Below are 72,089 nucleotides of genomic sequence, written 5' to 3'. Positions count from 1 at the left end.
GGTCTCAAAATCCCTACAAGATACATCATCATAACAGTTGGCTCATATGTTCTTGAAATGAAAAAGAAAATGTTGAACAGCTTTGCATATTCTATCAAGAAGATTACTCAACAATGTTGACTGTTATAATTTTTAAGAAGTAATTTGGCCATTTTGTTATTGTAGAGTTGGGAGGTTCCCTGCAGCTTATGCTTACTTTCCAGCTCTTGGATGGATTGTTTCTCTTCTTTTTTTCCCATAGATTTAGAATCATGGTGTGATATTCAGATAGCGTTTTTAAGAATAATATTATAAACACAAAACTACTTTATAAATTCTGGGCAACAGTTCTCCTCAAAAATAACTTTGTTCCATATGACATATACCATAGCAATTTCCGAAAATAGTCTCTTTTTATATGTTATCTACTTGTAAGTTTCTCCATGTGATAGTGTTACCGGGGGTCCTTGCTCCCAGAGCTCCCAAGATAGTGGTGGGCCACTTCCAAGATGGTGGCAAGCCTCGTGTTCTCTGACCTGGGGTTCTTGGCCTCACAGATTCCAAGGAATGGAATCTTGGGCCATGCAGTGAGCGTTACAGCTCTATTAGAAGTCGTGGGTCACGGAAGAGAACCGTGGAACCCAGTGACTAGTGTTCAGCTCGATTAGGACAAACCCAGGCACTTAGCCGTACAGGAACAATGGCAAGCCTTTAGGCCGATCGGGAGTGGCAATGGGTGCATGGCTGCATCAGGAGCACAGCGGACACCCTGCCAGATCTGGAGGGATGGAAGTCAGTGGTAGGTCTGCAATGGTGGCAAACAGCAGTGGTGGATGGTGAGCGAAAGCTCAGCTCGAGCTGTAACAAACACGGACCAGAAGAGCGCAGCTGCAAGATGTAATACAGTGAAATAGAGTGAAAACAGAGCTCCCATACAAAGGGAGGGGACCCAAAGGGGGTTGCCATTGCCGGCTTGAATGCCTGGGTTTATATCCCGATCCTTGTCCCTCTCGCTGTCCTCTCAGGCAATAGATGATTGGCTATTTCTTTACCTACTGTTTTTGCCTAATTAGCATTTTAGTGAGCTCTCTGATTGGTCGGGTGTGAGCTAAGTTGCAAGCCCTGTGTTTAAAGGTGGATGCGGTCACCTTCCCAGCTTAGGCTTAGGGATTCTTAGTTGGCCTAGGAAATCCAGCTAGTCCTCTCTCTGTAGTGAATATGGGCAATATAACCTCTTCCATTGTTCATGTTGCATCTATGAACCAGTTTTCTTAAATATTAGAAAAATATTTCCCTAAGCCATCTATAAGAAAATTTAGCTAATGCTACTTAAATGTATAGTAAGAAACTCATGTCTAAGAATCTCTTTGGAATAGTAGTGTGCCCAGGAATCAACGCATAATAGTATGCTAAATATGGAATTCCTTTTTATGTTAATATGGCTGAAAAGATATGAATGGCTTAAAAAGGGGGTGGGTGGTTAGAGTGTTTCTCCAAAGGAAGCTGTTTGTGCTAGAAATGTTGAAACAGACTGCTATAAAGTTTCTATATCTAGAAATCTTTTTACCACCACCTCCAAAACACTCATTGAATTTATCTACTTCCCTTCATCTAGCTCTGCCTTTTCTGTAGTTTCAACTACTGTGATCACTTCCATGTAATACTGGCAAGTGGGCTGGGGGAGGTCACCTAATGCCAGTGGAACCTCAACACCAGCTTGCTTCCAGGCTTTTGACATCATCGTGGGAAGGAGTTTAAGATTCACTGAGAAAATAGTGAAAGTACAGAGATTTATCGCAAAGCAAAAAGTAGACACTAAAGAAATGGGAATGCAGTCATACTCAAGAGAGAGTCATGAGCAAGGGGGTTTGGGACTGCTACATTATGGGTTTCTTTAACCAAGGGGTGGAATATTCATGGACATTCCTGGAAAAAGGTGGACGTTCCTCAGAACTGAAGTGTCACCCATTTTTACACCAAATACGGGTATTCTGGGAAGTGTTATGACACTGGTGGGTGTGTTATTTAGTATGTAAATGAGCATCTAATTAGGTCCTAGGAGCTCTCTATAGATAACGGTTTAAACCATTATTTGTTATTATTAAAAATACCGCTTCATTTCCTTAAAATCTCCTAAAGTCACTTAGACTGCCACTTAACAATGCAAATGACATTTTTTTCTTCCTCTTCAGCAGTCCTCATGAACTCTCAGAACAAATACTCGTTATAATCTTTGATTGCATAATTTAAGGTCTAGGCAAAAAAAAGAAAATGTATTTTTTCCATCTTATATCATTCTCCTACTTTGTTACGTGACTATTTTTAGATTAGTGTGGCTGCTTATTTAAAATTCAATAGTGGTAGACAACCTTACACACACAACCACTGACTCTTGGAGGTTCAGTCACCTGAACTGCATTTGTATACTGATTTGCAGAGCAGGGTTTCTTTAGGCTTTGCGTTTAATGGGTTTATATAATGGCATTAATTTATATTTTCTAAAATCAGGTCTTTCTGTATGTAAATACAAGTTTTATAAATTTTAGAGTTAAAGAAATTATCTTTAAATAATTCGAATCATGTGATTATCTTGAGCTATGCATGTTTTTATATGTGTAAACCAAGAGTATCTGAGATAAGTTTCAATCAATTTAGAAAGCTTGTTTTGTCAGAGTTAAGGAGGTGCTTGTGACATAGCTTCAGGAGGTCCTGATGACATGTGCCCAAGGTGGTCAGGGTACAGCTTGCATGTATACATTTTAGGGAGACAGAATACATCAATCAAGCCATAGAAGATTTACATTGGTTCGATCTGGAAAGGTGGGACAACTAGAAGTTGGGGGTGCTTCCAGGTCATAGGTAGATTTAAACATATTCTGATTGGTAACTGGTTGAAAGAGCTATTACCAGTAGAAAGGAATGTCTGGTTTATGATAAGGGGTTATGGAGACCTAGGTTTTATCACGCAGATGAAGCCTTCAAGCAGCAGGCTTTAGCAGATGCAAATGTTTCTTATCAGACTTAAGCTTTGTGCTGATGTTAAGGCTGGAGGGGTGTAATGAGGCAAGTCCAAATCCTACTTTCTGTCAAGGCCTACACCACACTTTCAAGTTAAATTTTAGAGTGCCCTGGCTGAGAAGAAAGTCCATTCAGATGGTTGTGGCGGGGGCTTCAAATTTTATTTTTGTTTATATTTGCATCTAAAATAAATATGTGAATACATATGCAGGACCTATTTAAAGCACCACTGAAACTTACTTTCCTTTCCTTAAGTCTCACATTCTATTATATGATCTTTTTTTAAAAATCTGAATGTCTTACGTAAAGCTTTTGGAGATAATTTATGCTTTTTTTCTATATCTTTGGCAATTACCTCCTGGGTGATCTCATTATTCTTGCCTTGTTCATGCCCTGTGTCTCTGCTACTTAGAATTAACCTATATGTGAAGCATTTATTATTCTCTATAGTAGGATATAGTATCTTCCTCTGGACTACCTTAGCATTTTGTGCCACCTTTCTTTTAACCTACTTTTTTTAACCTTAAATTGTTCAGATGTGAGGGTAAGTGTATATGTGTGCAAATATTCAGACATTATCTTAAGACATTGGTATTTTTTCTGTTTATGTGTCTTGATAACTCTATTATATCATAAATAAATGCAAAATCCTTCTGTTAATTTACTTTTTATCTAGTAAATGCCAAATACTTGCCTTCAAAAAAATTGTTAGCACTCATCTGAATATACATAAAACCTATTTTCTGTAAAGTTTCTCAGTGCCTGAAAAAGTATTATATAAATCACCATTTCAGTATGACCACACTAGCTAAATCAGTTTCTTCCTAACTTTCTCCTCCTTTTCTGTCATATTACTTTACTTTAGATTCTTTGAAGCAGGTGTCTGTATCTACTTTTTGAAAGTTAATATAGTGTAAATACATGTAAATAAAGTAAATAATTAAACACTTTATATTTTTAAATGCAGTGTGTGTTGCATTTTTATAATTGAGAATGCCAAGAAGATCAGTCAATTGAAGGAGGATACAAGAAAGTCAGCATGGGACATGCCCACTGTTGGATTTAGGAGGCCACTGTGGGTCTAGAATATGATATCCAAAGGGTTGTAATCTAATAATAAAAAAACCCTGACATTAGGAGCCTAACTAATAATAGCAAGGTGTTCCAAGATCATTATAGAGATGGGGCATCCATAAAAATGCACTATTTAAAAATCCACAGACAGGGCAGTGATAGATATAAGAGAAGTTCCTCGGTTGGTAACGGGAGCCATCAGGACTGTTAGATCCCTAGAAGCATCATATTAATTGGGAAACCCAGATGTTAACTCATTTACCATGAGTTAAATAAGAAATCCTGTTACCACCCCAATGCAAAAGCTAAGAATTAAAGTTGGAGGAGCTAGTCAAACATTAATATATTAGACTGGATTAGAGTGAATTATTAGGTTAATAGCGGAAAAGCAGCAAGAGACTAGGTATAGACATCCACAAACAAGTCTGGAATAGCTAATGGATCACCTGCCTTTGAGAGGCAGAGAAGGGCAGATCACCTGAGGTTGCGAGTTTGAGACCAGCCTGACTAACATGGAGAAACCCCGTCTCTACCAAAACTACAAAATTAGCTGGCCATGGTGGCACATGCCTGTAATCCCAGCTACTCAGGAGGCTAAGGCAGGAGAATCGCTTAAACCTGGGAGGCAGAGGTTGTGGTGTGCTGAGATCGTGCCATTGCACTCCAGCCTGGGCAACGAGAGCAAAACTCTATCTCAAAAAAAAACAAAAAAAAAAGAATTGCTTCTTGGCCTACAAAATAAATTGGAAGGCTATTGATGAAGGGAGAAAAAGGCTGCAGATTTGGAAAACTGGCAGAAGCTGACATAATTATAAACATATTTACTAAAATACTTTATATATCATAATAATGATATTAAACATTGTTACCATCATGAAATAACACATTCATATTTTGTAATCTCTACTGAGCCAATTTTCATATTAGCTACATAATCTTAAAACACTTATCTCCTTATTAACTTTTCCTATATCTGAGCAGCACTTGGGCTATTACATATTACTTTACTTTAAATTGAATACCTATACAAATATAAATAGTTTTAATCTTTAAAAGATTATATTACTACACCAAGTGAAAAATATGTAAGAGACATGATCAATTAAAACTAGCTGTGGAAATAAACGTAATAAAGAACAATCGTGTTATTAAATTTTAGCTTGATTTACATCATTATCGATGTCCTCACCTCTCTGGCTTGTTTCTGTCCTGTTAAAGGAGGAGATTAGCATGGGCTTAAATGGATACTGAGTTTCCCCTTTATGTAATCAAAATGATTACAGGAGAATAATTTCAAAGTTCTGTGGCTTAAAGTTATTTAAGTTCAATGACTTTGTAGCCCCTAAGCTCCTACAGAGTTAACAGAATCTCACTTTTGACAAGATATTCATAGAGTGAAGATTCCCTGTTGTATGCAAATCTTAATCACCCTGGGTTCAAAGAAAAATCAGTAACAGACAAAGAAATCCTAACCACAAATTGTCTACTCAACATTTCTTCAACATTAGTCAGATTCTTTCTTATAATTAATATTTAGGGTTTATTGTCTTTACCTATAGCATAAAAATTGATATGGTGGCAAGAATATTTAAACGCTTGGGTTGGGTTTTTCAAGTTTAAATCACAATGTTATGTTTATACAAAAATTTCTTCCAAATTAATCTTTTTGTCTCTCTGTCTTAAGTGTACATTATTCCCTTTTCTTAATCACATATAGAAACCTCAATTACCTACATACATGCACATTTATAAACAAAATTTTAAAATTTTAAAAGACCTTGTGTTATGCCAAATACATTTTTAAGATACCTGATGTTTTCTAAATATAAATCCAATGCTTATACTTAATTACTTTGCAGACTTTTCCACAAAGTTAGAAGTTTGAAAGGTGAATAATAACATCTTATTTTGAGGACATATTGACTCAATGCCATAGAAATATGTGGGAAAATAGATATCCTCTTTTAAAATATAAGGTTTAGAAACACTTTTATTAGTACCTTATTTTCTAATAATTTTAACCCAGAGATGTTTTAATCTGTAGTCAGGAAACTCAGCTTTTGCCATTCATCCCATGAGACATAAATGAATTATTTCCAATTGGAATGAGGCTCATCTCTTCTAGGGTAGGCACCTGTCTATGGTAACAAGACTAAGCCTACCATTCATTATTCACATGCCACATGGCAGATGGAGGATGACAATGACCTGTAGTCATTTTGTCCAGTGAGAAATTAAAGTTAGCTCATAAATTGCCAATCTGCTAAGCCATCTGGTCTTTCACGGTGGATTTTTTAAAGTCATTCACATGGTTTAGAAAAATAATTTATTGACCACCTATGTTCTATATATTTAAGACTGTCTTACAGTGATAATCTGTAAACATTTCAGGATGTCCAACAGGAGAATATTCTCAAAATGCTCTATGTGGAATATGTGTAGTATATCTCATAGATATATATGTTTAGAATATTTAAATTATTTTTATATGAGATGTTTTGACATCTCATATTTTCTCTGCTATGGGAGTGAGGTAGGGGTATAGTATAAATATGCTAAATGAGAAACTACAGAGTGAACAGCTTTTACTTGGAATTATCCATAAATTTTCCTGAAATAATTTTGCCACATTGATAAATAAGTTATTTATACTTTTCTAGCACACGTATTTTGGCATTACTGCTGTAGATTTAAAGTAGAATTAGAATAATTTACATCAAATTTAAGAACCAACAACATTGTAATGTGGCAAAACATTTCAATAAGTCCACATTCTGATCTTGATTTCCAGCAGGTAATTTTTAATTTTTTTGCATTTGCAATATGAGAGGCTCTGAGAAGAGTGCCTCTCCTAGGTGTCGGTAGTGATTGTGAAAGCTTGGCATATTTTAAAGTTGTGAACACCCAAAATTGGTGTTCATTTTTGTAGAACTTAGCAATTATTTCAGTTAACCATTTTATAAAGAATGATAGAAAATGACCCTTTTTTCTGATAGTAAATATGCATTAAGACTTGTATAATATGACATCCTTAAAGATTATTTCTAATACTAATATAACAAACAATTGTTTTCAGAAAGCAAAAGTGTAAATAATGATCATACCAAGGGATAGCCAACCCTTTATTCAAACCAACTGCTGCCTTGGCAAGCAGTCAATATGACTTATTTGCCTCTTTTAAAAAAAAATATTGTTATCATTACCACTATTATTTTATAAAATGGAGATCATAGGCAGGTACAAGCTACATTCTTTTAATAAAATCTTTCGTTTCCTCTTTCTCCCCTTTTCTGTTTAAGTCTATGGCTTAAAAAAAAAAAAAGTTCTTTAAAAAGCCAACTCCGTGGCTGCTAAATTGGTAATGGTCTCTGACTTTCAGAAGATTGCCAGATGAAGGAAGTGTCAAACATGGTACTTGACTTCTCTATTTCCTGGCATTCCATCTGGGGACCACTATTCACTATGATTATTGCAGTGTGAGAAGAATCTCTCCATCTGTCCCCAGGCTGCAGTGTAGATGCTATATGTGCAATTGCCAAAGAGGGGAAACAATGGGAAACACTATATAAGCATACAAAATCAGATATAGAATATAGTGTCAAGTAAAACTATCAAATGATATTTGACAACATATGTGAAAGTTTGGACTCTTTTCTAAAAGTAATTTTCGTCCTTATTCTGTGTAAGGCAGTAGAGTATCTTAAATGTCAGTCAGGTGACTGCTTCATCTTAAATACATGCCTCACATATGCACATAAGTACCTTTAAGTATTATTTATTTACTATTTTACTTTAGGTTGACTTGTTTGAGACCTGAAAACTGTATGGTACATTTTATTCATAAGTGAAAGACTGGCACTTTGGGAGGCCGAGGCAGGCATCAGGAGTTCAAGACCAGCCTGGCCAACATGGTGAAACCTTGTCTCTACAAAAATACAAAAATTAGCCGGGCACGATGGTGGATGCCTGTAATCCCAGCTACTTGGGAGGCTGAGGCATGAGAAATACTTGGACTTGGAAGGCGGAGTTTGCAGTGAGCCAAGATGGCACCATTGCACTCCAGCCTGGGTGACAGAGTGAGACTCCATCTCAAAAAAAAAAAAAAAAAAAGGTGAACGATTAATATCAATACCTATTATGTAACTAAAAATAAATATAATGAGAAAAAAAGAATAAAAGTTTACATAGATATTGTTGCCTATGAAAGGCTCTGATCTGAGTCCTTCTTTGTTAACTGAAAAGTGGAATTGTCAAGTACCAGAGAGGTATTCCGTGTAGGGTATTCCCAAACTGCAGCTCACTCCTTGACTAATACAGAAAAGAAATAGAAGTAGAAAGCAAATCACTTTCAAATTCTCTGGATCAATGTCATTAGAGTCTGTGGGTATGAACCATCTAATGTCATTTCTCCATTTCACATTTTGGTAACCTGAAATAGATGTTAGACTTTAGAATCAGGGGCATCTGAATTTAAAACCCAGTTTTGCAATTTTCTAATTTGTGTTTTTGGATAACTCACGATTGCCTGAGTTTAACTTTCTTATCTGTAAAACATTGCTTATCTTGGAATATAGCAATGAGGACTGAACAAGGGTGCATGTAAAATGTTGTTCTGCAGCTATAATGTACAATTTCTGCAACAACTTGTAGCTATCATAATTGTTGAGGATAGAACATGAAATGAAAATATGAAAATATTAGGCAAAGCACACTAATCTAGTACATGGCCAAGAAAGTCTCTCTGTATTCTTTATTTTTGAAAATATGAGGTCCACTCTGACGTGTTTTTCATTCTTTGATATCACTTGTCTTTTTCTCACTTAAAATAATTTTAGATTTAAGTAAAATATTTCATAAATTGACAGTTTTAATAAACGCTTATTCAAAAACTGAATGATAATTTTCCAGTGAAGTTATATTTTCCAAAGACAATCTCAGTGATATCTACCAGCCTATGGGCTGCAAGGTAGGCTTTTGTGGCTATTTCCACCAACAATGTACAGTGGGAGTAATAGGAAGTGACTTCCGAGAGCAAGTTGAAAAAGCCATGCATCTGCCAGTTTGTTCACCAGAACACTTCTCCTGGAGCTCTGCACCTCCATGTAAGGAGTCTGACTGCCCTGTGCTGGCTTCAACACAAAGAATGTCCAAACTAGCGCCTACAGAGAGACCCATGCAGAAACTCTGAGAGGAGGTGCCAGGGAAAGCCCAGGCTGCTTCATCTCCCCCTCCACTGTCCCAGCTCCAACCCTCACCTGACATCTACGTGAAAGACCCTGAGCCAGAGAGTCCAGTCAAGCCCTTCTGACAGAAACCAGGAATGATACAAAAGGTTTTCATTGTTTTACACCTCTACATTTCAGAGTCATTTGTTCTATAGCAATAACTAACCAGATCAAGTTTCAACATGATGCAATTCTTGATATTTTTGTGTACGTAGCCATACATGTATTACTAATGTGTTTTCTCTTTCTCAAATAGCAGAAGGCTATTGTTCTGTCTGGAAAACATCATGTTCCCAAATGTTACCTTCTGGTAATCCTACCACCCATTTTATTCTCCTACATTGTTTTGCGCATTGTTATTATTTTTGTGTATTTTTCCAGTAATAAAATACTTTGGAAGTATCAGGTAAATTTAAGTAAAAGGCTATGAAGAAAATGCACTATTATCTTGAAGAAAACTTTTCCCAATCTCTAATTAAAGAATATTTGGATTATTACTGGTTTATTCTCAATTTCCCTTTTCTATTACAGAAGCCCAGAGGCGTGGGAAAAAAAGAAAGTCTACCAACAATAAATCACATATTTAAAAAATTATTTTAGAGAAAAATGATTAATTGAAAAAATAATTTTGATTATTTGTAATAATTGAGAATTTACCTCTATAATACAGAATGATCAATATTAAAAGAAATAAAAAGAATGGCAGGGAATTTTTTTCTGTCATCACGTTGAGAAAAAAGGGCTTAGATTATTTTAAGAAAAGTATCCAGAGCTATAATAAAAATTTGACATTTCTTGAGGTCTAGTTTGTCTCTAGTTAGCCCCTGTTTTTCTCTTAACCGCTACTCAGGGTTCTCTTGTTTTTCATAATAACTAGAAACATTACAATCTAGTCACCTGAGCCTCTTTCTCTGAAACTTTTCATCTAAAATACCAATTTAAGAAGCACTTTCTTTAAAATAAGTTTTATGCGCTTCTGTTTTTAAAGGCTGATAACAATAAACAACAGAGCATTTTGATTTTAGTTTGAAAGCAAATGTAAATTGTCTACAAAGACTCTGAAGATTCATTGTAAGAGATCAATAAAGCCTATAGTCCCAGCTACTCGGGAGGCTGAAGCAGGAGAATGGCGTGAACCCGGGAGGTGGAGCTTGCAGTGAGCCCAGATTGCATCACTGCACTCCAGCCTGGGCGACAGAGCGAGACTCCATCTCAAAAAAAAAAAAAACAAAAACAAAATTCAAATCAAATATGAATTTATTTTTGATACATTTTTGTCAAAAAACATTACACTTTACTTTCATTGTTTTTATTTGTTGTTTTTAGTTCTACAAATTATGTTTACACTAGGTTATCAATCATATTGAGTTTAGCATCCAGCCCTTTTACTGAACTTGAAATTTGTATTTTGCTTCACCATTCAGCTACAATATGCATCTCACTCCTTGCCCTGTAGAACTTTGGGAGCCTTGCCCTTTAATAAACACCTTTAGAATGGGTACCTTCCTTCTTATGTTAAAAACTGCCCTTTATATGCAAGTTATTAGCTTGTATGTTTTTATCAAACACACACACACACACACACACACCAGAGAGAGAGAGAGAGAGAGACGTTATTTTTCCTGTTTCTAATCAGTAATAAACATCTCCATTCATCAGGATTGAGACACAAATATTTTAAAATATTATTTTTTTAGATGATTGCAATAATATTCTATCTGAAGCAAAGATTAAAATGACAGATCTATGCACATAAAAAGTGATATGTAATAATATAATATGAAGGGTAATAAAAAATATTCTTTTTCTAATAGGGTGAGATATGTTAAACACAATGGCTTTTCTTCCCTATAGGACTGAGCACAACACACACAATCACTCCCTTAATGATGCTGATTTTTGTCATTCTTATCTTTCACTATGATTTGCTTATTTTTGATTCAGAAAAGAGAAACAATTTCCAGTTCTAAAAGAAAGGTGGTTAGAACATGTTATATATTTCCTTTTTTTGCTCCCCTTTGAAACACCATAGCATATATCAATTGGTGGTTCAGGAAAGTTTATCTAAGTATCTTTCATAAAAGTTATTAGAATAAAATTATTATATGGATGTCTGAACCACACTGTAAGTATCCACTTAAAAAAATTTCCTCACCAAGTTTACTATGAGGACCCTCATGGCTACTTCCACTATTTGTTTTATTTTCCCCCCTCTAGTTCCCCTCAAATTCTCAGAAAAGTCTATTTATAAGAGCCCAGTATTTTTATATTGTCATGAAGCTTTTAAATAATGAGTACGTATACATTTTCCCATATTAGTCCTTCTGAGTTAAAGGTTTTAAAAGTTCGGATATACTGTGCCTCATGGTGTGGAAATTTTGTCTAAAGTTCTAGAAGCTTCATTGTTTAAGTGTCAACAATGACATATAAAAATAACTTTTGTTGAAGACAGGTTTAGAATATTCATTATAGCTCTTAATAATGCCAACAAAAATAGAGAATTTATTTGCGGAGCATAGTACTCGATAAACGCTAATAAAATCCTCTGCTTAGAACACAGGGATTAGTTTCACTAGAAAAGATTTTAAAATAGTTTGCCTTTTACATTATTCCATGATAGGACAGGGTATTGCCTGCTCTCAGAATTCAAATAAAACACATAATTTCAAGTTAACTTAAATTTGAGTCATATAAACATTTAATTAAGAATGAATGAAATACTGTACTTGGACAAAATATATATAAAAAGCATCTGTTGGGCAATTTCTGAAAGACGAGCTGTATTACATTCTGTTACAAGCCTTTTAAAAGAAATGTATAACGTAATTTAAAGTGGCAGACATTTTTCCTTATAAACACTGCCAACCGGTTTTATAGATAGTGTTATTCTAGAATGCTACCTATATCTTGCCAAAGTACATACTAAATAATCTTTTTTTTCCTGTTTCTAATTTGCAGAATTTGACTTTTGTTAGAAAGTTGAAGTACATAAGACTTGATGTTACCTGCTCTGAGGAAACCAGCTCGAATCAATTCAACTTCATCCAGCAATCAGCTGTTTCTTGTATTTTCTAATTCGCTTTTGATCATTTACTCTAAAGTATTTTCACCTTTACGTACTACTTCAATAAAAGACAAAACTCAGCTATAGATAAATGAAAAACTTTTTTTAGTAAATTTATCACTGAAATTGATAAAGAATATATTTTTAAAAGTCCGTAAGAATTTAATTTTTTTAATCTTTTTTTTAACCGGCTAGTTTACACTGCAATCTTTCTTGTTCTTTTCTATGTGAAATTTGGAGACGACTTTTTAGAGATCAGTTTATTTGTTTTTATAATCACCTTCACTGAGGTAAAATTAACATAAAATAAAATTTACCATTTTTAAGTGTATGATTCAATTTTTAAAAATGTATTCAGTTATGTAACCACCATCACAATCATGATAGGGAGTATTCCATTATTCCACAAAAGTTCTGTGTACACTCCTGTAGTCAATCTACTCCCTTAACTCCTGCCCGTGACAGCCATTGACTTCGTTTCTAGCTGATAGTTTTGCCTTTTCCAGAATGTCATATACATGGCATCCTACAATACATAAATTTTTGTGTCTGGCTTCTTTTACTTAGCACAATGCTTTGAGATTCATCAAGATTGTTGCATGTATTCGCAGTTCACTGCTTTTAATTGTGGAGTAGCATCTGACTGTGTTGATATACCACAATTTGTTTATTCATTCACTAGTTGATTGCTTCCAGTGTTTTGAGAAATTAAATAATGTTGCTTTGAACACTGAAATACAAGTTTTATTGTGAACATATGTTTTCTTACTAAGTTGTATAAAAACTCAGGAGCAAGATTGCTGGGTTCTATTATAAGTGTATGTTTATATTTCTAAGAAATGGCCAAACTGCTTTCCAAAATGTCTGTACTCCATGTAGTACTCCAACCAGCAATGAATGACAGAGTGTTCAAATTGTTCACATACTTACTCATAAGTGGTATCATGAGTTTATGTAATTTAGATCATCCTATTGGGGTGTGTAGTGGTATCTCTTTGACAACTTTTAAAAACAGTTTTGTTCAGTTATAATTGACAAATAATATACTGCATATATTAAACTATACAGTTTGATAAGCTTTGACACATGTATACCTATGTTACACCCATGAACTTGTTACTAAAAGTATGGAAATATTCGTTACCCCAAGTAATTTTCCCATGCTCCTTGGTATTTCTTTCTCCATTTAATGCAGCTCTATCCTCTGAACTCATTTTTGTTGGCATAATTATTTTGAAATTTACTCATGTTTTTGCATGTATCAATAGTCCTATTACCAAGCAGCATTTCATTGTAAACTATGACACAATTTGTGTATTAATTAACCTGGTGATGGACATTTGGGTTATTTCCACTTGTAGACAATTGCCAATACATTTACTATAAATTTTCGTCTACAAACCTCTTTATAGGCACACACATTCTTTTCTCTTGAGTAAATACCTGGATGTTAAATAGCTGAATTATATGACATCTGCATATTTAACATTTTAAGAAACTATCAAACTGTTTCTTAAAGTGGTAGTGACATTAATAGTTCCATCATCAGCGTATGTGTGTGCCAGCTGGCCCATATCATTGTTCTGTTAAGTAATAGGTCTATTTTTACTGTTTTTTAAATAATATTTTCTGTTCATCATAGATTTTTAGTAGGTTGATTATGTTGTAACCATGTAATACTTTTTATTTTTTTTCTAATTAGAGTTACTTGAAATAGTTGGATCTATGGGATAATAATTTTCATTAAATTTAAAGAGGTTTTTGTCATTAATTTTTGAGTTAACTTGTCCTGCTTCTCTCTTTTCCTCTTCAGACATTTCAACTAAATGAGCGTTGGAATGCTTTATATTGTTCTCAGAATTTCTTTTTCATTTTTTCAGTCTTTCGTCTGTGTTTCTTTTTGGACATTTTAGTGTTCTCTCTTTTATATTCCTGATTTATGTTCTGTAGTTTCTAATATGGTATTAGTTTCATTCAGCGTATCTTTTATTTCAGAAATTATGTTTTCATTTGGAATTTCTAATTAGCTCTTTTTTATATTTTTTTCTTTTCTCATCATATTAAAATTTCCTCTACCTCCATGAACATATGTAGTGTATGCATAGTAACTGCTTTAACGCCTCTTTCTGCCAATTTCATCATCTATTCATCTATGTTAATTTTATTTTTCTATGGGCCATTTTTCCTGCTTCCCTCATGTCTGGTAATTTGTATTAAATACCAGACATGGTGAATCACATTGTTGATTGCTGAATTTTGTCACATCATTTTAAATGTTTTTGTTGTTCTAAGATACACTTAAATTACTTGAAATCATTTCATTTGTTTACTTTTTTTATTTTTTATTTTTTGTTTGTTTGTTTGTTTGAGAAAGAGTTTGGCTCTTGTTGCCCAGGCTGGAATCCAATGGCATGATCTTGGCTCACCTCAATCTCCGACTCCTGGGTTCAAGCGATTCTCCTGCCTCAGCCTGCCGAGTAGCTGAGATTACAGGCATGTGCCACCATGCCCGGCTAATTTTGTATTTTTAGTAGAGACCGGGGTTTCTCCACGTTGGTCAGGCTGGTCTCGAACTCCTGACCTCCGGTGAGCCGCCTGCCTCGGCCTCCCAAAGTTCTGGGACAGAGGAGTGAGCCACTGCACCCAGACATTTTATTTGTTTTAAGACTTACCTTAAAACTTATTTAGGGCAGGTTTAGACGAGTTATTATTCTAGAACTAATTTGGCTCCACTACTAAATAGTGCCTTTTATATGACTCTATCCCAGGCATGCATTAAGGTGCCATTCAACTCAGGTTTGGGGGAACACAAACAATTCTTATCCACAAGGGAGCTCCAGGAATTGTTTCACCTATTATTTTCTGATAGAAATTATAAACTTTATTATTTTATAAAAACTAATGATGTTTTGGAAACACTAAACAATGTTATTTTATTAATAATTACATTTTACTATAAATTAACTATAATCAACTTACATTGTGTAGACATAGGGACATTTGTAGAGTATAACTTTAAATTTACATTATAAAATGTTATTCACAGTAAATCATATAGTATAGTTATTTGTCTATAAATATGTCAGTGCACGTGTCTACATGTATGAGAGAGAGTTTGGCTCTATGTGTAGAGGATTAGAGAGGAACATGTTAAACAAAAGTAAAGAATGTGACCACCTCTTTCTCTTGGTAAAGAGGAAGAGAATTTAGAGGAAAGAAAGTTTCTTAATTTATATACTTGTGTTTTTTCATGATTTGATTCAAGAATGGCATCTTTCATTACTTGGAAAATTAAAAATTACACTTGATATGTGATTGCATACTATATGTATTTACCTTTACATCTCAAAGCAAAATAAAAATAAAATTCAATGAAAACTCAGTTACCTTTGCATGGCTCAATTACTCGAAATGCATATTGGATATCTGCCTGGCCCTAGGACCTAAACATAACTACTATAAAACAATAATAAAAACAGCAGCACAGGAAACCTTCCCCCTAAGGAAAGTTTCTTTGTCATTAATAATGTCAGTACACCTATTGAAAACATCTGTGCATGTCTAGGTCAACGATTTATACTTTATTTTCATTGTCTAATTAAACATTCCAATGAATTTTAAAATTGAATATGGAAAATTCCATGTTTTTCCACAATAGAGAAAAAACATGAAAAAGGAAGCATGGAATATTTATTTTTAGGATTAATTAAATTTGTTACAGGTGTCATTATGAGTGAGCATTGATGCTATTCTGTTTTGCATTTGTTAATGATTCTTGTAACCTGTTTTTTAAAAAATACTATAAATAAGACATTGTATAAGATTGTTTCATTGAAAATGACAAAGTAAATTTTTAAGATTTAAACTTATGTTTCCGTAAAAGGAACTGAAAATTTTCAGAAATGAAACGTGCCTCTCCTAAATATACTTACCAGCTATCCATGATTCTTTACCATTTTATTTCTAGTGTATCACTTATTTTTAGGGAGAAAATGCTGGTTCTGAATAAGGAAAATTTTAGGGAAGAAATAACTTTCAATCAAATTATGTGATTTATTTTATCGAAATGTCTATAGTTAAAATTCATCATATGTTGTGCACGGTCCAATCTCGTTAACCATATTTTCATTTATTAGAATTTCACTTTGCAGTAATTTGATTATTATCCCTTATAGAACCTATTCTATTGTTATCAAATCAGATGAATCTTTCTTCAATTGCAAGAAAGAACGCTAGACTTATTAGAAAATATTTGCTTAAACTGTTAATTACATAACTCTCATTAGAAACTGAGAGATGTGTAGCTGGGCATGGTGGCGGGCACCTGTAGTCCCAGCCACTCGGGAGGCTGAGGCAGGAGAATGGCGTGAACCCGGGAGGTGGAGCTTGTAGTGAGCCAAGATCGCGCCACTGCACTCCAGCCTGGGCGACAGAGCAAGACTCCATCTCAAAAAAAAAAAAAAAAAAAAAAGAGATGTGATACTTTGGGGAATTCATTTGAAGAATATGCACTTTTCTCCAATTCTATTTATTTTATATTCTACATTTATAAGCTAACCATCCTATAAGTGAATAGTACTCCGACATTACATTAACCCAGTGATTTTGAAATTTATCAGAACAAAACCTTCCTTTTCTTTTTAAATAAAATATGTTGTAATAAACATTCAACTGAAATTAATACAAAACATAATTTTATTCTAATATAAAACTTTAAATCTAAAAACAGATGTAACCTACAAAATACCCTAATGCTAATGTAAAGATATATAAGAAGAAAGTAATTCTTACTATAAACTAATAATTTTTAATATGGAAATGTGCAGGCATGAGACTAGCTTGGAAGGTATAAGGAAGAAAATCTATTCCCTGAACCAGGAACTAGGGTATATATTTACAACAGCTATAGAACCAGAGTTATGCAAATTTGAGAACGGCAATCCAAATACTTTTGTATTGGTGATGTGACTTTCCCAAAATGAAAAAAAACTGATAAATTTCCAAACCAAACAAAATAAGATCTTCTCTATTAGTAATTACCATTTTTGCATAGTAAAATGCAAGAAATGTTTTGGGTTTTTTTGAATGTAAACTAGTTTCTAAGCTCAAATAGTCATAAATGTCCTTTCTACCAAGATGAATGTCCAGCAGGTTATTTGCAACTCAGATAAGTCTTAAGTAACTGTATTGTGCAAGACCGTTGCATGCATTATCATATCTGCCATTCCTAGCCTCTTTTTGTTAGGCACCAGTAATGCCTCCCTCAATTACTTTCATGGGAAAAAATGACTTCATCACTCCATAACCTTCTAATAATCTTTTTCCTGGGCTAAGTGTTGATGTTATCAGTCTGTGTTTTATATTGAAGGTCTGTCTTCAAAACAAATTGTAGTGAAGTGCAATTCAGTTTTCCAGTTGCTGCACAATCGTGCTATTTATGCAGTGCTCTCCTATATGGAGCCCACATAATAAATGGTATTTTGAATTCACTTTTTCTTTGAAATACTAGTATGCTTTAACTATTCTGACAATATAATATGTCATTGATTTTGCACTGATTGCCAAGAAACTCAGAATTGAATGCAAAGCTCACTACAGCAATTATGCAAAGAATTTTCTCTATATTTTAAAACATAGCTGTGATTTTTTTTTCCAAACCAGTATGTTGCTTTTGGTATTTGCTTTTTTTCTAGTGTGTCATCATTTCATATTTGTGTGTTCTGTAAATTGTCTCAATTTCTCTATTAAACAAGGTTAGAAATATGAAGTAGTGAGATAGAAAATATGATATATACAACATATATCAAATTCTTAGTATCGCAGGTTTTCCCTAGGTTGAAATATTCTGCAGAGATTTTGGAATCTATAAAAAGTGTTGAGCAATAATACTTGGAATTTAAAATTTCCTAAGTGACCAAAATGTATGTAACTTTTAATAATTAAATGTAATGTTACAGAACTGATATAAAATGTTTCATGTTTGTTACATTTTTATCATATCTGTGTCATACTTCATTTCCTGTTTGTCTTAATAAGAAGGAAACATACAGCTATTCAAAGTCATGATTCCTTGGAATGGTAGAAGACTAAGGTGAAGAGAATGTATATGAAATAGAAACATACAGAGAGTGAATAACTTCCATTGGCTTACTCTGTCAATTTTTGGTAGAAGAATTTTATTAGGAGTGGAAAAAATTAGGTGGTTAGAATAATTTGACAATTCAGTATTTTACATAAGACTTTTCAAAACAATAACTTTTAAAAAACAGCACATTTTTACTTGTAATACATTATGATAAAATATTGATTTGATTTAATATGATATAAACATAATGTCCATAGAGATAAAATGTGCATTTCAATTATTATATTTTCCTATGCACTATATAAAATGAATTGTGCATTGTGAAAATTATAAATCCATGCACTGTGAAAATTATAAATCAATATATAATCAATATATTTTATCAGAGCCAGCTTGTTGTCTTAGAAACTCCAAGAGCATGAGTAAGATGTGTCAGCCCCGTATGATGTACATGATAAGAATTGGATACTAAAATATAAGAACGATTAGTTATAAGAATAAAATTTAGCTTCTCCTATAAATCTAGTGAATACATTTGTTTAAATCACAAGTTATATGATAAAAAATCAAATGTATATATAACAATAAATAAAACTGGAATTGAAAACTACATATGAAATTCTTATTGTATTAACCTAGCTATAACACATCTTGGAAAGTTTCCAAAAAACTTCTTTTAGATTGCAGTCTTTCTACTATTTTTCCTGGACTTCATCACCTTCTACTGCATTGTAGAATTCTGGCTTTTCTGTACATAAGCAAAACACAGGCACACATGCCCACACACACAGAGTCAGATTGCAATGTCCATAGTTGGACAAAAACAGGAGACTACTTAGCTTATTGCTATCATGTTAATTTAAATAAATTACCTTGTTCTTAATTTTATTGTCAATAAGTACAAAGTGAATTATATTTATTATTTGTATTTGATAGTAGCTCCCTAATGTATAAAAAGACAATATAAGTGGATAAGAGCATGGGCTCTGGGGCCAGATTGCATGTGTTCTACTCAAGTCCCTCAATTTGCCAGCTAGGTGAACTTGGCACCCCAAAAATAAATAAAGAAGCACCTACCTCATATGTTGATACAAAGATTTAAATGAAATTATGTATTTAGAAAAATATCTGGCAGAAAGTGTGACGTAAAATTACACAGTATTCGTTTATTGTGTATTTAGCTTACCTTTCGATATAATAAAAGGCAAAAGAGTGACATGTCTTTTAAAGAAACAATATCTCCCTGCGTATTCCTATAATAATTGGCATGCAAAGTAATTATTGTTATTTTTGATTACTAGTTAAACAAAAATTTAAATACCTCATTCATATACGGCATGAACAACATCGCTGATTATACATTGCCCCTCCCCTCTCTTCCCCTTCCCCTCCCCTCCCCTCCTTTCCCCTCCCCTCCCCTCCCCTCCTTTCCCCTCCCCTCCCCTCCCCTCCTTTCCCCTCCCCTCCCCTCCCTCCCTCTCTTTTTCCTTCCTTCCTTCCTTCCTTCTTTCCTTCCTTTATAAGTCTCTCAAAACATTTAGTCTATAGCACTCAAATCTATGATATTTTTCAAAAACAATTTTAATTTGTATTTAGACTACAAGGTTTATATGTAGATAATTTTTAACTGCTCATCATCCTAAAATCTACATTTGTCACTGGGTGAGGTGGCTCATGCCTGTAATCCCAGCACTTTGGGAGGCTGAGGCGGGCAGATAACAAGGTCAGGAGGTTGAGACAAACCTGGCCAACATAGTGAAACCTCATCTCTACCAAAAACACAAAAATTAGCCAGGTGTGCGCCTGTAGTCCCAGCTACTCAGCAGGCTGAGGCAGGAGAATACCTTGAACCCAGGAGGCAGAGGTTGCAATGAGCTGAGATTGCGCCACTGCACTCCAGCCTGGGGGACAGAGTGAGACTCCATCTAAAAAGAAAAAATAAAATCAAAATAAAATTTGTCAAAAGCTTTTATTAAATAAAACAAAAATTAGTAGCATCATTAGTATTTATAAAAATCCTTTTATTAATTGATTCATTCACATGTTTATTATTTTTTGATATGTATAAAACATTATATTAGGCCCTAAGAAGGTAATAGTGAAACCAGGCTTTTATATTATCATAGAATTACATGGAACATATCTAAAATAAGTTAATAATATGACATTTTATATGGTTTAAGTATTATAGATAAAATGTAAAAGGAAAGGTTAATGAGGATGTTCAGAGGATATATGGGTATAGATTTAAATTTTAAATAGGTGAACAGGAAAATCCTCATTAAAAGCTAATATTTGAGCAAGTACTTATAAGAATTAAAGGTAGAATGATTTAGCTATTTGAAGGACTATAGACTCCAGGCAAAGGAGAGAGCTTTAAAAATGTTGTGAGACAGAAGCCTGCATAATATGTTTGATGAATAGCAAGGCACGCAGTGTGGCTGTAGCAAAGGGAGAAATGCAGAGAATAGTAAGAGATGAGGTCAGAGTTAAGGGAAGGGGGTATACTGTGTAGTAACTTTAAGACATTGAAAAAACTTCTTTAATTCCGACAAGGGCTTTGGACTACAGGCACCCGCCACCACGCCTAGATAATTTTTTGTACTTTTAGTAGAAACGGGGTTTCACTGTGTTAGCCAGGATGGTCTCCATCTCCTGACCTCGTGATCTGCCCGACTCAGCCTCCCAAAGTGCTGGGATTACAGGTGTGAGCCACTGCTCCTGGCCTGTATTTTATTCTTAATGACATGTGAAGAGCAGTTACATGACCAGATAAACGTTTCTAGAGAATTATTCACATGTTGTATTGAGGAAATACTGAAGATGACAAGATTTCAAATAAGGAAACCACATGGGAGGGTATTACTACACCAATAAATAATGGTGACCTTGACCAAGAAAGTGGCAGAAAAGGTAATTTTACATCTGTTAAAACTGATAATGATAATAATAATGATTTAATATTTTGTTTCCTTCCTTTTGCTGGTAATTAATTTTTATTTTATTTTATGAAAGCTTTTGACAAATTTAAATTATAAAAAAACAAATCAAATAAAAAACAACTGCCACTTCTCTATATAATTTGAGATGAATTGCTTTTAAGTAAGGTGAGTACAGAATAGCTCATGCTTGTGTATGTTACTGAGCCTCTACTTTTTCTTGTGTAGTACATTTCCAATTTATTACACAAAGCTTTTGTTACCCTACTACAAAGACTAGAAAAACTTAGCACACATACAAAAATTTACAAATATATTTGATTAAAGTAGACGCAAAAATGTTAACAAAATATTAGCAAATAGAATTAAGCAATATATAAAACTCATGTACAATATAATCAATGGTGCTTATTTCAGGTATAAAAGCCTGGTTTAACAAATAAAAATTGATGAGTATAATCCATCATATCGATAGACCAATGAAGATAAGCATGTTTATTATTCTAATAATAAATTATTTTTATTATTTTAATAAATCAGTAATTTATATGCCTGCATACATATGCATATATTTGAATATATATATATACATGTGTGTGTGTGTGTGTGTGTGTGTGTGTGTAGTAATTGATCTATGCAATGATGGAAACTGTGAATCCCATGATCTGCTGTCTGTCTTAGAGAACCTGGACAGTTGGTGATACAATTCACTAAATCCAAAGGCCTGAAAATCAAGGCAGACAATGGTGTGAGTTCCAGTCTGAGTTTGAAGGCTCAAGAAACAAGAGAACTGACGTCTGAAGGCAGGAGAAGATGGATGCCCCAGCTCAAGTAGAGCAAAGGCACCCTTCCTCCTAATTTCGGTTCTATTCAGGCTCTCAAAACATTGGAGGATGTCCCATGGCATTGGTGAGGGAACAGTTCTGTACTCAGTTTGTTAATTCCTGTGCTAATCTCTTCCAGAAACACCCTCACACACACCCAGAGATAGTGTTTTATCAGCTATCTTGGCACTACTTAGCCCAGTCAAGTTGACACATATAATTAAATTATCAACAAGATGGAAGTTCTAGCCAATGCAATTAGAAAGAAAGAGAGATAAAAGACATTTCAGTTGGAAAGGAAGAAATAAAACTGTCCCTATTTGCAGATGATATGATTGTTTAAATAAAGAATTCCATTGTATCTTCAAAGAAAACCTTCTAGAACTAATAAGTAAGTTGAGGAAGGTCACAAGACAGAAGAGAAGATTACAAACAAATTTCATTTCTCTGTATTAGCAACGAATACATGGATGTGAAAGTTAAAAACAGAAAAATACCATTTACATTCACTCCAAAAAAAAAAAAAAACAGAAAAAAAACCTAGGTACAAATCTAATGAAATGTTTATACGCTCCATATGCCGAAAACTACATATTGAAGAAAGAAATAAAAAAAATCAGAATAAATGCAGGGAATTGCCATGTATTGGGTTGGAAGATTCAACATTATAAAGATGCCATTTGTCTTCAAACTGACATACAGATGCAGCATAATTCCTATCAAACTCCCAATAATATTTTTTGTAGATATATGCAAGAATATTCTAAAATTTATATGGGAGGGGAAAGGAACCAGAATTGCTAAAACAGTTTTGAAAAAGAAAATAACAGGAGGAACCAGTGTAACCAATTTCAAGACGTTATATAGCTACAATAATCCATACTTGGTGGTATTGACAGTGGCATCAATGGAACAGAACAGAGAACCCAGAGATAGAGCCACACCAATATGACTACCTGATTTTTGACAAATCTGTAAAAGTAATTCAATGGAGGAAAGATTGCCTGTTAAAGAAATAACATCAAGCAATTAGAAATCCTCAGGCAAAATGCTAAGACAAAAACAAACAGACTTCTGACTCACACCTTATACAAACATTAACTCAAAATATATCACAGATGCAAATGTAAATCATAAAACTATAACTTTTTCAGGAAAAAACACTCATAACAAAATATTTGGGACCTTAGGCTAGGAGAAGATTTCCTAAAATTTACACCAAAAGCACAATTCATAAAAGGAAAAATTGATACGTTATGCTTCATCAAAATTAATTTTTAAAACTATAAAAGACTCATTAAAAGTATGAAGAATGAGCTTTAGACTGAAAGAAAATATTTACAAATCACATATCTTAAAAAAACTATTTAGAATATATGAAGAAATCTCAAAACTCAAACACATTAAGACAAACAATCCAATTAGAAAATGGCACAAAAACATGGAGACGAGTTTCACTGAAGAGAACAGACAGATGAAAAATGAGCACATGAAAAGATTTTCAACATCATTAGCTATTAGATAATTGAAAATTAAAACCACAATGAGATATCACTATGCAGCTAAAAGAATGGTTAAATTTAAAAGTAGTGACAACTCTAAATTCTGCTGGGGAAAGAGAAAATATATTACTCATACATTGCTGGTGTGAATGTAGAATATTACAATCACTCTAGAAAATCACTTGGCTGTTTATTAAAAAAAATGCAAACATCATATGACCAATTTCTACATTCCTACACATTTATCCCAAAGAAATAAGAATTACACAAAAATCTGCACATGAATGTTCATAGCAGCTTTACTCATAATTGTCCAAACTGTAAACAACCAAGCTGTTTTCAAAAGATGAATGAAAATATCTGTTTAAATAAGAAATAAAATTGAATTTTAATGAAATCTAGAAAAAAGTTAATGGGTAAAACTATCCAAGATAATTTTTTAAGAGAAGAGTATTGAGCGGAAATTGCATCCCCAGATATTAAAATATATAACTATAAAAGCAAATGATGTGTTATCATCACAAATATTTAAGGGTATTACAATAAAAAAGAAAAAATGTTTGGAAAATAAATGCTGTTTTGTGTAATATTTGTGTGTATTGTATTACATATTATATGATATGCACAGTGATAATATAAGGGCTTAATAATAACCACAAAAAGAAATTAAAAGAGCCAAGATTATCCAACCTCATTCATATTCATAGTAATGAAAGTCATAATATCAATGATTATTTATCTTATAATTTGGTGGACATTTATAATACAGTTAGACTTGGTGATTGATATGGTTTGGCTCTGTGTCCCCACCCAAATCTCACTTTACACTGTAATCCTCATAATCCCCATATGTCAAGGGGAGAACCAGGTAGAGGTAATTAAATCAAGGGGGTAGTTTCCTCTATGCTGTTCTCGTGATAATGAGTGAGTCACATGAGTTCTGATGGTTTTATGTGTCTGGTGTTTTCCCTGCTTGCACTCATTTTCTCTCCTGCCACCTCGTGAAGTGGTGCCTTCTGCCATGATTGTAAGTTTCCTGAGGCCTCCCCACCCATGTGGAACTGTGAATTAAACCTTTTTCCTTTATAAATTACCCAGTCTCAGGTATGTCTTTATTAGCAGCATGAAAACGAACCAATACAGTGATAATGAAGATGTAAATTAATAATAGCCCGTATTGATAGTGGAAACTTAATTTTATTTAAAAATTGACACCCAGTGCCAATTGTTTCAAAATTACATTTCTAGGAATCTAAAGCAATCATTGTTAAAGTACTTACATCATTTTTGTTATGCAATAGTTTATCTGATAAAATACTACTTACAATATTGAAAAACTAGAAAAGAAATAAATGGTTAAATAAAATACTGCATATGTGGATTTTGTAGGAATTACAGTTATATTTTTAAGTATTACAATGTTAGTATAGTAAATAGTATATAATATTAAGCCATTTCATATACAAAAGTTACCAATATTTGTTCAATATATATCTTGTACCTTGATATTTAAATCTACCTACAGAAAACAGTGCATATTATACATATGTGTATATATAAAATATATAAGTATATAGATAACTCGAAGACATTTCACAAACATATTAATAGGGTTTATCTCTGTATTGCAGCATAGTGATATTTTCCATATTTCGGGCTAAAAATGTTAAAGTAAAATTAAAGGAAACCAGAAATGAAGATGCATTCTGATCATCACTGTGTGTAGGAGCTGAATTAGGTAAAGGAATTTATTGATCAAAAACAATGGACCTCTTGAGATGCTGCTGACCTGGACAATTCCTTCAATAATCTGGTCTAGCAGGCTCTATTTCTCCACATTTCCTCTAGTCCATCCCAATTAGTTCATTCTAAAGAGGTTAAATAACAGACATCCTGACCAAGATGCCAAAAAGCATTTGATGATGAGTTAAATCTGCCAAGCAATCATTGCTCTTCATTGGTAAAATTAGATGTCCATATGAGTGTGCATAGAGGAAATTTCAGCATGTATTGTAACTGTGTGTGGCAATCTGTTGCCATGTAACACTCACTTCCCTGATATTTACTGTCAGACTTCATTCACAGATATTTCACAGACAGATGGTTCCTTTCACTGGCTCAGGAGCCACTTCAAAGTGTTCCGATTCCTGACCAAATCAAATATCATACTTCCTTTAGGAAGACTTTATTCCCAGCCGCAAACTTTAAAACAAAATCAAGAATAATCAGAAGGCTACACAACCCTTTCAGCTTAACTGTCTTCACAAGGGCAGACAGCAAAGGCTTCTTCACCATGGCAACATATTAGAAATTAAATCATATTTAATACTTCTTCAAAGACAAAATTAACATCATGGGAGAGACTCTTATTAAGACAACTGGCAGGAAATGTAACAAGAAATTCCACAGAGATTTGTGCTTGTCATTCATGTTACTTCCAAACTAAAACTGAGGGCATTGAATATACTATTTTCCTCTTAATTTGCATTCATATAGACTATTCAGCCCTAAATTCTTTCAGCATTAGAACTTATTTTTCTGCTTGATCAGAATATACATTAACTTTTTAACAGTATGAGTTTAAGATTTGGAAGAATTTTCTAGACAAAATTTTTACTGTTATATTAAGTAGTTGCAAATTGCAGGAACATTAACATTTTAAAACAACCAAACTGAAATATAAGATGTTAATGGAAATTGTAATAACAATAAACACAATGCAATAATTTTGAGTTTTCAATTCTTATAGCATCTCTATCTTTCCTCTTTTAGAGTTCTTTTATCATTCAGACTTGATTGTAACTATTACACAGTTTAGGATCTGACTCTTACATCTGGACCTGGGAAGGCTGACTTACAAAGTATCCATTTTTCGCATGCAGTAGGCAATTCTCATGAGTTTTAGATCTCAGAGGCCTCAGAAAGGCAATTTTCATTTTTGGTTAATACAATAGAAATGCAAAAAACGCTAATTTCAATAATTATAGGAGCAAAGTCAATAAGAGTAAAAATAGTCATTCAAATTGTGGCTTCTTGGAAAAATATTGAAATAGACCATTCTATTTGTATTTAATCTTCCAAAAATAAATAAAATATTAGCCTAAACTCTTTCTTCACTAAAGACATAAACAATTTAAGAATATTTTAAATTTATGCTTTTCCAAGTGGGCAATGAAATAAGACCAATGGAAGGAGCAACTTTTTTTAAAGCTTCATTTTATTTTTAATTTACAAATAGTTGTGTATATTTATGGGTTATAATGTGATGTTTCAATACGGGTCTAGTTTCAGAATAACCAAATCAGACTAATCAACATATTTATTATATCAAATACTTATCTTTTTTGCAGAGAGAAGATTTAAAATTCATTCCTTTTGCTATTTTGAAATAGATAATACATTATTATTTACCATAGTCACCATGCTATTTAATAGATTACCAGAACTTTTTCCCCTTGTCTAACTGAAAGATTATATGCTTTGATCAACATATTGTTTTCCCGTCTATCCCTCGGCTCCCAGCTTCTGGTAAACAACATTCTACTCTCTGTTTCTATACTGTCCACCCTTTTAGGTTTCATATATAAGTGAGATCATGTGGTACTTTCTCTGTGCCTGGCATACTTCATTCAACATAATGTTCTCTAGGTCCATCCATGTTGTGGCAAATGACAGAATTTCCTGTTTTTTAGAGGATGAATAGTATTGTATTTTGTATACATACCACATTTTTTAACGCCTTCATCAACTGATGTTCACTTAGGTTGTTTCCTCATCTTGGCTATTGTGATTAGTGCTGCAATAAACATGGTAGTGCACACATGTCCTCAACTTACTGATTTCTATTGCTTTAGCTATATACCCAGAAGTGGAAATGGTGGAAATGATGGATCATACGGTAATTCTATTTTTAGTTTTTTGAGGAATCTTTATACTATTTTCCAAAATGGCTCTATTAATTTACATTCCCACCAACAGTGTACAAGTGTTCCCTTTTCTCCACATCCTTGCCAATAATTGTTATCCCTCATCTCTTTGATAATAGCCAGTCTAATAGGTGCAATGTAGTATCTCACTGTGGCTTTTATTTTCATTTCTCTGGCGATTAGAGACATTGAACATTTTTTCATAGATCTGTTGGTCATTTGTGCATCTTCGAGAATTGTACATTTTATAATAGGTTCTTTGTTTTCTTGTTATTGAGTAGTTTGAGTTCCTTGTATATATTGGATATTAGCCCTTTATCCATATTAGCCTTTGTTTATTCTATTTTGTCTGCTTGGCATATATCATTTCTTTACTCACCATCAATATTTGAGTGAAGTAACTTTTTACCCATTGTTTAATGGCTACGGATGCCTTCAATCATGTTAATGACTTTAATTTAGTCAACTCTGAAAATTAAATGGTTTCATTATTTAAGCACATTCTCTTCTCCTTTTACTAACCCATTCTTATATTCCGAGTATCTACAATTAAGTATCTTGAGACTCAAATATTTAGCATTCTCACTATCTCTCAGCTCAAACTTTACCTTTTTTGCTATCTAGCCCATATTTGATAGGGTCTTATATCAGAGTTTCTAAGCTCCACAGAGGAAAATCATACAAGCACAGGAAAGATTTTGTTCCTCACTCCTGTATAATAGTAGACCTGACTCTTCAGGCATTTCTCATTCCAATATAGTGCCATGCCATATTTTTTCTTTTATATTCTCCTCCCACCCTTAACAATTCTTCTAAATTTTTAGTAAATAGAAATAACTATCATTTCTCTCAAAATCATAGACCATCAAGTAAGACACTCCCTCAAACTCCTCTCCTATCCTTGTTCCCCACTAGGTGCTTCCTAGTGGGGAACCTCTCTTTTCAGTAATAAGTATCTAAGGGACATTCCCGAAGTGACACCTTGGATCCCCTGCTTTCTCCCCCATTATTTGCCATTTTTGGTACAATCATAATTGCTTGAAATGAAAACAAAAATTTACAGGGTATCAAATCCCATAAATATCACAATGTCTGTAAAAATAATAAAATAATTTTATTAACTGCCCTATGGAACTTGGTGATACTTTAAAAAAAATGAGCTTCAGTCTCTTTGGTTGCTTCTTCATAGGACGGTAATCTGATAATACAAGTTTCTCTAATAAGAATAGTAAAAGGAGTTAAGAATTTCTTTCAAATTATTATTGCTGATATTTTGAAAAGTTCCCTACTTCACAATTTGAAATTGGTAGTGACATACAAAGTTTTGTGATTCATATGAAATTTGGAAAAGCATTTAAGTTTCTTTTAAATTTAACTTGATAGATTTCAGGACATATGTGATACAACCTCTGGTCCTGTCTTTCTTGTCGAGACGATGGGTGAGTTGGCACAGTGAAGGTGAGGAACATTCTTTGCAGTCATTGCTGTTGCATGCTGGCTTGCAAGAATATAACTGTACACTGAAATGACTGTGAACTACAAAAATACATCCCACTAAATCAAAACTAAATGTATTTCCAACTCAACTTCCTTTTACCAGATCCCCAAAAATGTCTGTGGCCACTGCAATGCTACCTTAGATGAAAGGATGTGTGTCTGAGGGAGGTCTAAGTGGAAAATGACAGTGATCTTTACAAGTGTGGTTAAAATACCGTACTTCTGCACATTCTGAATGAAACATATGACCATGCAAAGGCATTCCTGGAGTCTCTCTCAGGACCTTAAAATCCAGGCTCAAGCAAGTGAGAGTTCTGTGGCTTAATGGGAAATATCCTTATGACTATCTATATTATATTTTTATATATATTTTCACACTTTCTTTGGTTATTTTCATTGTCTTCCTTTGCTCTGATACGTGATCTTCTTGTCTGTTTCTCCACTACTCTCTGGACAAGGAAGATGCATAATTATTTATGTATCTTCAGTGCCTATCAAAGTATCTAGCACAGAGACTCTCATTGAAACATAAAGAAAAATGGTTTATAATTTTGACAATTATAAAAAGAGTTATGAAAATATAAAATTAGATAAAATATGTTCATAAATAATCAAACAAATTGAAAGTATTATTGTGGACCTTTTGGGGAAGATCAGGTGAGAAATTATGGTAGTTTGGACAAGGTCAATGGTAGTGAAGAAGGGTACAGAGGGTAATTCAAATTGTATCTTTTGTAAGTAGAATCAGCAGAACTTTCTGACAAATTGGAGTTAGTAGAGGGAGAGTGAGGTATAGGAAAGCATTGAGTGTTTAATTTGTGATTCCAGGTTTTTAACTTGACCAACTGTATAGACTGGAACTAAAATGAGAGAGAATGAATAAACACCATGTTCTGGGTAGAAAACTGAGACTTTACTTTTTGGCATATGTTCATGTGCTTAAGATATATTGAAGATTAGAGGTAGAGTAGGCAATTCAAAGTGGCTGACAGCAGAAAACACCAAGGAGCCTCAGAACATCACAGAGTAGAAACAATGGCTTTGCTAAGAAGCCTTTCAATAATCCGATGTGGTCATGAGTGCCAGAGGTAAGTAGAAACAAGTGGTCAGTAGTGAAGAATGAAAAGTGGGTGAAACAGTGATGGAATGGAGAGAGGAGGCTACTTAGCTACTTTAGTACAGGGAGCTACTTAGCTTAGTACTATTCATTAGTAATAGTAGTCTGAGTTAGTGGGGAAGCATGAATGTGCTTTGGACAAAATCACAGGCAAAAGCCTATAGTCTAAAAAAAATCAGTTTAATGACTATGCAATGTAAAAAGCTACTCCAGGCAAACCATGGAATGACACTCAACAAGAGGAAGGGGAAAAGTATTTTTGTAAGGTTTGGGTTTTCTCATTTTCCAACCGAGGGGTTTTGAGGAAAGAACTAAGAGAAGCATAGATTAGCTGTTTCTGTGATGAGATTAGGAGAAGAGGAATTAAGTAGGTTTTGGTTGCTGCCATGAGGTGAGAGTAGTTTAGCAACTGAGTATCCCCAGTAAGAGATGGGTGTGGCAAAGTGGATTTGGAACATCATTGGTAAGAAAACAGTAGTTACTAAAACAGGTAGTCATGTCGTTTTATAGCTGCTGCATGACTTTGGGAGAAAGTATGTCTCCTGTTAACTTTGAAGCTTGGCTTTATATGTCTGTTCTTATAGCCTGGTTAAGAGTGAGGTTACTTTTTTTTTCCAGTATGAGCCGATTTTCACTTTTAGTCCCAGATAAGTTTTACCTCTTTAAAAACAGGTGAAATGGCCAAGCTAGTAAACATGACTGGTTTGGGGATAAAACAGGTAAAGCTGGCCCACTGGCAAACAGGGGGATTAGTGACAAGGCCTACTTGCAGGAAAATACTTGACAGGTATCTTCATCTCTTTAACAACAGGGAGATTTGTAATGATGATGCTACTTACCATTCTGTCCTGTATATTCTTTGAACCCCAAATTTTCCTTTTAGACTTCTATCCCAGGAAGTTACTCACAGATGTACACAAGGCTTTATACAAAGATGTTCATCACCACATTGTATATGTTACCCAGATTATCAGTTATGTTTGCTCTGTATTTTGAGGTTACAAAAATGATTACCTCCATTTCTCCTTTGTTTGGGCCCATGTATTTCAATATCAGTGTTTTGCATGGATAAATTTTTTTATTCTTCAAGATTTTTGACTATTTACCCGTTGGATTTGAGTTTCTTCTTCCAATAGTGTTTAAGTTGCAAGTGCATAAGTCTTTTCTCTTTACTCCATAACAAACCAGATCTAATTTTCCTTTATTTATTTATTTTTTTTTGAGACAGAGTCTCACTCCGTCGCCCAGGCTGGAGTGCAGTGGTGCGATCTCGGCTCACTGCAAGCTCTGCCTCCTGGGTTCACGCCATTCTCCTGCCTCAACCTCCCACGTAGCTGGGACTACAGGCGCCCGCCACCACGGCTGGCTAATATTTTGTATTTTTTTTAGTAGAGACAGGGTTCCACCGTGTTAGCCAGGATGGTCTCGATCTAGAACCTGACCTTGTGATCCGCCCGCCTCAGCCTCCCAAAGTGCTGGGATTACAGGCGTGAGCCACCGCGCGTGGCCATTTTCCTTGATTTTTATTTCTTCTAAAATACATTTATGAGGCAGGGCGCAGTGGCTCACCCCTGTAATCCCAGCATGCTGGGAAGAGATGGGTGGATCACCTGAGGTTAGGAGTTTGAGAGCAGCTGGCCAACATGTCAAAACCTCGTCTCTGCTAAAAATACAAAAATTAGCCAGGCATGGTGGCAGGCGCCTGTAGGCCCTGCTACTCGGGAGGCTGAGGCCGGAAAATCACTTGAACCCGAGAGGCGGAGGTTGCAGTGAGTCAAGATTGCACCATTGCACTCCAGCCTGCACGACAAGAGTGAAAACTTGGTCACAAAAGTAAAATAAAATAAAATAAAATAAAATAAAATAAAATAAAATAAAATAAAATAAAATAAAATAAAATAAAATAAAATAAAATAAAATAAAATAAAATAAAAAATAAAATAAAATAAAACAAAATGAAATAAAATACATTTATGTGTGAATAGTAATCTTCCTTGGGGTTTTGAGAAACTCAGTTCATTTACCTTGTTCAATTATTTGAAACAGACTTTCTTTTTCTTAAAAACTTTTTGCCTCTTAATATTAATCCCTCTTAGGTCTCTTATTCTGTAAATTCCTTGATTCTTTTATTTGTCTCCAGATTAGAGTTCTAGGTCATAATCTAGGTCATAAGCATCCTCAAAGAGTTTGCAGATAAAAATTCTAGAATCCTGTTGAACTTTTACAGAAAAACATTTTATCTATATATTCACTAACCTCAAAACTATTAGTAGTACTTATGACTCTGTCACCAATAGATATTTCTTTGATCTTTCTTATTATCTTAAAAATGCTGTAGAAATCTTGAAATGCTATCTACCTTGTCACTCCTTTGAAATCATGGTTTTAGTTAGAGCCACCACTGTATTTGTTTATTTAAAGTATAAACTTGAAAGCCGATCTATTTCAACATAATTGGGTTTCCTTATAATTCTGTGCATTTTATTTTATTCATTTCAAAGGAATATTGTGAAAAGAGGTCCATGTGTGAGAGCCATGTGATTCTTCTTTTAAGGGACTGAGCAGACCATATCCTTCTAAGTAGACTATATCCCTACAAATTTGGGATTTCCTCAGAAGAGAGTTAACCTTCCCAATGTCAATCATTATGGGAATAAATTTATCATGGGACAGAAAATATGAATTTTAGAGATAGAATAATGTCTTCCTCTCAGTGCTTGCTGTGAAAAACTGTATAGATTATGAGAAATGTGGATACCAGAACATTTCTGGTAATGAGAAGTGATCTGATCCTTCCTTGTGGAAATAAGCAGTGACCCAGGTCAAGACGCAGCCATATAAGAGACCTTAATCAGACCTCAGTAGGCAGGCTCTGGGAGGTGCCCTGTCCATCAGATGACATGAGCCACATGCTGTGCTGTGTTTCTCTTAAGCAATATGCATTTCCTGAGTGAGAGACTACATGAAGCCCCCAAGTCTCCTCTCTCAAAGTTAGATAATTCAGAGAAGATGAAAATATTTTGTGTTTTTTCTGATATACCACGTGGTACAAATAGCAATCAAAATCTAAAATTAAGCAAATAATCTAGGATTATTAGATATTAATTATTAAATTACAGTGTGACCTCTGAAATACTGTCAAACATAAATAAACACATAATTAATTCTGGCAGGAGTAGAGCATTTCTCTCCAGAGAGACTAGACAAGTTATCTACCCCAATCTCAAAAGATGTATTCACATTTGTAAAATCCTTTCAGACATACTTACTTACCAAGTGTTACTCTTTGGGAAATTATTTAACCTCTCCAGTCCTCAGTTTACCTACATGTAAAATTTGGATAATAAGAGTACTTAATGTATAAAGTTCTTGTGATTAAAGATGAGTTAATAGAAAATAACCCAGAAATGTGATTGTAATATATATGGTAAACACTCAACATTTTAGTTGCTTTTTTAATTGTTGTCATTGTTACTGAGCCTTTTAAGAGCCTGCAGTGCATACTTAAGATTCCCATATTTTGGCTTCCTTTTCCCAGTACACTGTACATCTTAGAAGACACAAAGAGCATTGGCTTCCTGGCTTCTACTCTGAAATGTAATTATGCATTCCATACTAGATTTAGCTACATAATGAAATCCAAATTAAGACCAAAAATGCCCCATGTTTCTTGTTAAACACTATGGAAATCCTGATGCAGAATGGAATACATAGGATAGAAGTAGTTATGAAACATTTCAGTTCATTCCCAGTCTATTGCTTGCAGCCACGAGTTCTTAAATACATACTCAAGTTCTAATTTTCCTTACTAGTGCCTTTACCTAACCTGAATGACTTGTTCTGGATTAGATCTAGATAGTGATCTGAATCAAAAGTATGTAAGGCTGATAATTAGAATTGATAATTAAAACTTTCTAAGGAAGTGTCTCACTCTTTTCACTAATTAAAATTTAAAAACCCCTATTAAGGGCTCTGCTGGCTTTCCACATTGTGATTTTGTTTACACACTGTGGACTTGAAAAGCAAAATAAAATTTAAATGTTCAGCTTACCAGGACTTTAAACTCTTTCTTATGCGACTCAGAAGAGAGCTGGCATTTTACATGTTTCCTACTTCTATATGAGATCAAATTCTGTAATGTCCTTTTTTATTATCAATAACATAGATTCCATTTATTAATCTAATATGCACCAGGTATAGAATGAAGTGTTTTACATAAATTTAATTTAAATAATACAAAAACTAAAAAAATAAAGAGTCTAAAATTGATGCCACTTTGACCAAATCATACAGCTGACAGGTATCAGCACTGGATTCAGAATAACTATTTTCTGACTATAAAACTATATAGTCGACCCATCTGATTATTACAATTCTGTATATAAGCACGCCAAAAAATACTTATGGAGCAGCAAGCACTCATTTATGTGATAAGGGTACAGAAAATATTAAGAAATCATCTTTCTCATGTGAAAGCTAAAATCAATAGTTTGATCTAGAAAATTATATAGATTCAAGTATAGCCTCACAGGCCATTACACCAGAAAATGTGGTATCTCTTGGGTGCAATGAGGAAGGCACTTAGCTATTTGCAGGGAGGCTAATCAAATGATCACAAATATCTAATTTGTTGAATTGAAATGTATCTATTAAAAACATAAAATACATACATGTTTAAAGACTATCTGGGGACTTATAATACTTGTTTTTAGTATTGCACTTGCTTATTTCGTAATGTAATTTCTGATTGACATCATTTTTTATGCCACTACTTTTTTCCATAAAAGTTCATCTTTTTTCTTTCTCCATTTTTTTTCTATTTCCTCTAAAGAATTGGAACTTCTTTGTTCTTTGCATATACTGCCATGTCCTGAAATTATAATTCTTAGTTCTTTCAACCTGCCCCTTCCAATAATGGCATGAGAGAAAAGAAACTACTAAGCATGCCAGTTGGCTCTATTTTGTATCATAAGGAAAAACTACATCTGCTTTTTGGATTAAACTGTGCTTATAAAACCATGCCTATTTAGTTGACAGGAGAAAAAAGTATAATTTACATGTTTTAGTAGACTTCAGAGCTTTAATTCACCCTAAGTTTACCCTTGGAGAAAAAAAACTGAAAATTTTAATCTGATGGTTGTTAGCCAGCTGTTTTCTTTTAGACTGGCAGCATGATGTTTGCCAGACTTATGACCACTTATGCCAATCCCTATTAGAGACTAAATGCTGTTCGCCCCACATACTTGTTCATCTGACATAAAATTAGTTTCAATAAACACTCATCAAAACCATAAGTTAATTCAGAAAGTATTTTTAAGTCACTTGTTTTGTGCATTATTCAGTGCTGGTGCTGTAACACATGTGAAGAAATTGACTACGTGGCCTATGGTTCTGAGGACTTCCAGTTGCTTAGTGGAAGGGAAGGGGGATGGCAAAACCTGTAAAAACTTCATAGATTCATTATTGCATAAGATCAGGGGATCTCTGATTCAAAAAACATGCAGATTATTAACATGAAATGAGTTAAGTGGTGGGAGAAAATGTGTATGGCTGAAGTGTTCAGATAAGTCTTCATTGAGGAGGTACAAAATGGGAATAAAGTATGAGGTGCAAAGGAAACTGCTCCCCCTTTTAAAATGATATGAAGAAAATGGTTTCTTTTTGTATATTAGAAAAGAATACACTGGTGTGAAGCTCTGGACTATAGGAGAGTAAGAAAAGCATTTTATCAGTTCTAATATTTTGAATTAATAAAGGCTTATTTAATTATTTAGCAAGTATTTAAAATTTTACAAAATCTGCTTCGCGAGTAGAAAACAATGGATGAGTTGCTACCTCAGTATAGAACTGGAATACTAGCTTGTGTTTGCATGGTTAATATTTAAAGTCATGTCTCATAAAAATTTTATTCAGAGTGCTACTGTCTCAGCGTTCTGAAGGTATAAATCCTAATGATCTCTATATCTTAATTTTCTTTATAAATGTTGAGTTTCAGAAACAAGTTAGGGATAAAGGAACAGAAGTGTGTACTGAAAGAGACTTATCTCTAAGTCAGTAAGTCTCTTACACAGATCAAAGAAGGTATTTCAAGGGTCCAGTAAATTTTCAGTGCCTACAATCAGCACTTAGGAAACCTATTTGGACATGTCTTCCAAAGACTTTTTTATGCCAGTTTCACTTGACTTTTCATTATATCAAAAAAGACAGCAAATTCAGGAGAATAAAATGGGAAAAAAGCATTAGCAGTCTAAAAATAATGTGGAAACTCAATTGTTTAATTTTGAGATGGTATTCCTAAAGTCATTAAAGAATTTGAAATCTTATAAATAAAACTCGAGTATCTGGAGGCTAAATGCCTTTGAAACTTAGAGACTAATGTTGCATATTTATGAAAATGCAAACTTTGGTTAAATCGGCTTAGTTTGTGTTGTTGTTATTTTGTTTATTCTAAGATAAAGTTATATATTGAGTTTTTTAAAAACTCAATTAAAATTTTTTGAGTTTATCAAATTGATTGAATTAGGTAGTTACTTTGGCGTTATGTACTCAGTCTCAGTGTGGAAAAAAATAACATGATAATTTCCATACTAAAAATAAATAATTTTAGGTGGAAATCTGTCGTCAAAACATTTTCCAGCACTAATATTACTGAAAATAAAGTTTCCTTTTTTTAAAATTAACATTTGAAAGCATCTTACATGGGCAGAATTTTATGAAATTATTTCGCTAAAAATAGATAAAAATTGAAAGAATTTATCATGAAAAAGTGCCAACAAATAGCAAATTAGGGATTTTCATCAACAGATGGCTCTTAAAAATCCAACTTTTCTCCCATCTGTAAATGCCATGATGCAACTGAAAAAAAAAAACACCTAGGATCTCTAGCTTATTAATACAATTATTATTTATTTATGTACATTTACAGATGGGAAGTTTTCTGCTTTAATAATTTGTTATTTTGCTCTGGAAATTGAGACATATATATATATCTTAAAAGCTATTTTGTCATAGTAACTTAAAATTTGATCTGGAAAAAGTGTTCTTTATAATTTCTATTTCATGTAGCACTATAAATGAGATATTAAAATATGAATTTTTGAATATGCTTATATTATTTATAGTAATATGCATAGCACTATAGCATATTAATAATATTTGAAATAATTTTGTGTCTCACATTAAAAGAACAAAATGTTCTTTTTTATGTATTATAGAAGTATAATGTAGCTACCTTTTACCTTATGGTTAATTATTTTTAATAAATTGTTGAAGAGAGTTTTATGACTGGGAATTTTATTACAAAGCATACGGATGTAGAAGCAAAATGGCTAGGTCTTGAACTTTTAAAATTTGAATTATCATCCAGTAATTTGCCAATCTGTTCTATCATTAAACACCAGACATATCAAGACAAACATGATTGTCCTTGTACTCAAAGACCCAAGGTCTTATAAGAGACACAGTCAAACAGGTAGACAATTAATTTAAAATGCTGTCAGTAGAGAGAGGAATGTACAGTTTCCAAAAAATAATTCAGAGGCAAATACATGAGGATGGGGTAATTAATTTTACTGAAAAAGCTAGGAAGAGAAAGTCATTGAAATACTAGAAAATCTAATGGAAACAAGACACTGAAATCCTAAATAAAGTTAACAGTAAGGTTCCCAATAAAAATGTAAAAATGTTTAATACTTGCTATGTTGGTCTGACTGCATGGGCACCATTTTAGTCAATTTAAAGCACCACATTTATAGGAGACACTGATAAACTGAACTACATAGGGATGATTGAGATCAACACTAAAGACACTAGGAACTGCTCAACATGAGAAAGTTTCGAGAAAATGAAGTAAACAAACTTGAGATATGACACTCTTTAGATTTTCTGAAAAAGGGTTAATGTAAGGCGGATGTGTTTCTATAAACAGGAGAATTAAAACCAATACTAGTTATTGGGAGGACAGATTTTCGTCAAATAATAACAAAGAAAAATGCAAAAAAAAACCTTAAACCATCTAACAACATAGATTTTGTATAGGCACATGTCATGTTATTGTATTTCAATTTATCATGCTTTGCAGATATTATATTTCTTATACATTGGAGGTTTATGGTAAACCTGCATTGAGCAAATTTATTAGTGCCATTTTTCCAACAATATGTGCTCACTTCGCATCTTTGTGTCACATTTCAGTGATTCTACCAATATTTTAAACTTTATTATTAGTATATTTGTTAAGATGCTCTATTATCAGTGATGTTTGATGTTACTATTGTTTTGGTACCCAATAAAACACCCCCATATAAGATGGCCAAATCAGTTGATAAATATGTGTATTCTGACTGCTCCACAAAAACCTTCTGGAAAGGATTCACCATTCTACATGTCATTAAGAACACTAATGATTCATGGGAGGTCAAAATATCAACATTAATAGGAGTTTTGAAGAAGTTCACTCCAACCCTCATGGATGATTTTGAGGGATTTAAGACTTCAGTGGAGGAAATAATTGCAGATATGGTGAAAATAGCTAGAGAACCAGAACTAAAACTGGAGATGGGATTGATTTGCTGCAACCTCATGATAAAATTGTAACAGATAAGGAGTTGCTTCTTATGGTTAAACAAAGAAAGTAGTTTCTTGAGGTGGATTTGAATTCTGATGGACATTGCTGAAATGACAACAAAGGATTTAGAACATCAAATAAATGTTGATAAAGCAGTGGCAGGGTTTAAAAGGATTGACTCCAATTTTTGACAGAAGTTCTACTATGGATACAGTGTAATCAAACAACATTGCATGCTTGTATTAGTCCATTTTCATGCTGCTAATAAAGACATACCTGAGACTGGGTAATTTATAAAGAAAAAGAGGTTTAATAGAGTCACAGTTTCATGTGGCTGGGGAGGCCTCACAATCATGGCAGAAGGCAAAAGGCACATCTTACATGGCAGCAGGCAACACAGAAATGAGAACCAAGGAAAAAGGGAATCCCCTTATGAAACAATCAGATCTTTTTAGACTTGTACCCTCCCATGAGAACAGTATGGGGCAACTGCCCCCATGATTCAATTATCTCCCACTGGGTCCCTCCCAGGACATGTGGTAATTATGGGAGCTACAATTCATGATGCAATTTGGGTGGGGACACAGCCAAACCATATCAATGCTGCAGAAAATTTTTCACAGAAGGGCAAGTCGATCAAAGTGGCAAACTTCGTTGTCATCTTAGTTTAAGAAATCGCTGCAGCAATTCCAACATTCAGCAACCACCACAGTCACCAGCCACTAAGATTGAGGCAAACCTTCCACTAACAAAAAGAGGACCCCTTGCGAAAGGCTCAGATAATTGTTAACATTTTTTAGCAATGAAGTATTTTTTAATTAAGGTATGTACATAATTTTTGTCTACATTATGCTATTGCACATTTAGTAGACTACAGTGTGATGTAAACTGGAAAACCAAAAAATATATATGACTTCCTTTATATCAGGGGTCTGGAACCGAAGCCACAATATCTCCAAGCTATGCCTTTAGGTATATAGAATACTGCAGGTAAATATTCTATTAAAATATACAAATTTCAATTTATTTCATGTTGTTTTGTTTTAATCTTCACATAAATTACAGCAGAAAACAATATGCAATATGTAGCATGAGAAATTTTGTTGATTAGGTTCTTGAGGTTTCAATATGGCTATCTTTTTGTAATCTCTAATTCTCATGTGAACATTGACATATCTAATTTAGAAGCTGTACAACGGTTTAAAGAACTACAACTAGCAAGGATGAAAATAAAGGGGCTATCGGTTCTTGTGCTTTAGGGCATTAACTGCTTTCCAGATGGCTTACAGAAATACATACCCTGCAGTGTAGTTTATTAGGTGCATTAGCAAGATTTTATGACATTTTCAAAAACACTTGACAATGGCAACTTTTAAAACAAAATACTGAAATAAATACCTTACAATTTCTAGCTCCGTGTCAATTTTAGACAATTTTTAATTTGTAAAATAATAGAATTAAATATGACCTTTTTACAAATTTTACAAAGCATACAAAGTGAATTCTTACTTATGAAGTATTGAACAGTATTTTCTTTTTCAATGTCATTTTAACAGATGATTATAATGATTATTTATAAAGTTTACATGTGAAAAATCAAGTTCACCTCCCTTATTTTTATGCACTGTAACATTTTTGAAGGACATTAAAAGAAGGTATGAATTTGATGTATTCTGTTTAAGTATGGTAGTGCAGAAATGCAAAAATGTAAAGTTGTGACTTGTGGTATTGATTGGAATTTCATGACTGCATTTTATTCAGTTAAGTTAAAGTTAAAAAATATATAAACATATGATTCTTTCTTCTCAACTCCATAGTTTTGAAGATTTTAAGAGACACAGAGAATATATTTACACAAGAGGTATTTGAGAAGGCTTGAGGTTGTATACTGTATTCTAGGCTTATGGTAATAGAGTTTGGGAAAGAATGACCCATTCCACCCTCACACACACTCACTCACACATGCATACCTGATAGAGTTGCAATTTATGCATCTTAATCTCTGACCAGTGGAGTCATTTTTATTAACCTGCTTTGGGTGGAAAAAAAATGGAGGTAATATTTAGAAAGAAAATTATTTTTATAGGGAATTTTTCTGATAATTAGTGAAGTGTTCTCAAGATGACAGTGAAAGAGTTAGTGAGGTCAAACAGGGGTGCTTGACTGTGAAAGAGTAGAAGATGGGAGATAGCCTGTTGAGTCTTAGCTTCTAATTGTAGCATAAGTGAAAAGGGATGCAGGTTATAACAAGATTAATTCTGCTTTAATCTTGTTTGGAGATGGTTTATCAGTTCTCATTGTAAATATATTTTTAGAGATTTGTTTTCTAAACGGATGATACTAGTGAAACAGGAAAAGTTGAGGGAAAAGAAGGAGGCCTTGCCAGACCTTCTGGACTATCTACAAGAGCCTCCTTTTGTGTTCTGGCAGATGAATCTGTAGAGGCCAGGAGAGTGAGATTTTATTGAAACAATGGCTATGCATATTATTCTTGTCATCCAATCAATATAGCATTCGATATAATTTGTTTTAGATTTAGAGTTTTTTTAATGAATAAATAGAATGGAAATTATCAATTTACTTATAAATTTAGTCTTTTAGCAATAATTTCTGAATTTATACAGAAGATTCTTCCAGGAATTAGATTTATTTTTAATATTTTAATTTGGAAATTATTGTAGATTTACATGCACTTGTAAGAAATAATAGCGATATCCTGTATATTCTTCACCCAGTTAATCACGATAGCATCATTCATGACTATACTATAATATCACATAAATAGAACGAATTGTTTCCAATAAATAAGTAAATGTTTCACAATTCTGGCAGTCATTGTTGCACTCACTTAGAAAAAAATTAACAAGATAAAGAGGTAGTAATATAAAAAAATTCTAGATGAAAGTATTAAATGTTGAGGCAGGCAGATCATTTGAGGTCAGGGGTTCGAGACAAGCCTTGCCAACATGGTGAAATCCAGCCTCTACTAATGATACAAAAATTAGCCGGGCATGGTGGCGCATGCCTGTAATCCCAGCTACACGAAAGGCTAAAGCAGGAGAATCGCTTCAGCCCGGGAGGCAGAGGTTGCAATGAGCCAAGATCATGCCACTGCACTCTAGCCTGGGTGACAGAGTGAAACTGTGTCTTAAAAAAAAAAAAACAAAAATGGCAAATGTGAGCAATGTATGATAAATCTATAATGATTTTAAAATAGTATTGTTTCAAGAATATGATAATCAATTAAACAGATATTTTTAAAGAGCAATGTATAATAAACAAATTTTACAAATCACCAAGGAATAGAGACCATTAATGATAGTGGTACAATTGTTCACTTTCAGAAGAAATACTCTTTTAAAAACCTCAAAAAGGAATATAACAAAACGTGAAGCAACCTGAATATATAAAACTTATCATGATCTTGGTTAATCTTGTATTTCTTACTTTTAATATAATTTTAACCATAAGAAAAATTTTCTATTTCCTGTGTGAGCAAAGCAGCAGAAACACTATACAAATAATTGACAACCTACACTTAGACACATGACACTCATTTAATAAAATTATTTAGACTCTTCTATTCAACAGGCTTTATTCTAGGTCCTGGAGAACCTGACAGCCAAAATTTGAGTGATCTAAACAAAGAAGAAACGTCCATTAGTGATAATTGCCATGAATACAGAAGAGAGAAACAGGATGGAGATGAAGCTGAGTAGGAAAATGGTGAGGGAGGCTCTCAGGCAGTTCCATATGAAGCCTAACCTTTATGACTCAGAGAAGAAGGGGTCTGAATTATGAAAAAGGAAAAAATGGGCACCCTGTTTAAGATGCAGCTGTCCATCAAACTTAATAGGTTGTCACTGTGTGTTAATGAGATACCCATGCTATCAGATTCTCTTAATTATAATATAAGTTAGAAAATGGATTCTTACAGAAAAACTGTGGATTTTTAAACGTTGGTTACTAAATTAAGTTTAGAATTGATGCTGCCCACTCAATCAATTCAGGGCAAACTTATTACATTATTATACCAAATCCCTCAAGCCACTGGTGTCCAACCACTAACATAGATCATCCTTATATGTATATTTTGGCCACATAAAGAGTTCATTTTCTTCATTAAAGAAACAAGAATTTTCAAAATCCCATGAGTGCAGTGAATATGTACTCCCATAATCCACCAGTTTGTCATTTGTATTCTAGATCATTAAATATTTTCTCCTACCATTCTTATAGAGTCCATATTGCTTCACTGTAGAAGTGGGAATTCTGAAATTCCAGAGTTTCAGTGAGTATTTACTGCCTGGTGATTTATATCATTTCACTCTATAGATTTTATAGGTTCACTTGCTGTGATACATGATAAATATGCTTTGTCTCAGCTGCAGTTCTGGGATAACCATCAGATTGGGAGCCCCCCAAACAATTAAATCACCTCTCATATTTTTTAATGACTATAGGGAGCTAATTATGTCTAATTTTACTGAAGGAGTATAAATAGACATGAACTTCAAATATTATTTTCATCTTCTCTAATCATATTTTGTAGTTTAAAAAATGTGCATACTTAGTTATTACAGTTTTAAAGGTTATTTTTATAACATTTCTATACTCCAAAGTCTGAATTTTTTAACTTGTTCTACCAATTTGGCAGTGGCAATAAAGGCAGAGAAGTGAACAGCAGTTAATATAAGCACTAAAGCTTTTTCAAATTAAAGCTTACCTGCATAGATAGTTTTAGTACTTTGAAAATCTAAAGGAAAATACAAGTTATGTATTCTCATTAAATAACGCAGTTAATAATTAATTTTATATCATGAATATTTCAAAATATTTTACACACCTTAATCAGTGTTCATGAATCCCATTTGCATTTGATATTACTGCATGCATACGTGTATATTATGATGAATTTAGTGTAGAAGACAACTTTACTATTTACTCACCAAATTTATTTTGTCATATTGAGCATATATTTTCTAAGGGAATAATTCTGCCATTATAATTCAAAATAGTATAGATTTTCCGCAGGTAAGGAGGGTTTTTTGTTTTGTTTTGTTTTGTCTTGTTTAATAACAGATGTACCGAGGGAAGCTCTGGCCTTTGTTAAAGAGCATATATGTCCTAACAGATAAATCGTTCAATTAATATTTATCTGGTATTCACCCTTTCACATTTTTCTTCTCTCCCCAATTCAACAATCTCCCTCAATATAAAAATCCATAAATAATAAGTAAATAATAAATTATACCACAGTGGAAGAAAATGTAATATACTTAATATTTTTCTGGGTCAAACCCATGCCTAAGGTAAATTTTAGAAAAAAAGTGTTTGCCTTATGTGAAAATGAAAGACATTGGAAAACTCTTTAAAAATGTAAAGTAATTATTAAGAGAAAGATCTCATTGAATTTCCAAATACTTTCATAAATTTGATAACCTATTAATATTAGTGATGTTTAGTACCTTTGTATATATTTAAAAAATTTCTTTGCATTCAGCCTTTTTACTATTTATGGAAAGCAAATAAGGATTGTTGCATGAAATTTAATAATTTTATAAAGCAACTTAGTAAAGAAAATATTGGTTTTGGCTGTAGTTGAAAAATAATTTTTTAATATTAATTATATCTCAAACAGAAAGTTATATGTGAATGTGAGTTCAGACAAAATATAAATTTATATTTGATTACTGGCATTATATTACTAAAAAATGTCTATTAGTTGAAAAGATATGCTATCATAATTAAAACTTCATTGATTCTAGTTATGACAGTAAATAGATTTTAAATTACTTATAAAATAGATATTCATTTTCTCTGTCTATAATGGTATTGAGATATGCATATATAAATTAAATTAACTTTGTAAGAGTGGTAATCTGATTCATTTTTTTGTTGAGGTTGGCAGGGCATAAATAATTAGTGATTGCTTTAAATTTAGTCAGAAAATATCATCTATATTGTAATTCAGTTGACCTTTGTCAATGAATCATAATTTAGGATAACTGTAGAGATTCATTACAAAAATAAAAAATAAGCAAAGCTATATTTACAGTATAAAAAATCAGCTAGGGTTTAACATAGTATATTAGCATGATCATAAACGTAATTGACTGCATATCACAAATCCATGATACAAAATATTAGACACATGAAAGTATTATAGTTCAGAGTTCATTCTAATTTATCAAAGATTTAGAAGTAAATGATTCAAATGTGACATTTGAAGCAATGTAACAGATAAAGATTGATTTTTTTAACCCCAGAATTTCACCCTTAAAAAATTAGAAAATGGGAAGATTAATGGCTTAATTTCCAATTCAGTCTTAGTCTCATTTTAAGTCTTTCCATCATTCTATGTGCACCTTTTTCAGCAGAATTGGGAGTCATTATACTCAATTATTTTTATAAAGGAACAACTGTTCCTTTATAAAGGAAGAATATTATTAAACGAATACCTAATAAATGAGAATTTTACTCAAACTAGTACAAATAGCTTATAGGGATTATTTCTCAAATTATTCCTAGAACTATGGGGATATTATTAATCATGTATATTTGCCAATAGTCACAATAAACACACACAAATTATTAATAAACAAAACTATCTTTACATTAAGGACAACATAGAGAGATTATAATATTTTCCCCAAAGCAGTCAGCTACCAGATTAGAGACAACAATGAAGGACTGGATAATAACAAGACATGAATTAGAATTAGAGTCATGAAATATTTTCCCAGATTGTCCTATTTATAATAAAAAGATCATGAAAATATAAAAGGAAAACAAGTTTAAACGATATGATTTTTATACATAAGTGCTAGAGCAGTATTTAAATCATTCAATACATTTTAACAGTTTTTGTGCATGTGGGTTTGACTATGTGTTGTGTGTGTGTTTTTGTTTGTGGATGTTTAACATAGGAAGACCAAAACTTTCAAAACATTCATTAATTTTATTATAAACTATAGTCTATTGTAAGCATAAACTTTTGTAATTTGAGTTAATACCTTTTTCTATTGACAAAGGAACTCCACAATAGCTGAGTGTTCCCCCTTACATAACAACCCAGAAAGAGCCATTGTTCAATGGGTTTATGCCCTTTGAGCACAGATAATTGATCATAAATCTTTAGTCGGCCCAGCTGGTGTTGCATATGACTGCAGAAAAGCACCATATGGCCTCACACACTCACAAGGATCCTCAGCACTCACAGGTTAGGGATTAAAAATCTGTCACACTATTAAGAATCGAGCTGCTCTCAAACTGGTGGAAAATAAATGATATCCCATTTAAAGTGAAGAGAAACAGCTTTTTCAATAGGCTGATGGCTATTTCTGCAGTTCCTATACTGTTCTGATAATTTCCATATAATTTAGGGACCCGAAAAACTCAATGAGATCACATTTTAAAGTCCTTATGCCTGGGAGAAAAGCACTAAATTGTGGCTTTGCTCAGTCCTAACATGTGTGAGTCCTACTCTCTTCTGCATATTGGCATATTTTCTTAGATTTTGTCCATATGGTTGGAAATAATGGCTTCCAGATAGCTTGCCTCTTCACATTTCTCTACTACAATGGGACCTAATCTATTTACCTAGCTTTAGCTCAAGTAATCCTATGGCAGGATAAGTTATGTGTCCATCCTTACACATGTGGTAAAAAGAGCAGTCCCCACTATAAAGTGATGGTTAAAAGGCAGAATAAAGAGTCCCCCAAAATACTTAAGTTGATGTTTCTAGAAGAAGAATTAGTTACTAAAATATTATTATAATGAGCATGAACCATGTGTCCAAACGCTTACCCATACTAGCTAGGAAATTTGGGCCATGCCAGCAAATAGGATAAGAAAACACAATTATGCCTAATACGTAGTTTAAACTTTACCATCTTTAGATCAAGGAAAATGGTGCCATGCCCTGGGAGGAGACAGTAGGGCCAAGAAGACATGACCAGCCAAAACTCACAGGTTCCTCTTTTGGATCATGTTCCAGGTATCCAAGACCCTAGAAGGTCTTGCCCAAACGGCCCAAGACCATGTTACCAGTTCCTGTGTGGGCCTTTTTGAGTCTGCCTTCCTTAAGGCAGAACACACTGTTGTGTATATACTTCTGGGAACATTCCAAGGAATGATCAAGGGGATGCTCTTTACAAAGGCTGTCTAGATGGACCCTAAAATTAAAAGTTGGAATGTTTACACATGCAAGCCTTAAGTCCCTTCAGGTACAAGGCCGGAGATGGGAATATAATGGGGCAAGCTCTGAACCAAAGACATAGGGCTGGGTCTGAGCTCTTCCTCAATCAGCATTTGCAAACACAGACATCCAAGGGACTGAGAACTTTAAATTCAAACCTAGCTTTCCAGGTTGCTGTGAAGGCATACTTTTTATGGCAAAGTACAGAACTAATTTTATTTGATAGTTTGTTAGTTTGGTTTAAAATCTTTAATTAATTTATAAACATCCAATTTTACTTCTAATTTAGGGTATAAAAGGAAACTATCCTTAACATGGATGAACTATTAATTTATATTCTTTTAGATTGAAGTGATCACTTATCTGAGAAATGGATTAATACACCTTTAAATACCCTATGTTTCTAGCATCTCCAGTTATAACTCCTAAGAATAAAAGAGTTTCAAAGTGAAAATTCATAATTTGCATAGTTAGCTTGCATCATTCAAAAATGCTAACCTTTGAGAGAATGAAGGTTTTAAACTTTAATAAAACTTTTAGCAATTATAGGATCAAAGAATAAGTTTAATTAATATCTAACCTTATGGCATATGCAAACATTTGTAAAATGAGGAGCTATGTATCTATGTATTTATCTATCTACATATCCATCAAAGGTATGGTTTAGGGATTTATTAAGCACTGGGCATATTATCATCTGTGGATATTATTCCTTGTTTTTGAACATCTAAATATTCTGTAAATGATGGTATCAACTTATTGAATAAATATTTTTATATACTTGGGAATAATAAGATAACTAATTGCATATTTCAAATTGTTAACTGTCTAGTAAGGCAAGATTCTAACATACGACAGTAATATCACATTATTATATAGGTTAAAATTTAAGAAATTTATATGAGGTAGAAACGTAGGGTTCTATTAATCAAAAGGATTTGACATTCACTAAAAGGCAACACCATTTTGATATTTCTAAAGTCAGCCTCTATATAAACCAGTTTGACTTAGTTCATTATAAAATAAGTGTGAAATGAAGAAACTATGTTTCTGATCTATGTTATACTATTCTAACTTAATTGAATATTTAATTTTTATATTATTTTAAAAGTTCATGGCCGAGTGCGGTGGCCCATGCCTGTAATCCCAGCACTTTGGGAGGCCGAGACGGGCAGATCACCTGAGGTCAGAAGTTTGAGACAAGCCTGGCCAACATGGCGAAACCCCGCCTCTACTAAAAATACAAATATTAGCCAGGCATGGTGGTGTACGCCTGTAATCACACCTACTTGGTTGGCTGAGGCAGGAGCATCGCTGGAACCCAGGAGGCAGAGGATGCAGTGAGCCGAGATTGCGTCATTGCACTCCAGCCTGGGTGACAGAGCAAGACTAAAAAAAAAGTTCATAAGCATCATTGTAGATTTTTTTAAGTTCATAAGAAAGAAACAGACATAGATAATAAATCTTTACTGTTAGAGAGCAATCTATTTTTTTCTGATGTTTCAACTTGTTAGTATTTTTATAAAAACTAACTTCAAGCAGACTAATTTGACATTAACTAAATTATATAATGCTGCACAAATGGATTGGTTTGTCTTTTCTACATTATTATACTTCTAATTCCAAAAAGATTTTTTAACTTTTTGAAACAGTGTAACTTAAGATCAAAAGAAACAGAAATTACTAATATAAAAGCTTATATAAAAAGTCAACATATATCATAGTTTTCTGTCTTATAGATTTAGTAATACAATGTATCTGAACCAGGCCACTGCTTACTTATTTTCTGTACTAGAAAAATTGAAATGTTGACTGCTAGACAAACATCAAGTTGTAAAACTACTAAGATAAGAAATGCATGTTTGACAGTAGAAACCAAATAAAATCAGTTATATGCCTTTGAAATTCAGGCAAGTCCTAAATTGTGCCCAGAATGAGGTTATGTATGATTCATCACCCTATATATGATCATACCTAAAATTTTCCATCTTCCGTGAAATGCTTAGGCAAAAGATCTTAGCCTTTGTAAGATTAAGACTATATTTCACCTTTGAGTATGATCCAATGATATCTACTGACTGATGAGCTTGTATTCCTGCTTGAAACTAGGTGAAGTAGACAATTTAAACTAATATGTCCAGGGAATTGTCTTTTTGTATGTCTTTTTTACTTGTTGTAGATTGTAAACCCCACAGAAATGTCCCACCCAACATAGAATTCTGAGTTTTCTCCATAACCAACACATAGAACTTGAATAAAACAGCCAATGCACGAGCTTTTTCTCATCTAGCAGAATAATTGGGCCAAAATATTAAACACGGTGTTCAGAATATTTGGCAGCGCCTTTTTTTTCCCACTAGAGATAAGGCCTAAAGCACAGTTTTATACTTGGTTTCTAATGGATATATTATTAACCTCTGTCAAAAGCAAGTAACCATTTGCAGTAAAAGAATTAGATAATTAACCAGGAGGCAAAGTAGCAGTGTGATTAACTAGGTTTTAGAGTAATTCTGTTGTACACTTATCACTTCTGACTCTTACTGTCTGTATGATTTTCACAAACCTATTTAAAGATATATTTTGGGAGGCATAAAACTAAAAGGTCCAGTGGGAAGAGCCGTATGATTTAACTTTGAGCATAAATAGGACAAGACAAAATACATCTTAATTGTCTTCACTTAAAAAATACAGCAGATTTTAAAATGTCCGAAACCGAACACAGTTTAACTTCTCAATTGAGAAAGTGAAGTGGATATCAGCATGAGTCCGCAATTTAGTAATTCTCTGCAGTTTCATTAGTGACATTAAGAAAGTATGAACACCAACAAAATCAATCATTACGTAGTCAATAGGCAGTAATAAACATAAAAGAAAGGTTGTTTATAGATATATCCACAAATTCCCTCACACCCCTACACGAAACATCTATAGGCCTTTATCTCCGACTCTGCTCTGCCATTGAACATCGTTAGTTATAGCAATCTTATAGTTACAGATCTCCCTAACTCCAGTTATTCTGGACATTTACAATATTTAGCTCTGGGCTCATTTTAATGTCAAACTATGCTTCTACTTATCAGGATGGATCATTCTACCCATAAATCTATCTCAATAATATTAAGTTTAATAATGACACACAGAAATGCACCCTTATATAATGTGTATGAAGAACAATAATAGAATATCCTTGAACACAAAGCTCAGGGATTGCTTCCAAAATAATCCATGAAAGCCTCACTTTGCTCAACTGATTACATCTACTTCTTTGTATTTTTTTAAAATAAAGTGAATGATGATATGAAGAACAAGAACTGTGTTTGATACATCGGAAGGATTATAGATGTTGACACTCACTTTTTGACATTTTTAAAGATTTCTATACATTTATGGTGTAAAAGTATAATTTTATTACATGGGTTGAATGTGTAGTGGTGAAGTCAGGGCTTTTAAGATGTCTATCACCAGAATAATCTACATTGTTTCCATTAAGTAATTTCTCATCATCCACTCAACTCCCACCTGCTCAATCTTCCTGGTCTTTATTGTCTATCATTACACACTCTATGTCCATATGTCTACATTATTTGGCTCCCACTTATAAGTGAAAACATGCGTTAGTTGGCTTTCTATGTCTGAGTTGTTTCGCTTAAGATAGTGGCCTCCGGTTTCATCCATGTTGCTACAAAAGATATTTCATTCACTTTATGGCTGAATAGTATTTCATTGTTTATATGACACATTATTTAGCCTTCCACTGGTGGGCACAGATTAATAGTGCTGTGATAAACAGTGCTGCAATTTTTTAAACATACCAATGCAGGTGTCTTTTAGATATAATGATTTATTTTCATTGGTATATAGCCAGTAGTGGATATATACTTTCAGTGTGATCCAATGGTATCTACTAATTTAAGGATTACTTCCATATTTAGTTTTCTGAAAAAAATCTTTATACTGTTTTCCATAGAGGTTGTACTAATTTACATTCCCAACAACAGCGTTTAAGGGTTCCGATGTGGTTTAGTTGTATCCCTACCCAAATCTCATCTTGAATTATAGCTCCCATAACTCCCATTTGTTGTGGGAGGGACCCAGTGGGAGACAATTGAATCATGGGGGCAGTTTCCCCCATACTGTTCTCATGGTAGTGGATCAGTCTCACAAGATCTGATGATGTTAACAAGGGGTCTCCCGTTTCACTTGGCTCTCATTCTCTCTTATCTGTTGCCATGTAAGATGTGCCTTTCATCTTCCACCATGGTTGTGAGGCCTCCCAAGCTGTGTAGAACAGTGAGTCCATTAAACTTCTTTTCCTCTACAAATTACCCAGTCTTGGGTATGTCTTTACAGCATGAAAAGAGACTCTGCAGCATAAAAACAGAGTAATACAGACTAAAATAGACTAATTTTTCTCTGAATCTTCATCAACATCTGTTACTGTTTGTCTTTTTAGTAGTACCTAGTCTGACTGGTGTAAGAAGATATTGTGATTTTAATTTGCATTTCTCTGATGATTAGTAATGTTGAGCATTTTTTCATATGCTTGTTGACCATTCGTATGTTTTCTTTTTGAAAATGCGTACTCATCCTTTGCCCACTTTTTAACGGAATTATTTGTTTTTGTTGTTGCTGAGTTGTTTGAGTTCCTCATAAATTCTGGATATTAGTCTCCTCTCAGATGCATAGTTTGCAAATATTTACTTTCATTTTGCAGGTTGTCTGTTGACTCTGTTGATTATTTCTTCAGCTGTGCAGATGCTTTTTAGTTTAATCAAGCCACATTTGTCTATTTTTTGTTGGTGTTGCCTGTGTTTTTGAGGTCTTAGTCATGAATTTTTGCCAAGACCAATGTCTAAAAGAGTTTTCCCTAGGTTTTCTTGTTTGTTTGTTTTTGACACAGGGTCTTACTCTGTCACCCAGGCTGGAGTGCAGTTGTGTGATCTCAGCTCACTTCAACCCCTGCCTCTCAAGCTCAAGTGATAGTCCCACCTCAGCTTCCCGAGTAGCTGGGACTATAGGCTTGCACCACCACACCTGACTAATTTTTGTATTTTTTGTAGAGATGCAGTTTTGCCATGTTGCCCAGTCTGGTCTCTAACTCCTAGGCTCAAGTGATCCACCCACTTTAGCCTCCCAAAGTGCTGGGATTACAGGTATGAGCCACCATGCTTGGCAATCCTAGCTCTTCTTTAAATATAATTTTTATTGTCTTAGGGCTTACATTTAAGTCTTTAATCCATTGTGACTTGATTTTTGTATACAATGAGAAATAGGGGTCCAGTTTCATTCTTCTGCTCATAGCAATCCAATTTGTCCAGCTCTATTTATTTATAAGGATGTTCTTTCTCCATTGTGTGTTCTTGCCAACTATGGTAAAGATCAGTTGACAATAAATATGTGGATTTATTTCTGGGTTCTCCATTCTGTGCAGTTAATCTTTATGTCTATTTTTATATCAATACCATACTGTTTTGGTTACTATGGCCTTGTGGTATAATTTGAAGTCTGACAATGTGATGCTTTCAGCTTTGTTGTTGTCGTTGTTTTTCCTTAGGATTGCTTTGGCTATTTGGGCTTTTTTGTTTCCATGTAAATTTTAGGATTCCTTTCCCTAATGCTGTGAAAAATATCATTGGTACTGATGGAAGAAATTGTAGATGAAACAAAGAAATGGAAAAACATCCTATGCTCATGAATCAAAATAACTGGTAACTTAAAAATGATCATACTGCCCAAAGCAATCTACGGATCCAGTGTAATTCCTATCAAACTCACTCTTTAAAGTTCTACAAAACTAAAAAAAATTCTACAAAACATTTTCTCAGTGAAAACATTATAAAAAAATAAATCTTGCTGACATTTTGATGTAGTTTTAAGTGCTTAAGAGTGTATGGACAATAATTATATGAAATATTTTCCTTTAATAATTTAAGCAATTTGTAAACCAAAGACCCTCCTTTTTGGAGGGAAAAGGAAGGGTAAACAACGGAAGAGTAACAGAGCTTTTTAAAAATGGAATTACTTCTTGTGAAATTACTTCTTACATTATATGAAATTACAGTTAAATAACAATTGACAATGTAAATTAGCTAAACTACCCTTTTCCTTATTTAATGCCAATACTATCTTTAAAAGATATCACAGTTGGGGGGACTACATAGCTTTGAGTTATTAAAAAACATAGGTCTACTTTCTTGAGGGTGTTTTGTCCTGTTCATGTTGGCAGTTTTAAAATGCTTCATGCCCCTTAGCTCACAATGTAACATCAAAGTACTTATTTTGACTGCATGCAAACAAACAGCCATAGGGACTAATATTGCAGTATTGTTTAAAAGAAGAACATATAAACAAGTTAAATGTCTGAAGAGTTTAATTAAATGAAGGATAGAAATTTTATATGACAGAATTTTGTCTTTAAAGGAGACTTTCTCTAAATAAAAATATTCACAATGCAATGTTAAAGAGAAGTAGGTTATTCTGAGTGTGTGTGTGCTTGCAGGAAGAGAGAAAGAGCAGTAAAAGAGACAAAAAGACAAGAAGGGATAGAGAGAAGGAGAAGAAGTGTCTCTGTCACTGAAGTGGCCTTATCCTCTTACTGCTTGCTTATTTGTATTTTTTAAATGCTTATAATTATTATTATTCATTATATTTTCCCTAAATTATTTTAAAATGTATTATATGAAGGCATTAAAAATAGAGCAGAGGGATTGAGTTTCAAGATGTCATCTCTAGTTCCTTTGCCTTTATAAAGCTTATTATGTTTACACATGTATATACTATATAGGAAATATTAATTTTTTTGTTTACGGTAATATCATAGATAATATCCTACATACTCTTAAAAATTATTTCTATATGGTTGTATTAGCCAGGACCCCAGCAGAAAATAGATAAAACTTACTCAAATTGTGTAATTCAACGGCAGATTAATCTGAAGATATTTACAGAACTAGATAGAAGATGGGACAAGGATCTTCAAGGGAGAGATATTATTTATTTGATTGTGTACAGCTAGAGATAAATTATGTATTACACAACACAATCACCTATTCATAAGTTATTAACTCCTCAAAATGATTCTATTTTTAAAAATTGTTTGGGGTTCATGCCATTATAACTAAGTACTTTTAATGATAAAACTGCAGTTACTTTGGCATTACTTTTAATGGCAAAAACCTGAATTACTTTTGCACCAACCTAATACTTTGGAGGCTGGGGTGGGAGGATTGCTTGAGCTTAGCAATAGTTCAAGGATACAGTGAGCTATAATCTTGCCACTGTAGTCCATATTTTGATTTCCTTCTGATATTGTCAAAGTAGCAAATATGGTGAAAGTGTCCTGGGGATCATATATTAGCTATAAACAACTAAATCTCTTTCCAGTTTTATGGGCCTCATTTTGATGACCATTCTTTCAACTTCATCAAATATCCATGAATATTAACAGTTTTTTAGACCAATTTTTACTTTTTGGAGTATTACTATCTCATGCATCATATGAACAAACTTCAGTCATAATACTTTTTCAAATAAAAAGTTGTAGAATAATATAGAAATTATTTTAAAATTGATATGGTGTTAAAGTAACTTGTTCCTTTTTGGATATCTCTGATTTAAATTCTTCAATAGTCTATTGTTAAAAGGCCATAAAAGTTAAGAGAAATTTATAAATGTACATAATACCTGAAAATATTATTAAGAATTCAAATGGTTCCTCATCTATTTTTTAAAATATTGATTTTTAAATTATAATATACATGATAGCTTGATGGGAATAGCATTGAATCTATAAATTACTTTGGGCAGTATGGCCATTTTGACAATATTGATTCTTCCTATCCATGAGCATGGAATGTTTTTCCATTTGTTTGTGTCCTCTCTTATTTCCTTGAGCAGTGGTTTGTAGTTCTCCTTGAAAAGGTCTTCACATCCCTTGTAAGTTGTATTCCTAGAAATTTTATTCTCTTTGTAGGAATTGTGAATGGGAGTTCACTCATGATTTGGATCTCTGCTTGTCTATTGTTTATGTATAGTGATGCTTGTGATATTTGCACATGGATTTTGTATCCTGAGACTTTGCTGAAGTTGCTTATCACCTTAAGGGTTTTTGGGCTGAGACAATGGGGTTTTCTAAATATACAATCATGTCATCTGCAAACAGAGATAACGTGACTTCCTCTCTTCCTATTTGAATACGCTTTATTTCTTTCTCTTGCCTGATTGCCCTAGCCAGAACTTCCAATATTATGTTGAATAGGAGTGGTGAGAGAAGGCATCCTTGTCTTGTGCTGATTTTCAAAGGGAATGCTTCCAGCTTTTGCCCATTCAGTATCATAAAGTGACTCTGCATCCCTTCAACTCAGCAGGCTGAGCTTAGACCTGTGTTACAAAACAGCAGACTCACTGAAAACAACTCATCTTTGGATCAAACCATGAGTTTTTTAGTCATAGTTTTGTTGCCTTCCAGTTAACCCAGGCTTACATAATGACCTTTGAAAAAGTCCTGCATAACAACCTGTGAAATGGAAACATTTCCAGTCAGTTCTGGGAATTTTGGTCTCGTTTTTCTAGTTCCTCTAGGTATGATACTGGATTATTAAGTTGAGAACTTTCTAACTTTTTGATGTGGGCATTTAGTGCTATAATCTTTCCTCTTAACACTGCTTTAGCTATGTCCCACAAATTTTGATATGTTGTACTTTTGTTCTTATTAGTTTCAAAAATTTTTTTGTTTTTTGTCTTAATTTTGTTTACCCAAAAGCTCATTCAGGAGCAGATTTTTAAATTTTCATGAGATTTTATTATTTTGAAAGATCTTCTTGCTATTGATTTCCATTTTTATTGCACTCTAGGCTAACGGAATTCCTTACCTCCCAACCTCTCTTACAGGTGTTCCTCAAGGGAGTTATAAACATATAACCAAAAAAGTCTATTACCAGCCACCACAAAAACATCCTTATGTTGGGAGACCATTGACACTAAAGTAACTACACAATCAAGTCTGTATAACAACCATCTAACAACATAATGACAGGATCAAATCTGCACATATCAATATTAACCTTGAATGTAAATGGGCTAAATGACCCACTTGAAAGGCCTAGGTTGACATGTTGTATAAAGGAGCAGGACCCCACACTATGCTGTTTTCAAGAGACCCATCTCACATGCAAGGACACCCATAGACTCAAAGTAAGGAATGGAGAAAGATCTATCAAGCAATCAAAAGACAAAAATGAGCAGGAGTTGCTGTTCTTATTTCAGACAAAATTGACTTTAAATCAGTGATGATCAAAAGGGACAAAGAAGGGCATTACATAATGATAAAGGGTTCAATTGAACAAGAAGATTTAACTATCCAAAATATATATGCACCCAACATTGGAGCACCCAGAGTCATATAACAAGTTTTTAGAAATCTACAAAGAGACTGAAATAATCACACAAAAACAGTAGATGGCTTCAGCATCCCACTGACATCCCACTGACAAGACAGATTATTGAGGCAAAAATTTAAGAAGATATTCAAAACATAATCTCAGCACTTGACCCAGTGCACCAAACAAACATCTACAGAATGCTCCACCTAACAACAGAATATACCTTTCTCTCATCTGCACATGAACACTCTAAAATTAACCACATATTGTCGATAAAAAAATTCTCAACAAATTTTAAATAAACCGAAATCATTCGAGATTTTAGAAACTATTTATTTTGCAACTTGCAAATGCCAATATCTGTATTTAATCAAGTTCAGAGGAAGATATCCAATGATGCCCAAAACATTGATGGTAATACTTTCTTTGAATTGAAATTAGAATGGTCTCAATTTATTTAATTCCCATCTTTGTATAGGATCTGATACAGAACTGTTTGCTTCAAAGATTCAATTTAATGGAGACACAACTTATTTTTAATTTTTAAGCAGGAAAATATGACATACATAAATATCATGGCTGCAAAAATATGTGATTTATTGTTTTTCTGCCTTTCCTATCCACTATCATATTTGCGTAGGATGGCATCTCATGAATTTTACCAAAATTGTTAATATAAATTTTTATGATTATATAGTTTCATGTAATTTTGAGAATTGGATTATAAATTTTAAATTTACTTATAGGGTAGTAAATCATCCCAATAGTTTAAGGACAAATAATATGTGATAGATATTTCAAAACCAGGAATGCCTCATAATTTGGAGCCAAAGAATGATTGGTTTAAATAATTTCACATGAGATCTGGTCTTATATTTTGATGTGTATTAAGAAACCAATTCTTCCAGATTTCATTCAAATTTTTCTAATATTTCTAGATTGACTACACATTACAAAGAATGTTATAGTTATTATGACTTATGTTGGAAGAAATTAATGTAAATTATTGAAAAACAGCTACAATTGATAGTAATGGCAGATTATGAGCTGTCTAATATTATATTATGTGATGGAAGAACCCATATAGTAACATAAGCTAATTTGATGAACTTAAAAGTTAGGATTTTATTTATTTATTTATTTATTATTTTCTTTTTTAGATAGAGTCACACTCTAATGCCCAGACTGGAGTGCAGTGGCACGATCACAGCTCACTGCAACCTCTGCCTTCCAGGTTCAAGCCATTCTTGTGCATCATCCTCCTAAGGTCTCCCAAGTACATGGGACCACCAAGCCTGGCTAATTGTTTTGTAAGTTTTTTTTTTTTAATTTTAATTTTAATTTTTTTTAGTATAGACAGGGTTTTGCCATGTTGATCAGTCTGGTCTTGAACTCCTGGCCTCAAGTTATCTGCTCACCTCGGCCTCTCCAACTGCTGGGGTAACAGGTGTGAGCCACCATGCCTGGCCTGGAAGTTTCATTTAATTAGGATTACTAATATGTGGATAAAGAGCTAAACAAATATTGTAAGGAATAATATAAAATGACATGGTTGGAAGGTATTATATTGATTGTTAAAAATTAAACATTTGGGACCATTGTTTACATAATTTTTTATATATTCTTTATAGTTATATGGTTATACTTTCAGATAAAGTTATTATACAAAATCTTAAGTATTATTTTATTCACAATAAATAATTGTGTCCAATTTGAATTATTCCATAAGAAAAATATATCAGCATACCGCCCATGTTAAAAAAATTTTTTTCTTTAGATTTGAAGTGTATATTCCATTTAACTCATCTTCCAAATAAGCCTGCATGAAAAGTAGGAAGCGGTACCTTGATGAAAACATGCTTCATCATTGGTAGCTGACCAAGCAATATTGAAGAAAAATGCAGTGTTTTATAATTTACAAAAGCGAATTTTTTTTGTAATTTTCAACTTTACTTTTGGCATTAGTCAAAAGAGTAGACTAATAGTTTGTGAATGTTAAAATAGGGACATAATTTCAATCATGTTCCAGGAATCTCAGAAAATGCTCAGGAGAATATGGCAGGGGCCTTTGAAAGGACATTATGTACCGTAATTGAAGAGTACTATGAGTTTCAAGGGAGTAAGTGGAGGGCTGATTGATAAGAATAATTAACTTGGGAAGGTTGATTCCTCCAAATTAATTCAAGGGAAGATTAGGCACAAGAGGAGTATGTCATATTTTAGTGGTTATGGCTGATTTTGCCACAATAGTGCAACAGACGTTTTATAAAGGCTTCCTGAAATCGTGCTTTTTCAGAAACAACCATAAACTCTTCTTCCAGAGCCACCACTGTTTGGTTTGGGTGGAGAGTTATTTTGCCAGACTTCTATTGTGAAATATCCAGAGTTTCCACGGAGTGTGCCAGACTCTGAGAAGGCCAGAGGAGTGGGACATGTGATTCTTAGCTACACCAAAGAGAAGCCATTTAGAGGATTAGTTTAAAGTGACTCAAATCAGCTGCTGATCATTTATTATACAGGATGTATTGGTCTGGAATTATGAGTGACTTGGGAAACTGCCACGTAATTCTCAGACAGCCTGAGCTCTGCTCCTAATTGAGGAGAGAGAGGGCCACTGGTGATGAAGAAAATGAAGATACTTGCAAGTATCTGCCATTTAGACGTACCAGATTCTATACTGTGTCTTTTGTCCCACAATTAAGTATTCTTTGGGAATAGGAATATGGGTATTGTCCCAAATTAACTGGGCAATGGGGTACCAAAATTGACCGAAAATGTTTTGAGATCTTTCATGTTGATAAGTGATGACATTGATTTTCTTTATTTTCTGGGACGAGTTAGGAGTTGAGGGAAAACTGAATAGGCTAGTGAAACATACAGGGAGACAGACTTGGTTGCAATAAATCCTTCTGTAATCTGCCGGATTGCCTGTTTACCTTCTGAATTCATTAAATTTGCAGAATCATTGTTTCTTAAGGAAGCCAGTTGTATTGTCAAATTTTCGGTTTTTTTCTTTTCTTCCAGTTTATTAGGACTCTAAATATCTTTGTGATATTAACACAAAGATATTTACAAGCCCTTTAATGACCACATTGTGGGAGAAAGAAAAGAACTACTGTACAGTAATGACACTGCTAAGATAAAGGCTTCTATTCCTTCTTTATCCATCATGTTACTAGAGTGACACTTTAAAATCAGACAACCAAAATCCTCTTGACTCTGACATGGGCCTTGCCTTCTTGACTTTAATCATTTGTGACTGATATTCACCCAAAGAGGTGTATAGGCTTACTGAATGTTTCTTTGAACTAGGTATATAATAACCTTGGCTATAGTGCACTAGCTGAGATATCCTTCTCATGCCATTGACAATATTTTGAGTTATCTGTTTCATAAACCATATAGGTGGGAGAGCACAGAGCCAAATAATGCATTTTAGATTTTTTTGCATGAGGACTTATATCAGGAAATATATATCTTAGCCCCCAAACAATGATAAGTCATTTTTCATTATGTAAAGTGAACTCAGATTTTATAGGAAAATATCAAATGAAATTGTATTTTTTGCTCCAAATAATTTGGATCTTTTAAAGGTTATAATAACTATGGAGTTTCTAAATATTTCACTATGTTGCTCAGATACACTTCATTTATTTCCCTCTTTTTTAGTTACCTATAAAATATTATCTAAAATAAAATAATTTATATTAATAAAATAATGAAATAAGATTAATAGAAGTGTATTCATGATATTAATTCAGTAAGCCTATTATTGCTATTGCAATCTAATGTAACTTATTTGATAATTATTAATACTTATAGTTACAAGAAAAAGTAGTATTATACATTGAAATTATAAATTGACTCCCTGCTAGTTTAAAATTCAAGATTAAAAAAAGTAAATTAATTTTATTTACATTAAGAGAAAATAGTAAAAGATAAGCATTAATAAAAATTGTCCAAATAATCAGTATAATGGCATAGCACAATATTTTATTTGTTGTGTATGAGTGTGTGTGTGTGCATGTGTGTGTGTGTGTGTGTGTGTGTGCACAGTTTTCCATTTTTAAGGAAATGCCTGAAGGAAATAGGCCTTAAATTCTAACAATGGTGGTGTAAACCGAAAGTCTGAAATTGTTGAGGTGACACTAGGTCTTAGTATATTTTCTCTCATAGATTTTGGTTAGCATTGAGGTTGGCAGATTACTTATCATGGCTTACAGGCATAGTGTCAACTTTATAAGCACTTGCATTCTGAGCCAAAGGCCATCAGATTATTGCTCCATAGTTTTGAGGCTCAGGAAATATTTCTAAACCACGCCTTAAGCCCAGGCAGCCTGGCTGCAAAGCCAACACAATTAACGATAATACAGCATTGTTTCTCTGACTGCGCTAGGATAAACAAAATCGGAGGAGTATTCTGACAAAGTCCCGTAGTCCTGAGAAGTGAAAGAATAGTAGGAAGAATAAAAGTTAGCGGGTACTTGAGGATAAAAAAATGGAGGAGTAAGTAATAAATGGACGAATAAAAAGTGTTCAAATGGAGCTCAATTGGGGGTTACATAATACATAGTTTAATGCTAGAGATAAACTTTACATGTTTTATAATTTACCTTTAGACATATCTGCTTTTTTAGTTTTAAAACGTCATGAACTACCAAGTTACAAAGTGAAATTAAGATTTTTAATAGGAGACTTAGCCCAGATTTTCCACATGTGATACTCAAAAATGTAAACATATATGTATAGTGAGTAACTTCTTGGTGAAAGGTGTGTGCATTTGCTAAGCATTAGGCTTGGTATGAGCATGAACACATTAATTCAGTTTATGTTCCATTATTATCCTTTCTTTGTTTTACTTTATATCATGAAAGTTTGTTTTCCATTTTACATATAGGCATTTATCATTCTTACAAATCTTTATATTCAAAAATGAATTTTATTTTATTTCTCCAATTCATAGGCATAGGTGTGAATTATTATATAATCCTGTTGTTGATAGTACTAAGCTGTCCTTTCCTTTTTCTCAGTTTCAACAGCAGCACTTGTAATCTACCAATTTACTATATACGCTGCGTTTTAACAAAAAGTGTTAAAGTAATTTATTTGAATGAGCAACCACCTGGTCATGTATAAGATAATGAACTTCACTTTTCCACATTTTTATCTGTTCATTCCCAACCCTTTTAATATTTACATAAGTTAATTGTGTAAGGTTTCGTTAGTGAATAAAACTAAGATATTGTCTCTTGCAAACTAAAATTAAAGATTTTCATCAACAGCTTGGGAATTTGTTCTATTTTTAAAACATCCTCAAATACACCAAAATAAACATTTTTTGATCAAAGAGTCAGAAGATTCAGTGGAAGTCATGGCTTCATAATAAAAACTAAATGAGTCATAGTATTGATATTTCATTTGGGATATAAGTCCATTTGTTCATAGCTTAAATTAAAATGAAAAGGGAGTTAGATTTGCCTTATTTGATACATGCCATTTGGATGCATCAAATAATAATGCAGAAAATTTAAAATTGACTAAAATCATTTCTAAAATTGAAGCACTATATATAGCTCAAACATAGATTTCATGTTTTGCTTTGAATCCCAGCTACCTAATCCTGATTCATACATAGAAAGGTCATTTAGAAATCTCATACCCTGAAATGTGATTTTAAGTTGTTTAAATATGACAATTTATTATTTAATTCATTCATTATCAAAAATATGTTAACTGCCTCATGTATATAAAACAATATAACTACTAGGGATGTGTGGGTCTTACAATCTGGAAAAGAGAGACACATATAAACAGTTAAATACACCATTAACTAATTTTCGGAAAGAAGAATTGATTGAGTTCATTGAAAGTATAGGCTGAAAGACCTGAAGGAATCTTGGAGGAAGGCTTGTCATAGAAGCAGAAAGCCCTGAAGGACACATCGAATGTGTGGAGATAGCGGTGGTATATTCTGGGAGAGTGAGGCAAAGGGTACTCCATGAAGATGGAGAGACATGTGAAAATGCTCTACAAGAAAATGGAGTTTGGAATACTTGAGGAACTGAATAATTCTAGACACCTTGTTATAGAATGACACTAAGTTGAGCAAATCATTTGGGAATCTGACACATATTTGGAAATATGTCAGTTTTATATAAGAGCCACTAGAGGGTTTAAGCTGTTTAAATGACACAGCAAACATGAATCTTTAACTATCCCTCAAAAATAATACAGCAAAGAGAATAAGATAAGATTCTACACAGAGAGATAATCAGGAATTTCTTAGTGAAAAATGATAGTGGTCTAGACTTGACAGGCTGAATAGAGGCGGTATGAAAACTGACATATTCATAAGATATATGAAAAGTATTTAGGGCCTGGTGTTAGACTGAGTGTGGAGAGTGGTAAAGAAGAATAAGGTGTGATACACTGAGGTCTTCAGGTTGATGTGAAGTCGGAAAAGCTTGCTAGGAAACTGATATTACAGTTAATGTCACATAATGGGTACTCAATGATGTTAATTCTCCTCTGCTTCATCCATTTCTTTTCCACATTTGCCCAAGGTCTGGGTGAATTAAAAATAAGAAAATAAAATGAGAGAGATACAAAAAGACATTAAGAAATATGTGGGAGTCAAGGAAGAATCACTTGGGCATGAAGAGAGACTAAAGACAAATGTAATTTGTGGTAACCACATCATAAACCATTCTGAAGATAAAATAATAATAATTACTTGTGTGGCCTTTTCTACTACTTATTCCCTGATCTACTCATTTATTACTTAAACCTTGCCATTTAGAATTTCATCTCCAGCTCTTTCCATTTATAGGAGCACAAATAATCTATAAAACATAGTATTAATTTTGCTGTAGTACAAATATGAATTTCATGTGCCTGAAAGCATGGTGTGAACGGATAAACTACTTAGCTGATGTATGAACATAGCAGCTTACCTAGTGATATTGTCTAGTTCTGTGTCCCCATCCAAATCTTATCTTGACTTGTAATCTGAATTGTAATCCCCACATGTTGGGGATAAACCCCATGGTAGGTGATTAAATCATGGGGCCACTTCCTCCATGCTGTTCTTGTGATCGTGAGTGAGTTCTTATGAGATCTGATGGTTTTATAAGGGACTTTTCCCACTTCACTCTGCGCTTCTCTCTCCTGCTGTCTTGTGAAGAAGGTCGTGTTTGCTTTCCCTTCCACCATGGTTGTAAGTTTCCTAAGGTATACCCAGCCATACTGAACTGGGGTAAATTAAACCTCTTTCCTTCATAAATTACCCAGACTCGGGTATGTCTTTATTAGCAGTGTGAGAATGGAGTAATACAGTAAATTGGTACCGCAGAGAGTGCGGCACTGCTGTTAAGATACCTGAAAATGTGGAAGTGACTTTGGAACTGGATAACAGGCAGAGGTTAGAACAGTTTGGAGGGCTCAAAAGACAGGAAAATGTGAGAAAGTTTGAAACTTCCTAGAGATTTGTTGAATGGCTTTGACCAAAATTCTGACAATGATATGGACAGTGAAGTCCAGTCTGAGGTAGTTTCAGATAAATATGGGGAACTTGTTGGGAAATGAAACAAAGGTGATCCTTGCTATGCTTTAGCAAAGAAACTGGAAGCATTTTGCCCCTCCCTAGAGATCTGTGGAACTTTGAACTTGAGAGAGATAATTTAGCATATCTGGTGGAAGAAATTTCTAAGCAGCAAAGGTTCAAGATGAAGCAGAGCATAAAAGTTTGTAAAACTTGCAGCCTGATGATGTGATAGAAAAGAAAAACCCATTTTCTGGGGAGAAATTCAAGCCCACTGCATAAATTTGCATAAGTGATGAGGAGATGAATATAAATCACCAAGACAAAGAGGAAAATGTCTCCAGGGCGTGTGAGAGAACTTCAAGGCAGACCCTCCCATCACTGGCCCAGGGGCTTAGGAGGGAAACATGGTTTCATGGGCTGGGCCCAGTACCTCCCTCCTACTCTGTGTAGTCTCAGGACTTGGTACTCTATTACTCAGCCATGGCTAAAAAGGCCCAATGTACAGCTCAGGCCCTTGCTTTAGAGGGTGCAAACCTCAAGGCTTTGCATGTGGATTGGTCCTGCAGGTGCATAGTAGACAAGAACTGAGGTTTGAGAACCTACACCCAGATTTCAGAGGACGTATGGTAATGCCTGGATGTCAAGTCAAAAGTCTGCTGAAGGGGAAGAGCCCTCATGGAGAACCTCTTCTAGGGCAATGTGGAAGGGAAATGTGAAGTTGGAGCCCCCACACAGAGTCCCCACTGGGGCACTGTCTAGTGGAGCTGTGAGAAGAAGACCACCATTCTCCAAACCCCAGAATGGTAGATTTGAATGCCAGCCATGAAAGCAAACAAAAGGAAGGCTGTACACTGCAAAGACACAGAGGCAGAGCTGACCAACGCAACGGGAGCCTAACTCTTACATAAGCATGACTTGGATGTGAGACATGGAGTCAAAGGAGATAATTTTGGAACTTTATGGTGTAATGACTGCCTTATTATATTTTCGACTTGCATGGACCCTGTAGTCACTTTGTTTTGGCCAATTTCTCCCATTTTGAATGGGTGCATTTATCAAATGCTTGTATCCCATTATATCTTGGAAGCAACTAACTTGCTTTTGATTTTACAGGCTCAAAGGCAGAATGGATTTGCCTTATCTCAGATGAGACTATGAACTTGGACTTTTGGGTTAATGCTGAAAGGAGTTAAGACTTTGAAGAACGGTTGGAAAGGCATAGTCATGTTTTGAAATGTGAGGAAGACCAGATTTGGGAGGGACAGGGGCAGAATAATATGGTCTGGCTTGTGTACCCACCCAAACCTCATCTTGAATTGTAATCCAAATTGTAATCCTCACTTGTTGGGGGAGAGACCTCGTGGGAGGTGATTAGATCATGAGGATGGTTTCCCCATGCTGTTCTCATGATAGTGAATGAGTTCTCATAGGATCTGATGGTTTTGTAAGGGGCTTTTCCCCTTTTCTCTCTGTACTTTTGTCTCCCTCCACCATGTGAAGAAGGACATGTTTGCTCCCCTTCCAACATAAAAGTTTCTTGAGGCCTGCCCAGCCATGTTGAACTGTAAGTCAATTAAACATCTTTCCTTTATAAATTACCCAGTCTCAGGTATGTCTTTATTAGGAGCATGAGAATAGATTAATACACCTAGCTATGTTGATATTTAATTAAAGTATATACGTAGTAAAAACTTGCACAGACTCGGCATGATGGGTCATGCCTGTAATCCCAGCACTTTGGGAGGCTGAGGTGTGTGGATCACCAGGTCAAGAGATTGAGACCCTCCTGGCCAACATGGTGAGGTCCTGTCTCTACTAAAAATACAAAAATTAGCTGGGTGTGGTGGTGTACAGCTGTAGTCTCAGCTACTCAGGAGGCTGAGTCAGGAAACTCACTTGAACCTGAGAGGCAGAGGTTGCAGTGAGCCAAGATTGCGCCACTACACTCCAGCCTGGCGACAGAGCAAGACTCCATTTAAAAAAAAATTTCAAAAAATTATGTATTTTACTTGGGCACATAGTTCAAAAGAAATTGGTTTTAATGACAAATTTATTTCAATGATTCGATATATGGTAGAAATAAAAATATGGAGCATACACTGGTTTGATTTTTCATCATATTTTTATTAAATTTTATTAGGAAAGTCCAGATTATGCTATATTTATAAATTTTGGAATTAAGTTATGAGAAAGTATACGAAATTTGAGAAACTCATACATTAATACGGTTCCCTAGAAAATATTATCCTTCTCAAATTGAACTAAACCTGAATATGCTCATGGATAGACATAGGATATTTGTTTTCCCAAGTTCCTTTCTGAAAACTTTTAGGTAAAGCAAAATAAAACTGGAAGAAATTGTTCATAACACTGAAGTATGTGTTAAAGCAAAGATTTATTTCACTGGATGTATTTTAAGATAATTTAAGTGTGATTATTTAAAATGAAATGCTTACAAATTTCTAGATTACTAATGGACTTTGATCACAGTAGTCATGGTTGGAAAAATACCTGTTAGGTTATCATGTTCATCCTTCTGCTTGGCCAGGCTATACCTCAAACCCAAGAGATAGGAGTTAGCACTTCACATGCCAAGAAAGAATAATATCTTATAGGGTGCCTAAGAGAAAGCATGGTAGAGCCAAGTCAATATAGTGTTTGACTTCTATCCAATAATCCCCCCCACCACCCCAGATAAATGTGCTTCTGTCATTCCAGCTACATGATCTTGGCAACCATATTCTGTTCTAGTTGGAGCATTTGCAAAATTATATCAAGAAAACTATCCAAAAAGAATGCATTGCAGTGGTTTTTAAGGAAAGAAAAGTAGAAGAAAATATCTTACATGTAAAAGAATTAGGACAAATGTGTTCCTGCAATAATATAATGGAAGTATAAAAAGTGCTAAATCACTAATGAAAAATATTCTGAAAAAGATCAATTATCTTTTCCATTTACTAGTAGAACATCTAACACTGAGACTTATGCATGTGGTAGGATAACAAATCCTGCTTGATGAAGAAGAGTGGTAGGAGATGGAAGACTTTAAGGCAATGTTGTAAATAATATCAATACAGGCTGTTTAATATTCAAAGCCTTTCCCAAGCACAAGGATTTATTAACCCATAGCTTATCACTACTTGATTGAGAACAAGGATGTCTATTAACTCTTTAGGATCCCTGCATTTGTACATCTCTGTTCATCCATTTCCACTTTCCTTTTTTAATTATTTTTCTCATTGTATTTCCTAAAGTGAGATGGAATGGCCCTATGTAGAATCTGGTCCACCATTGTGTTTTGTTTGTGATTCACATATGTTTTTGTTTTTTACAATTAATTAGTTGTCATATTGAAACATCACACTAATGTCCAGAGTTTGACATTTTCTTGATAAATTTTATAATTGGAAAAACTGGTGACAACTAATTAAAGGCATTTGTTCTGGAGTCCACCGTAGTCTCCATCACTTGATTTGTATCCTGACTGAATCATGGTGTCAGTGGCCACATATAATCAGCATATGCTGTTGTTTATTTTTTAACATCTACATTGTTTTATTAATTTATATCACCTTACTTGCCGCAGAAGAAACTTGAGTTTGAAAATTTTATCTCCAAGTTTGAAATCCTTCATGATTCTATTCAGAAAACTTTTCCCTTTTTCATCCCGTGTCATCTCTCTAGGTGAGAGCAAGGACTTCCAGGTCTTCATGAAATCTCATTATTTTTCTTCTTTTAATGTGCTGGTTCTTTCTTTCATGGGTGCCTAATGTTTGGTGCAGCCAAATACCTGGATGACCAACCCAGAATGTTAGGACAAATCCATGGATTTTACCTCTTTTCCAATCTGTGCATACACAATCCACCAAAGCTTTATAATTAAACATTCAAAATGTCTTCAAAATCCTTTTACTTGTTTCTGTTTTCATTCTTTCCCATTTATTCCAAGCCACAATTGTATAATTATTATGCTAATATTTGGTGTTATTTGAATAACAAAACAGATTTCAAACAGGTATCCTCACCTCAAGCTGTGTTTTTCTTCAATCACAACTCAACACTAGTGGAAGTGATCTTTCAAATACACAAATCTGCTCATGTAAATACTCTGCGCAAAGCATTGCAAAATTTTTCACGATTTTATTAGAATAAAAGAAAAACTATGATGTCTTATTCAGCCCCAGATGTACTGGACCTGGCTGATTTCTCCTGGCATTTCTGTTTTTCCCTTAGCATCCCATACTCAATAAATTACATCCTCATTTAACTTTATCCATGCACTAAACTTTTTAAGCTCTGAGCATTCATTCCTAATATGCCCACTGTTTGTGTTATCCTGCCTACTTCTCATTCTGGTATTTTTATTATTATCATTGTTATTATTATTGAGATGGGGTCTTGCTCTGCCACCCAGCCTGGAGTGTAGTGGCACGATCTTGGCTCACCGAAGCCTCCACCTCCGGGTTCAAGCCATTCTCCAACCTCAGCCTCCCCAGTAGCTGGGATTACAGGGGTGCACCACTATGCCTATCTAATTTTTGCATTTTTAGTAGAGACAGGGTTTCAGCATGTTGGCCAGGCTGGTCTCGAACTCCTGACCTCAGGTGATCTACCCACCTCGGGTTCCCAAAGTGCTGGGATTACAGGCGTGAGTCACCATGCCAGTCCTAGTCTTATATATTGTTTATTTATGGAAGTCTTCATTAATTCTGCTAGACTAAGTTATAAGCCATTGTGGCCTCCAGACACTTTACTTCTTTGATATAGCACTCTTATGTTTGTATTCTATTATCTGTAATTCCTAACACACTACATGTATTTGGAAGGTAAGAATATGGTCTGTTTTATTATCATTTATTTCTAGCCACTACCTCAGTGCCTGACACCTATTAGTCCTTCAGTGAATATTTACTCTATTAAAGAGAGTATGTGTAAGGAAATGTTTATGTGTTGCAGCTGTTATAAGGTCTCCAATAAACCAATAGGTTTTATTCTTCTTAAGCTTTGGTGTTTGCAAAAATGAGTTCTAATTGTTTTCTTTCTATAGCCATAGTTCTCATTAAAAAGCATATTAATGCTCCTTTAAGTGGTCAAGACACAATTACTACATTTTTATATTTACAGAAAGATCTAGGAATTTTTATGAAAGAATAATAAAAAATAATATAACCATGGCATGACACTGGAAATTATTTGATTTATTGCTTTCATTTTTTATTCAACTTCAGCAATTTACTGCTCATATTTTAATTTACTTCCTTTCCACAAGTCTGCTTAGTTGGGTTGTCTGCTGATACATCCTAAAAAACAATATTCTGCTGAGAAATATGAACAAAACTTTTTAGCTGAACGAGAACATTTAAACAATAACATAAGAATGCACCTGTTTCCCCAAGATTATCTATCTTGAAATCACAGAACCTGGGAAGTATCATAAAAGAGATAAATATTTTAACCACTACTAAAATGTGTTGCAATTGCAGCCATATTGGTTGTTAAGAACACTGAAGAAGTATGAAGTAATCAACAGTTGGGACCAACAGTTGATATCAGGAGTCCACAAGCATTGAGAAACATTCAGAGTCTTATTTGGATTGCTAGTAGTCAATGGATGGTAAGGAAGCCAATGGAGAACCACTCCATGAGGTAAGGAAGGTGGAAAAACAGCCACATGTCTGAGAAACTACAAAATTTAAGCAGTATGTTGGACATAGGTGAACAAAAATTAAGACATCTTTGAAGCGTGGTAAAGTGTAAAGGCATGATAATATTCAGTGTTAAGAAAATTATACTGTTATCAAAATAATACCCTCATGCTGTATTATTGAGTGGTTAAAAACCTTCAGTTTCACAAAATCATAAAAATATCCATACCCTAGATTCATAATTTAAAATTTAGAAATTATTTTCATGGATGCGTACCAAGTTTTTGCTCTAGGAATGTTTATTTCTGTCCTTTACAATAGCAGAACAGAGCAAAATAACTCAATAAGGGAACAAACAAAAGTGACAATTTAATTCCCAACGGTAGGGATATATTAAGTTTACTAATAATGGACACATGGAAGAACAAATAAATAAATAAATAGATCGATAGACAAAACTAGATATAAAAAACTGAAAGCTTACACTCCAAATATTAACAACGGTTATTTCCAAGTGGTGGATGTTTGTAATATTTTAATTCATTGTTATTTTCAAAAGACAGAAATATCATTCAACCCAGCAATCCATTACTCGGTATATACCCAAAGGAATATAACTCATTCTGCTATAAAAACACATGCACACGTATGTTCATTGCATCTCTATTCACAATAGCAAAGATATGGACTCAACCTAAATGCCCCTTAACAATAGACTGGAGAAAGAAAATGTGGTATATATACACCATGGAATACCCTGTAGCTATAAAAAAGAATGAGATCATGTCCTTTGCAGGCACAAGGATGGACCTGGAGGCAATTATCCTTAGCAAACTAATGCAGGAACAGAAAACCAAATACCACATATTCTCACTTATAAGTGGGAGCTAAACAATGAGAACACATAGATACATAGAGAAGAACAACATATAGTGGGATCTATAGGAGGGTGTATGCTGGGAGGAAGGAGAGGATCAGGAAAAATAACTAATGAGTACTAGGCTTAAAACCTGTGTCATGCAACAACAACAAACCCCCATAACACAAGTTTACCTATATAACAAACCTGCACATGTACTTCCTGAACTTAAAATAGAAGTTAAAAGATATATATTCGAAATATTTCAATTTTTCACTCCAACTCATACTGATAGTTCCCAAAATGACAAAGCAATCTCAATGTTTTATAAAGTAATCTTAACGTCTAGGAACTTGACACAGTTACAACATAGTTGCATTCTATAAATATTAATCCCTTTAATTTATTGTATACCTCCCTTTTTCTTGAAAAAGCAACAAAAATTTATTAATAGAATAATGAATTGTAAAAGGCAAGAATGAAATGGAAATGAGATTTTTGTATGACCACTGTTTCAATTGATAACTTTCAAGAGTATTGAACCATGTCACCATTCATCTTAGGATCTCTCTGTGAAACTTGTCTTTAAGGGTGCTGATTGCCCTAACAATAAACTTGACATTACATTTCTATATACTTTTTGCTTTAAAGTTTAGCTGCAGTTTCAAATCATGTAGAGAAAGAGAAGCCTAAGACTGCCAATGAGGTGATCTTCATAGGCTGAGGAATTCAATCACTGTTTCCATCTGTGACTTTGGTTTCTAGTTCATCCTGTAGATGCTGTGTGGCAAGCAGCAGAAAAGAAGAAATAAGATAATCTTTAAGTGTATTGAATTTTGTAGCTATACCTAAAAAAATTCTTCAGAGCCTACAAGAATATTTTAAACCTCAGTAAACATGGTTGGCTTTTCATATATACTGCCAAACAAACCATTAACACATACTTACACTTCAGAGAACACAAAATGGAATATCATAATTTGTAAATACTTCTGTTATGTTTGAGTATAAAAAATTAAATCAAAGAAAATAAACTATAAATTATAGTTCCAAATAAGTACAATGATGATACATTACACTATACTTGACAGCCATTTAATAAATGTTTGTGGAATATTGAATGAAATTTGGCTTTTCTTGAAGAGTTTGATGTCATGTAGTGAACAATAAAAATCTTTATTTTTTATCCATGTATTATTTTTGGCAAGATTATACTAGAGTCAGAATTGATTGAGAACACTTAAAGTCATTTATACTTATCTAATTCACTGTTTAAGAATTCAGAAGAATACAAATTTCTGAGCTGAATTTTGTTCAGTGAGTCTACAGGAGTAACTAGTAACTTTTATCCCAGGTGTATAGGTACCAACTCACCTAAATGTGCAAATGTATTAATATCATTTGTGTTTGATATGTTAATATTTTAAAACTGTCTTTTTAAAGTTATGCCAAAATTAAATTTGCAATGGTATTTGTGTGTGATTCATGAAACTTTTAGGGAGACAATAGAACTTATAGATGTTCTTGTTTTTGAAATCTCTGTGACATCTCTTACTTCAATAATATTTTTCAGTCAAGTCTATTTTGAATTAAACTGTATTACAAAATTGACAGTATGGCTTCATATAGGATTATTATTGATATAC

This window comes from Gorilla gorilla, chromosome 3, assembly GCF_029281585.2.
Source record: "Gorilla gorilla gorilla isolate KB3781 chromosome 3, NHGRI_mGorGor1-v2.1_pri, whole genome shotgun sequence".
NCBI classification, from domain to species: domain Eukaryota; kingdom Metazoa; phylum Chordata; class Mammalia; order Primates; family Hominidae; genus Gorilla; species Gorilla gorilla.
The sequence above is the reverse complement of the archived record's forward strand: the minus strand, read 5'-3'. Positions refer to the sequence as shown.